Below are 72,089 nucleotides of genomic sequence, written 5' to 3' on the forward strand. Positions count from 1 at the left end.
CTTCTCATTATTTGATCTATTAGAAACTTAAGCAAAACTTGCAGAGTTCACTCTGGGATATCTGTCCCCCCTACAGGAAACACTTGTGGTCCAGCCTGATACAGCTTTCTGATCTTTTTTTTTTTTTAAGATTTTGTTTATTTGACAGGGAGAGACACAGCGAGAGAGGGAACACAAGCAGGGGGGTGGGAGAGGGAGAAGCAGGTTTCCCGCGGAGCAGGGAGCCCAATGCGGGGCCCGATCCCAGGACCCTGGGATCATGACCTGAGCCGAAGGCAGATGCTTAACGACTGAGCCACCCAGGCGCCACCACTTTCTGTTCCTTTTACTATAGCCCTGCACCTTAAAAGCAAATGAAATATGTGAACACAACACTAAATGCCTACCTATTAGTTCTTCTATTAGAGCTTTTAAAAAGAGAGAAGCAGGAGGGATTGGTGAATAAAAATAGAGGAACTCAAGTTCCTTCTAACAGGAATATTGGGCACCAGTTTGACCCTGATGACCCATAGAACCATTAAGTCAGCTCACACGATGCCCTAACAAGTTTCTAGGCCTCCTGCTCATTGCTGAGACACATCCCTGCTTCCTGCCTCAAGCTTGGGGCCAGTCTCCCAACAACACCGGTCTCCCACTAATACCAAATGCAGACCTCTGGCCTCAACCCTGGCACCCAGATCCCTGGCTTCCTTAACTACAATCTTAAGGTTGAAATCTACTTACTTATTCCTCTCAGCATCTTGTCAAATCATGAAATCTTCTTGGTCAGGATAAGAGTAAAACTGTATTTTATTTTTGCTTTTAATACAAAACTGTTGACATGGGCAGTGACTGAGGGCCGAGGCAGAGTTATCCAGAGTCTCCAGTGCTCTTCTGCATATACAACCCAATCAATTTCCGTTGCTGAAAGGAAGACCCTCTCATTCATTAGCTTCAGGGGAGCACAAATCTCAACAGTGTCCTGCTCCAGCCAGAATCTTTTAACTTTTTACTTCCCTGCTGTGAAACTCAGCCGGAGTTAAATAATTGTTCATGCTTCCTTGAAGCAGTGGTTCAGAATTACCAAGTCCTGACCAGCATCGGCACCACTTTGGAATTTATTACAAATGCACATTATTTACGGGCGCTACCCCACACCTACCGAATCAAAAACTGTTTCGGCAGGCCCTCCCGGTACTCCTGATGCTGGCTGAAGTTGGTAATTACGGCCTGGAGGCACCATCAATCACTTATCAGTTAACTCTTGAGAAAGGAAGGCATTTCTTCTTGGCACTTATTCTCTGGGTCTTGATTTTTCTTATTTTAACATGATGACCTTTCCCCATTTTATTCCACCAGAGAATGCTAATTAGAAGCAAAACTATTGCTTAATTTTTTTTTAAACTTTGCACTCCCAAGTTTACATTTTCTTTTTGTGTCTATGTCCTTGAAAACCTAGGGCAACAGGTCTATTCAAAGAGTAGTTGATTTTCTGATCCACAAGACTGTTTTCACTTTATTAGATCTTTCCAATTTTGAAATTAGGCTTCTTTCCCACGTAAGTGTTCCACATACATATATTCCACATTCCTTTACACTTGGAAATACACACATAGGCTCACGGGCAGAACAGGTGTCTACCTTTCATAGGTAAGAAAACTGAAGCTAAGCGAGATTAAGCCTACAACCAGAGAGTGGCAGAGCTCCAAGTTCTAGTACCCAGTACAGTCCTTGGCTCATAGCAGGCACTCAATAGTGAATGAGTGAATGAATGAATGAACGAACGAACATGTAAGTTAGACCTTTTTGACTTCCAGGCTGCTACTCTTTCCATTTAAGTCACACCGTCTCTCAAGAGATCTTTGCAGTGAATCCTCCAAGGTTCTTACCGAGTTCCAGGATAGCTGGAAGAACATCCATGTGTCAAGGACAATGGCTGAAACGCAGGGCCTTCTCTGAAGACCCTCAGGTCTAGGATGGAGGAAGAGAGCTAAGTACTAAATCCAGATGGGTAAAAAACCAGGTGATGTTGGCTGAAAATGAGAAACAGGAGGTCTAGTCTCTGCCAGGCGCCTGAGTTCTTCGAGCCCGAAAGTATGGAATGAATGGCAGGTATTTTTATAATAAACGCCAACTTCCAGGATACACATCCACACATTCTCAGAAATGAGTTTAACCTGAGCCTCATTAAATGGGTTTAATTCCTCTACATCGGCGTCAAGGAAAGAAAATCAGGCTGCTCTCTAAGTTAAATTTCAGTTGGCTTCAAACAAACCTCTTCAGGTTTTCACCAATGACATCTAGGAAACAACGGCAGATTGTCACAGAAAGAAAATTGATTTTTGTATATATAGTCAAGTATCTATTAATAACAACAGGGCAGGGCGCCTGAGTGGCTCAGTTGGTTAAGCGACTGCCTTCGGCTCAGGTCATGATCCTGGAGTCCCTGGATGGAGTCCCTGGATGGAGTCCCGCATCGGGCTCCCTGCTCGGCGGGGAGTCTGCTTCTCCCTCTGACCCTCCCCCCTCTCATTCTCTCTCTCTCAAATAAATAAATAAATAAAATCTTAAAAAAAAAATAACAGGGCATTTCTGAATAGCCTAGGTGACAGTACGGCTATCCTCAAGTCAGTGGCACAATATCACAAGCAAGAGCAAAGCAAATGCCCGAGCAGAGAACCAAGCCAGCCTCCCACAGCCCCGCATCTCAAACAAATGAGCCTATAGCATGTAATTTTATGTCTGAATTAGCAAGGAAATTACTAAATCTTTAGTTCAAATGATAGTACTTAACCCTTTTGATAAGCATTTGAGTAAGAAGCCAAATATTCCTGAAACAGCTGTATTCCAGCTCACACAAAAGAATTTAAGGGCCTAGAGTTGTAAGGCCTATTATAACTTTTTTTTTTTTTTTACTCAGGGCTCAACCCTGAGTTTTGAACGGATTGTATTTAGTAATTCGTATCGCATGAAAGCCCTCAATAAGCCTCTTTGCTCGCTGAGTAAATCCTAACTCTGCCCTGCTTCCAGGATTTAAGTACTTCCTGGGCAGTCTTATGCCAAGGTCATGATATGTTGCAGAAATAGTGTCTGAGGACAAAGGAATGATAAAAGAATTAATCTGTACAGAATCCCTCAAGCAATGTGGAATAAAAGCATCACTTTCAAAACAGGGGGTCTCCCCTTTTTTCTAAAGGGCATTAAGGGACTCACTGCTTGGCAGTGACCAAGTTCCCAAGATCCACTACCTGGATATAACCTAAAACTTGAGAAGTAGCAATCTAATATCATTGCTTTAATCTCCAAAAAAGGGGCAATGTAGCGCAGGAGCTGGGTACCAACTTGAAAGCAGGCTACTGTTTCAAATCCTGACACCCACTACCTGTCCTAGCTTCTGTGCTTGTTTTCTCCTCCATAAATCAGGAGAAAAATCTAACCCCCAAATTTCATGAAATGGAGTTATATTTGTGAAAATGCTTTAGAAACAGAAGCTGTTGAGGTTGAGATGGGAAAGTCGGGCCTCAACATGCTGGTCCAAGACCACATGTAGCAGTGTGAGTGGAAGCCTGGGCTGGAACTGTGGCCCTCCTACTATAAGAAAGCACTGAACATGATGAATACGGATTATTCAACGGCCTTCAGCGGAAAGCATACACAACAAACAACATATTTGAATCATAAATTTGACAAATAATGCTTGGCAATGAATGTTATTTCCTTACTTTCTGAAGATTGTCAAAGGGCTCACACCTTAAAAAAAAAAATCAGAGAAACATATATTAAAGCCTTCATTTTCTAAATCTCAGTGACCAGAAGAGAGTAATTTTCATTGAAAATCCTTTTCAATTTAGCCAGTATAGAATTACTGAAAATTTGGTTATTTGCATCTAGTTCTTCTGTCTAGTTTCAGGCCAAGCATTAGCTAGTTGCTGGGCCCTCAGGTAAGTCAGTTGGTCTTTCTGGACTTGTTTCCATACCATGACTTAGGTCCAACATATCCTACAATTTCTCGAGCTGCTTTTGAGGTTTTACTCAACAGGCAAAACTGACAGAATAAGGAGACTGGGGGGAGTTGAGGAAGAGGTAAAACAAAAACAAAAACCCCCCAAGCTTCCAAATAGAACAGAAGATAAATTACTAACTGTATTTATTCACTCTAGTAAGCAAACTGAAGCACCCACAGCAGGAACAGTGGCATAGAAATGAACTTGGTATGGCATCAGAGTTCACACTCTGGGTCTGCCACTTAATAAGACACATAACTTTGGACAAATAATTTCATTTTTTTCCTGATCAGATGTCCCATCAGTCAAGGGGAAATGTACTTGGCAGGGCAGTTGAGAGGATTAAGTATGAATGTGCACAGCACTTGACCAGGCGCCAGAATCCACTCAATCAATACTGGTTCCCTTAAGTAAAGCAAAAGGGCTGGAACATTTATGGACATGCTTAAGGTGTTATAATTTTAAACTGAAGATGAGGAATCCTCCAGCTCTTTTCTCTGGGTATTTAGTACTTATTCCCTTTAAAACATCAGTTCTGAAGGCATATAGTCATTGGCAAGTAAAATGTGGATAAGCAGTAAATGGCAAGACTGCTTCAAACTGGATTTCATGATGATGATGATCTCCGTATCTTCAGGTACTATAGGTTCCCTAAGCTCTCGCTGAATGGATCGAAAAAAGTTCACTGTGGTTTATACTGGAACTTAATTGCAATGTCCTCAAAATTCAATAGTACTACACATGGTATACATACAGGGTAAGTGTCCTCTTGCAAAGCTCATTAAATACAAATTAGAGAAGGGAAGACAACAGATGTATGTCAGAAGAAAACATATAGCGTAACTACCTTCACCAGTTTAAAGCGAAAATCCTCCTAAACCATTGAAAGAATGATGAGGTTAAATGTTAGTTTTAATATATTCAGATGGCAATCACCTATAATCAGTCCAAGTAAATCAGGCTCACAATTTGACAGAAACAATCACATGTCCATGCCTGTCACAGGCCTCAAATGTTTTTCAATGTTTGGCTCAACTCCATAAAAATCAGTGCATTTAAAAATAAGTGACTACAATTCTGATTTTCTTCAATTATTTTACTCTTATACTAGAATTCTTACACATCTTTCTAGTTGTTTTTCATGATTTTAAAAATACCAAAGTAACAGTCTCTACTGATAAATATTTAAAGTTATATACCTGACTGAGTATATTTTACCAATTCTGCCCCCCCAACCAAAAAGTAGTTTTTCTTTTCCAATCTAAAATCAACAAATCGGGGCGCCTGGGTGGCTCAGTCGTTAGGCATCTGTCTTCAGCTCAGGTCATGATCCCAGGGTCCTGGGATCGAGCCCTACATCAGGCTCCCTGCTCCGCAGGAGGCCTGCTTCTCCCTCTCCCACTCCCCCTGCTTGTGTTCCCCCTCTCACTGTGTCTCTCTCTGTCAAATAAATACATAAAATCTTTAAAAAATAAATAAATAAAATAAAATCAACAAATCATAGCTCACTGTACTCTATGCTGGAACAGAAATCCCCAATGCTTCTATTTTGGATAGTCAATGTTAGAATGCAATACCCCCCCAAATTATTTTGTTATTAAAACCAAAAGGATATTAAAAAAAAAAAAAACCACCCTGCCAATTAAGCTCGAACTACAAAATACGTAGTTAACATTTAACACTTCTGATGTCTGAAATTTAAAAAGTTAAATACAAACACGTCTTTGAACCTTCCCTCCACCAGAAACTTTATTCACGTATTCCTTTCCCCTGAGAAAAGGTGTTTTCTCTCCTACTACTAAGTTCTCAGCAGTGTTCTACAAATATCCTCTGTATCTGTTGCAGGAAAGTCCCAGAATCAGAGGGTCAAAGGAGATACCACAAGGCTGGACTCCTTTTAAAGATGCCACTTTCTCCTAAAGCAAGGAGAGATTTACATGAAACTAAATGCTGAGAATAATCTGCTTTTTAAGAAGGAAGGCTACTTTGGGGGCGCCTGGGTGGCTCAGTTGGTTAAGGTCTGCCTTCGGCTCAGGTCACAATCCCAGGGTCCTGGGATGGAGTCCTGCGTCGGGCTCCCTGTTCAGTGGGGCGTCAGCTTCTCCCTCTTCCTCTGCCCCCGACTCCCTCTGCTCATGCTTGCTCTCTCTCTCTCTCAAATAAATAAATAAAATCTTAAAACAAAACAAAACAAAAAAAAGGAAGGAAGGCTACTTTGGTAACTCAGTGATTACACAGTACTTACCAGTACTTGTTAAGATGTGATAATTCTTTCTCCTAATTCACAATGTTCTTCCTATGTTCACTGAAATTTTTATTTAAAAAGTAATGTCATACTGATTTAGATTTTTGGGGACCAAAGTCCATATTTAAATGGATATTCTCCCAAGTCCCATTCAATTCTCTTTTCATCGTCACATTTTAGGAGATAAAGGCTAATCCTACACAGCTGAATTTTTCAGATTATCTTCTCACTTTAAAATAAATTCTCAGGTCAATACTTAAGACAGGTTAGTGTAACAGCCCATGTGATATTATAAAACCAAAATTATTTGAAACTCACTAATGGTACAACTGAATGTTTACAAAAACTGAATTATTTGAAAACTAAGTAATATACTCTCAAACTTTGACATTCTGCTTAAATATCCACTGAAACATACTTCTAACACCAGCCAAAGCACTCATACTCACATAATTAACTTTTCTAATTTCAAAATGTCCACTTTATTCCATATAACACTTAACTAGAGATCATTTACATCTGAGGAAGAGATGGCCCACAAAACTGATCTATGGTTAAACACTAACTCTTAAACATATAGTCCAATTTTATACATTTCCAGGCATCCCTAGACAAGTGAATCACAATGCAGGCACAAATTATTACTACATTTTTCATAAGATAAAAGGGAAGTATCAATAAACTTCAGAAAGTAGTAAATTCATCTGTCCCTTAAAATGAGTGTGCAACTGTTACAAAGCCATAGTAAATGGTTTATAAAATGTAGTTTTATTTTATGTTACTCTGCTGTTACATAGGGCATAACATTTCCACAAGGCTTTTTTGGGACTACAGTCAATGATTAGCAACACACAATAGTGGTCCAACTCTCTACATGACAATCACTAGACAAACTGGACACCCTCTCATATGTGCACAAATCTGCATGGAAAAGTACTAACGTTTTAGACTTGGACTTGTGTACTTTATTTTCCCTTTCTAGTGTAGTAAGAAATGACATGCACCTTAATTTGCCAAAAGCAATGCTTGTGTTCTGGCAGCAACATGCTACTTTTATTTCATAGTAAAGTGAATACCAGAACTACAAAGGCAGGAGGTGTAAGTGAATTTTTATTGGGAAGGGAAGTTGTCAACTTAAACAGCAGCAATGAAGAATGAATAAGGAAACTTCCTGTTGTCACAGATATACAAGACCTCCATCATATATGATACAGGAGGCATTTCAATTTGTGACCCCCAGCGCAGAAATGCCAAATGTTTTTCCATTCAATCGAATACTTCTGGATTCCTACCAAAAAGGAATACATTAAGAGTAAGGAAAAGTTGCTTACTGAAAGGAAACCCCTGAAGAAGAGTAAGGGAGGGAAATGTAGAAATTGAGAAGTTATGTAGAACACTTTGTAAATTGTAATGACTACATTTTCATATCTTCATAGTAATACAAAACACAGTCACTTGCAGAACTGGTTCAGATTACTTCAACACCAGATACATTTTTAGTCCTCTACATAAGTGTTTGGAAGTTACTTATGTTTATATGAAATGAAGCTATTAATACTTTTCTACAGCAGTAACTGCACACCAGGAAGGCCAAGACAAACACAAATCAAGGAATGGAGTTTTCCCAAAGCTGCAGTGTGAAAAGACTATAAACAGTTGATTCCATACACAAGAATGGGTTTCTTTGCTATAGGAAATCCAAATAGAATAAGGAATGGAGATGAGTAAAAAGGTTTCTTGAGGGGAAGAAGGATGACCACCCTGTATGCATTTAGTTTTCTGCCCCTTCTGCCGCATCACATTCTTCTCCTGCACTGTCTGATGTCCATAACTAGGAAAAAAAAAATCATAATAAGTTATCCAGACAATAGAGACTGTGACTAAGAATGGAAGATTTCTCAAAATCCCAAACACCACCAACTCCTCCTCCAAAGTATATCTTTGTAAACCTTTCACTATGCATTTACAAATGACACACAAACATACACTATTTGAATACATTTTTAAAGCTTTCTCTCTTTTTTAATAGTATAATTAAAAAACAAAACAAAACAAGGCAATATCCTTAGAAAATTTAACAGTATCTCCATTCACAGCAGCCCAATGCTCTTCTTGAAAGCACTACTGAAATATAATTTATAAGCTGAATAAGGCAAAAAAAATTTTAAGGGGGGAAGCGAACCACAGTCATAATAACGGTTTCCAAATATTTGAGAGGCCTTTTCCATTATATGGGAAAAAGGGCAGACCCACTGTGTGTGTGGCCGAGGGTTAAATGGGAGCGGGTGATGGAAGTTAGAAGGAAGTAGCAGTGGGTGTGAAGGTACACGGAAAGCATTCCTGAATTAGCTAAGATGAGAGGCCTTTTCCATTATATGGAAAAAGGGGCAGACCCACTGTGCGTGTGGCCGAGGGTTAAATGGGAGCAGGTGATGGAAGTTAGAAGGAAGTAGCAGTCGGTGGGAAGGTACACGGAAAGCATTAAGTAGCAGTGGGTGTGAAGGTACACGGAAAGCATTCCTGAATTAGCTAAGATGTTAAAACAGAACTGATCGCCAAGAACTCTCCAATTTCAGGATGGAACAATGAAGTGAAGAAGGGAATCATCAATAGTTATTGACTACAATCAACAGTTCAAAAAAATGAATTACTATTAGATCAACACCAAGAGACTAGTGGCATTTCTAGCATTCTAGAAAAGCTAGAATTTTATATAATCTTTAAGTGATTGTTAAAATACTAAAATAAGTAAAAACACAGAACAAGTATCTCTAAAAAGCTGTCTCTGTAAGAGAAAAAATAAAACAAAACCAGTTAAAAAATACAGCAGCTCCATAGTATTCCTAAGAGGTGTATTGGCTCAGTTTGCTTTTCTTCTATGGAAGTGTTTTATGCCCATCATTCTACTGTTACCCCACAAGTACAGGGAATTCTAATGGCTTGGAATGAAGTGTCACAATTTCCTTGTTCAGCAAAGGTGAACAGATATGGTACTAACATAAAAATAAATAAATAAATAAATAAAAAATCCTTTCTAGCAAAAGATAAAGCTCCAAACTGAAGGCCTGGAGAACTACATTTATACTAAAAGGTATAGTCTCTTCTGCCACGTTTTGTCTAAAATTGTTGACATATCAAATTTACTGGAACCTATAAAAGAAGCTAAGTAAAGTTCAAATTTTATTTTTTTCTCCGTTACTTTTCCCTTCATTATCTGCCTATCCAAGAAGGAGGGAGAAAAACAAAAGAAAAACAAAGATAATTAAGTGGAACAGGTTTTGGCCTAGAGGCATAGGTGGAATAAATGGAAGTTAAGGTTTATTCCCCATCAAATGCCTGTAAGACATGTAGATTTCACAAAGTAAATTTTTATTAAAACAAGGCACTTCAACGTGATTTTAGGAAAGCTTATAGTCCCTAACTTGCTGTAGCTAATTTACCCAAAGGAAGAAAATAATGCAACCAAGACAACTTTCTATATTAACATATTTTATCAACATCTTCATTCCAATGAAATAGTGATGTTAATATTAAGAGTTCCTACAATCTTAGTACCTTCTCAGGAAGGTCTAGGTCTGATAAAATGCCTATTCAACTTGAAAATCTGCCCACAAAAGAACAGTTGGCCAATACAAAATACTAACAAGTACTTAGTAATTTTACTTACATATTTCTATATTCATTTTCTAAGAGAAAGTGTAGCTCTTACATAACGGCCCCAAAAGATAGGGAGACTGAAGTAAAACAGAAGTACCTTTCTTCTTAAAAAGAAAATAAAATTAAAAAGAATGAACAACTCACTGTTAGGTTGTCTCTAAGCAACTGCATGATGAGGGTGCTGTCTTTGTATGAATCTTCATTCAGTGTATCAAGTTCTGCAATGGCCTCATCGAAAGCCTGGTAAACATTAATAGCCATGGTAAACAATATTTGCATGAACACAAACTGATTACAATTACAAACCATTTTTATAAAATAGGTGAACATCCACTTTATGTTCTACTATCAATTAAAAATAAAACTCAGTGAGTCATTTCCACAGATTTCCAGTTTATGACAATGACCTTATCAGTAGGAGTAAGAACTTATGAGAATGACCTGAAACTTACTGTTTTGGCCAGTGTGCAGGCAAGCTCGGGGTTATTAAGGATCTCATAGTAAAATACAGAAAAGTTAAGAGCCAGTCCCAGGCGGATTGGGTGTGTGGGCTGCATCTCCTTCTTGCTTATATCAAAAGCTTCTTGGTAAGCTCCTTGGGAATTATCTATCGTTTCTGTGAAGGGAAAAAAAAAAAAAGGCACAATACTGAAAATATCCATCAAGTACAGAGCACATTAACCTCTACCATATGCTACTACCTCACGTAGAGCTGGATTTTTCTCTGTGGCCTTCCTTTAAAACCATGGCAGCAAACCAAAAACATTACCTCATACTGGGTTACTGAGAAACTAGTTTATAATGTTGCTTGCTTCAGCTTTAAAAAAAACCCCAACAACATGAGATAGTGCAATCAGACTTTTCTAAATCTGTAACTAAAACAATTTTCTTTTTCCATTTCTTTTAACTTTACTAATTAGAAATGCAGTAATTTAAAAATAATTTGACTGACATATGTCAATAATATCTCAATAAAGCTAGAAAAAATTTTGGCTGTAATACCTCTTCTCAAAATAATGAAAACACTTTACAAAGATCATCACCACCAAAATCTCTATTTTTGTGATTTGTAAAGACAATACTGATCCTTGGTCTCAAGATACATTATGTGAAAGGCAATATGAAAGTGTCAATATACAGAACAAAATCTGCTCTGACCAGAGGCTGATTACTGGCCTAGTAAAAATGTCACTTCCTGAAAAAACTGTTCAATAATTATTACCAATACTACCCTGATTGTATCCATGCTTTCAAAAGGGTAAGTAGGTTTTCTCAATGAGACCACTGGCCCATTACAGCTTTAGAAATACCGACCAGAACAGAAATGTAAAGTTAGCCTTTTATGGCCTGAATATGTGCATTTTCCTCCCTCTGAAATGGCATATTTATTGATCTAAATTGGCTGGTACAGCCCTCACATAGTAAGGAGTTCTTGCTGCTTGGCATATAAGGAAATACTACAATGAGTAGTAGTAAGGTGTCTCAGCTCCTAGGCTATAAATACAGACTATCTACGAGTCCCAGACTATTGGAGTATTCCATGGATAGGAACAGAAATGCCAATGAGCCAGAGAGGGCTAAATCAGATTAATGCTGGGGCTATGTCCCAGTCTTCCAAAGACATCCTTGTATCCTTGTGACTTGCAAATATCTGTCACTTTCAGCTTTACTATCTTTATGACAACAGAAATTATACATCAATAATAAGTTTAGTATACAAATTTTATTATAGCGGGATACAACAGTTTTCTCTTTGTATCTTCAATTACACTGATATTTGGGATGGTAAACTGTTCCACTTTCAGTTAGTACCTCTGTGAGGGTAGGAAGCCACAATAACTACTTGAGGGTGCACACTCTTTTTGGATGGGGCAAAATTAAAAAACAAAGTAATGAGCCTACTGGAAATACGGAATTAGGTGCAACTTCTACCTAGAACTTGATAAATATGGTAGCAGGCACATACACAAAATTTAATAGGACCTCAGCTACTAATACTCCCAGAGACTGAGTCCACTGCTAATAAATCACTTTGATCTTTTTACAATTAAGTCCAGCAATTCAGTTATTCTCTTTCCCATATCTATATTTCCTATGACAAATTATATACCAGCAACACTCTCATCTCACCTCTCTTCCTCAGAAATTTGGTTATATATACTTAGCAGTCAATGGAATGATCCTTCAAAATAGGAAGGTAGTAGTTAATTAGTACGTCAAACGGAAAAAGTACATCCTGTCTCTATATTCTGTATGTGACTTCCAGTTAAGTTTCAAGGTACAATGACACAAAAGGCCACGTGACAACACAATCTCTCAAAGCATATGCAAATGACGAGGAGGCTAAAAATGTGCTTAACCAAATTCTAAAGTATAAAAAATTAAGCCTCTTTTTTTTTTTTATTATTATTACTTTTTAAGTAGGCTCCACCCCAGTGTGGAGCCCATCGCAGGGCCTGAATTCAGGACCGTGTGATCCAGACCTGAGCTGATCAAGAGTAGGACGCTTAACTGACTGAGCCACCCAGGCGCCCAAGATTAAGCCTCTTTTAAATAATACCTTAGCAGATTATAATCAAAGAGTTTATGAGTTTTTCAAAAACAGTACATAATGTAAATTCATGATTGTTTTCATTTTTGCGAACATTAAGGTAACATTAATTTTCTTTTATGTAGATTCCAAGATTTTTTTTAAGATTCCAAGATTTTAAAAAAGTTACAGAGGGCCTGGAGATTACATAGAGATTACTGTCGCAGTATCCCATTTATCCTCCCTTCCTTTTTTATTTTTAATTTTACCCATAAACAAAACAAACTTACGTTTTCGATCATCACCACATGCAACTTCAGCAAGGTACCGGAAGTAATCTCCCTTCATTTTCAGATAGAACACCTTACTCTCTGGATTAGTTGCATTGGCTATTAAATACTTATCCAACAATTCCTGAAAGAAAGAAGATAAAATACGAGTACCAATAAAAAGCTATTTTATTACAGACAAGAACAATGATATGCATTTGAATCATTAACTACCACAGTAACTACATCCATACTGCCTTGGACTTGAAGCACAGGCTGAGAGCAGGGGTCACGTGGTTGTCATGAGTTGAATGCTTTGGCTCATAGCAAGCCGTAGTTTCTAATAGTAGAGCTAGGTTACATCAAACACTAAATAGAAAGAGCCTGTCTTTTCACCCATCCATTCATTCAAGCAAGCATTTCTTGGTGCTGGCTGGGTGCCGGGTGCTGTATTTGGCCAGAGGGGATATAAAGAAAACACAAAGTTCTTGCCCTCGAGGAGCTCACAGTTTAGTAAGAAAAGCAGTAAGTACACCAATACCATATGCCAGGCGTTAAGAATATGTGAATAGGGGACAGTGGCAGCACAGAGAGAGCATGTGGCTGTGCTGGAGCTGGCCGTTAGCTAGACAGGCCTTCCCTGAAGGGATATTTGACTTGTTAAGAAGGAACAGTAGGAATGTAGCAGTTTGAAAGTGGGGATGTGCAATCATCTTTTTTTTATGTGTGTGTGTGTGTGTGTGTGTGTGTGTGTATGTGTTTAAAAACTCTAGGCCTAATGTGGGGCTTGAACTCATAACCCCAAAATCAAGAGTCACATGCTCTACTGACTGAGCCAGCCAGGCACCCCTGTACAATTATTTTAGAGAGGGGAAACATTTAAGACATCAACTGTGAAGAACAGTACAATCACAGAACAAGTCACCCAGCATGGCCCAGAGCAGAGCAGTGCTCACCCAAAGTAAGGGTAAGTACAGGGATCAAGAGAAAGCAGTCTACAAATACATACAGCAATCTGACGGTCACGTCTACTGAATAGAATTATTTGAAAAAATTGGGTTAGCAATTAAGTATGTCTTCATTTCCTATTTTATTCAAAGAAATACACACTTGATCCAATGAGCTAGTGCCTCTCAAACTGAGGGATTTGTACAAGGTGTCCCAGAAGAATAAAAAGTTGCAAAAGAGGGGTGCCTGGCTGGCTCAGTCAGTGGGGCATGCAATCTTGATCTCCGAGTTTTGAGTTTGAGCCCTGCACTGGGTGTAAAGATTACTTAAAAATAAAATCCTAAAAAACAAAAAATCACAGAAGACAAATATGATAGAGATCTTTTTGGACTATCAATTTTACTTGATGGTAAATAAATATCGTTTTGTCATAAAAATATTATGGGGAAGTGGGGGGTGGGTTAGCCTGGTGATGGGTATTAAGGAGGGCATGTACTGCATGGAGCACTGGGGGTTATACGCAAACAATGAATCATGGAACACTACATCAAAAACTAATGATGTAATGTATGGTGACTAACATAATAAAATTAAATTAAAAAAAAATATTATGGGGGCACCTGGGTGGCTCAGTCGTTAAGCTTCTGCCTTCGGCTCAGGTCATGATCCCAGGGTCATGGGATCGAGCCCCGCATGGGGCTCCCTGCTCTGCGGGAAGCCTGCTTCTCCCTCTCCCACTCCCCCTGCTTGTGTTCCCTCTCTCGCTCTCTCTCTCTCTGTCAAATAAATAAATAAAATCTTAAAAAAAAAAAAAAATATTATGGAGTAGAATAAAATTCTCATAGATATTTTAAGATACTAATACCTGTACCTCATAGGTTTGTTTGGGGACTAAAACCAATAAATGGATGTGAAAGCATAGTACAGTTTCTTTCTTTCTTTCTTTTTAAAGATTTTATTTATTTGACACAGAGAGACACAGCGAGAGAGGGGACACAAGCAGGGGGAGTGGGAGAGGGAGAAGCGGGCTTCCTGCTGAGCAGGGAGCCCGATGTGAGACTTGATCCCAGGACCCTGGGTGACCTGAGCCGAAGGCAGACACTTAAGGACTGAGCCACCCAGGCACCCCCATGGTACAGTTTCAACATGTTAAGTGCTCAGTGCTAGTGATTAGCCAGCCAGATGTTCTCACTCTTCTGCCTCAGTGCAAAGTTTGAGAAGCACTAATCTAGGCAATGTGAAACTAGTGAAAAAGTTTAAGCAAGGAACAGACACAATCATGTTTGCATTCTGGAAAAATAGCCACTGATATTATCAATTAACATTATATAAAAATACCAACTACAGTACAAAATTAGAAGTTTGGAAGAACTCATTTAAGACGTTCAAATTCACTTAAATATATTACTGATGAAGTAAAAGAAGACTGTTTACAGATTTTAAAAAAAGGCTAAGAAAAAGTTTAGAAAATGTAGTTCTAACTCAGGAACGTTCCTGTTGTTTATCTAAAAATGGCCTAAACAAAATGTGGTGGTTACATCCATAAGTCATTTTAAAGGAAATAAACAAAAATATTATATTAAAAAAAGAAAAACATTATATTTTAAATCCTTAATTTTTAAAAGTTTACATAAAGATATTTTTAAAGGGCCTAAAGCTCAGGCAAAATTTTTAATTTTAAAATTACCTAACAAAGCCCCAGATGTCTATATATTATAAAATTGGCAAACTCTATCAAAATTGTGGCTTCAATGTGGAAAGCTGCCGGACCAGGAACACAGCAACAGAGGTCAGTAAGGGGCTCACCCAAACACGAGAGGCAAGCATGAAAACTAATGCTTCCACACCATCATCCTCTTACCTGAGAAGATTCAAAGGATCAGGTTGTAAGAATTTCTTCTGCTCAACATCACCAATTTTAATAGTTATTAAAATGAACCTGAGAAACTCTTTCCCAGAATCTTAGAAATTCGTACTACTTTAACTTTTTACTCTAATACCATTTTTATCTATCACGGATGACTTTCAATTTAAAAACTATTTTGGGGAACACCTGAATTTAGGATTTTTGCAGGGAGGGAGGGCAACAGTGAGACTGTCACAAAAAGTTCACTTGTTTTGAAATCTCAAACTGACTCATAGTCATCCCCCCTTTTTTTTCTTTTTTAAGATTTTATTTATTTATTTGAGAGACAGAGTTGAGTGAAAGAGCAAAGGAGCAGGGGCAGAGGAAGAGGGAGGCTCCCCACTAAGCAGGGAGCCCGATTCAGGGCTCGATCCCAGAACCCTGGGACCATGACCTGAGCCCAAGGCAGAGACTTAACCAACTGAGCCACCCAGGCACCCAGTCATCCCCATCTTAAAAGAAAAATTAAACAAGAGTGGATTCTGAGAAGTTGTATTAAATAATGCAAACACAGTATTTATTCTGTGGGAATCACCACCTCTGCCCGTACCCAAACTGAGGAACTATAATATAAAACAAAGTGCCTCTCACTTTTCTTTTTCTTCCAATTGAGTCGGTCTGTTAAGACAAGATCTCAGAGGATCTCCAAAAAGGTGCCAACTCTGGTGAAGACATTTAGTCACCAAAAAAAAGCTACTCGGTACCTTTAAGACATAGCACTTTGTGATTAAAGGTGGTACAAGTGTGGTAACAGAGGCTGAGAAAAGCCTGAGTAGAGTGAGGACTTGGGGTGAGAAAAGAAAATGATTTTAGCACTAATCTGCCCTCAGTCCCACAGCCAGATGTGGGTGTGCTCCTGAAGATGGCTTACTGGCCTTCCAAAGATTTTTGGAAAGCTGCTCAACAGCTACTGCACTAGTAACTACACAGCCACTTATGAGCTAAACTCTTCCTTTCTCAAATTACTAACTTCGATTACTAGAGCTTGCACACAGCCATTATACACGACTGACAACACTGGCTTTTATAAAGTGACTTGTACATTACTTCTATCCTGGAGCTTCAGCCAGGGAACATGGTTCTTCATCAGATACCACTAGCTCGTTGCGAAGGAAACAACAGTTACAGAATAGTTCTGTCTTTCCACGTGCTATCAGTAGTACAGATGTGTATTTTAGCCCCAAAAGACAGTGGACTCTACTTCATGTCTTACCAAAATGACCATGGCTATTATCAGGTAGTATCAAACCACTATTAATTATTAATGCCAGATAGAATAAAGCTATAAATACTTAAGGTATATAGCCTAAGTGTTCAATTTTTATTTAAAAAAAATCATTAAAGGGGTGTCTGGGTGGCTCAGTTGGTTGGTTAAGTGTCTGCCTTTGGCTCAGGTCATGATCCCAGGGTGCTGGGATCGAGCCCCGCATCGGGCTCCCTGCTCCGTGGGAAGCCTGCTTCTCCCTCTCCCACTCCCCCTGCTTGTGTTCCCTCTCGCTGTCTCTCTCTTCTGTCAAATAAGTAAATAAAATCTTAAAAAAAAAATAATTTAAAAAACTCAGTATGGATCAGAAATGACAACTGGTTCCCTGAATAAGAAATCTTTCCACCTAAGGTCATTGGTAAGAAGTCAGGAGAGAGAAAGGGAATCAGTTAACTATATCTATGTAGTTAAAAGCTCCCCCGCTAATTTCTCCTGTGCATTATTCTTTTCGATTAAGCATAAGATCCCCTTTGTAAATCTTCAACCCCCAGATTTTATGATCCTGAAAGCCTTGGAGAGCGAAGACTGGGGTTCCCTCCAGCACTCACAGTGCTACCTGACTTGGATAGAAGGCAAGTGATACATTCCTTTTAGAAAATTTAAGAGATTTTTTGAAGATTTATTTATTTACTTATTTGAGAGAGAGCAAGAATCTCAAGGTGACTCTTCACTGAGCATGGAGCCCGACACAGGGCTCAATCCCATGACCCCTGACATCATGACCTGAGATGAAATCAACAGTCAGACAAAACTGACTGAGCCACCCAGGTGCCCCGAAATCTGAGAGATTTGTAAAGAAGTCAGTGTACTCATTACCAAAAATTACAAGATGGACTAGTAATTGAGTTCTAGACCAAGAAACTCAAACCTGAGCAACGTCAGAGGAAAAAAATATAGGTTACTATACAGGTCACTTTAAGAGATGCTAAAGGACCTTAGAATAAACTTAATCTCATACAAATAGGATGGCAATAAAAATAAAGAATTGTATCAGAAAAACTGTGAAGAACTATATAAGAAAATGAAATTGTCAAGTAATAACATTGATGTAAACTTAGATAGTAACCATTCCTCTTCAATCCCATGTCTTCGAGAAAAGGCTAGGAAGAAAACAAAACTTCAATGCTAATACTCTCTCTAGGAGTGAATTATTTTGGCATATAATAATCCTACCATCACATCAAGTTTTTCTAAACAATTCATCTGGCTTCAATGGTAATATTCCATGGCATTCAACAAACTAAACAGTATCTTTACCTTAAATTCATTTAGGTGGTTTCTGTTTTATAGACAAAATAAACTGCTTCTGTCCCTCATTACATAGCTTACTCTTTACATAAGAAACTGATCTACTGAAAAGAGTAGGTAACTGATGAAGAGCCTTAAAATACAAACAAAATTAACAAAAGGAAACAAAAAATGTTCTAAGGGTTTTCTCTTTCCTATTAGTAACTTACTGAAATTCATTAATACATTAAACATATTCAATCTCTGACTTTAGGGCATATATACTAATCATTATCCATGTATTTTTATCCACGTATTTTTATCAGTTTAATCAGCACACATTACCATAAAAACTCACTATATTCATTCACTCAGCAAATATTCAAGTGTCCTACATGTGCCAAGTCCCATTCTAAGCACTTTATGTATCATTTACATATAAACAAACCATTGATAATAAAAATCACACTGGAGTCCAGAAACGTGTCCATTAATTAAATGGAGCCAGAATTTGAAACTAGAGCCAGGATTTCTAATCACTACCCTATAAATTAAGGGTTAATATAGCTAAAAATATCTAAGAGCATTTGGCCTTATGTTAGATATATAATTAGTAAAACAAACGAAAGAATTAATATGGTGCACAGGGCAATATAGTTATTCAACAACTGGAACATTTATTGAATGGTAAGAGCTAAATTCTTCTAACATTCTAACTTCAAGTATTATATATAGTACAAAGAACCACTGACATGGTATGTATGAAGAACAGTCTCTAGATAGTAACTGTCTTTTACTTAGGTTGATTAATCCAAGAAATTGAAATCAAAGTAAAACTCAAGACTCAATAAGGAAGTCAAATTTCATCCAGAATAAAATTATACAAACATAACCACCCTGATATTGGGGGGGGGGGGGCTGACGGAACCCTTCAGAAGCTGCATGGGATAGGTTGGAATTACAGGGAGGGTCCAAGGAAGAGGAAGATAAAGGACAAGAGTAACTTTGGGTTATTTTAGAATGTATGATTTTAGAAATTAGATTATCATTTGTGAAAGTGACTTCTGTCATTAGCTCTGTGATCTTGTGGCAAATCACAGCTTCTCAAAACTCTGTTTCTTTAAGTTTTAAGATCCAAAGGCCTTCCATTCTCAGAAATTACCATTCTAAGTACAGCAGCTAGAGTTGAATTTCATAAAGGATTTGTTGCCTTAACCAAGGAGGCAATGAATCACCCAAAACACGATCAGTTGATCAGATATCACAGCACCAATTAATCTATGGCAATATTTTCTATCCTTAATAAAATGAATGCCTTGAACAATTAACTGCCCTTGCACTATTTAAAAATTTTACTAATTTACAACTGTCACGTCTTGGAATCCAAGTCTTGAACTCCAACTCTGGTGCCCAACTAAAAAAACGAAAGAATGAAGTAAAATTTTTCAGAAATAGAGGCCATTGACCAATGTGAGAGATCCCAAAGGCTGTGTGATTTAGTGGCCATCACATGGCAGTTGAGATCAGTTAGAGCTCAAGCTCAAGCTGCAAAACCTATTCCTTACTTTCTTAAGTCTGTATCAAATCCCAAACCTCTACAAAGAAACAAACAAACAAAAATTTTAATAATAATTATACCAGAGGAATAGAGTGACCCTATGTCCTGGTTTGTCCAGGACAGTCCCAGCTTAAGCCTGCTGTCCCAGTGTAATCATTAATGCTACCTCTTTCATTCTTAGTAAATACCCCACTTCGGAAGATATATAATCATCCTCAAGATAAGGCATCAGTCATAATTCAGAGCATTATTTCAATACTAAAAGGTAAGGAATTAAATTTCTTGCCACACCATTTAACATTCACATAGAAGGTGCTAAAATTTTTAGGCATGTGCTGAGAACGGAAGGCGAAGTCATGTTACTAATAGCAGTTCTTTCTCTGAACTTTTAATTTTTATTTTATTATTATTTTTTAAAAAGATTTATTTATTTTGGGGGGGGAGGCAGAGGGAGAGGGAGAGGGAGAAAGAGAATCTCAAGTAGACTCCCAGCTGAGTGCAGAGTTTGACTTGGGCCTCAATCTCACAACACTGAGATCATGACCTGAGCTGAATGAAATCAAGAATCAGACACTTAATAAACTGACTGAGCCACCTAGGCACCCCTGAACGGCTTTTACTTTTATTTTTTAAAGATTTACTTATTTTGCGAGAGAGTGTGAGCGCGCGTGCGTGCAAGGGGGGAGGGAGGGAGGAGCAGAGGGAGAGAATCTTGTACAGACTGTGAAAGTCTGTGTTTGAAGGTTCTTGCATTCATGGTGATTCTTAGGGGCAAACATCTGGCTGTTACGCTTTATACTTTAGACATGTGAACACTTACATACGGAAATACATACTGTTTTACTACAAATTACTTTTATTTCTCCCATTAGTCTTAATGTATATTAATGTATATTTAAAAATTATGTGTAGATATATTACCTACTAATTTCATTTTTATTTAAGGAGACAGAAAACACTAGTTATAGATGGGGTTATCTGAAAGAATAACTGAATAGGGGAGCCCTGCATTGGGCTCTGCGCTCAGCTAAGAGTCTGCTCATCCCTCTCCCTCTGCGCTCCATGCCCCCCACCCCCCGCCATGTGCGCACACTCTCTCAAATAAATAAAATCTTTAGATTTAGGGGAAGGATTCTTCCTCTCTTATCTATACCTTCTCTTGACACACAGTAAGACTCTAGTTTCCATTAAAATAATGCATAATACATGGACATCACAAAAAATGCGGAAGTGACAGTTTCTCTCCTTTCCCTGGGTTCTTAAGTCATCCAGTTCTTCCTCTCTCTCAAGGCAACCATCATTACTAGTTTCTTGTACATTTTTCCATATATTTTATATATTTAAAATCCATGTTCCCCCTCCCTCATGTCACCATATTATACATTGTTCTATACCTTGCTTTTTCCATAATAACCTCTCTGAGATCATTTCATATCCATATATTTATAACTGCCTCTTTGTGTATAGAAGACCGCACAGCAGTCCACCAAACGGGCATACTATAACTGTTTAAATAGTCTCGCCACTGATGAACATTTAATTTGCTTCAAATCTTTTGGTATTTCCAACAATGTACCAAACAAATGTACATTTTACCCTTAAAATAAAATGTTAAACTGTCCTCCCTGGAGGCCATTTTCAATTTACAATCCCACTAGCAATATTATGAATGTTCCTATTTCTCAACATCCACTGAACTCAGAGAATTATCAAATATTCTCTTTTCTCTTTTCCAGTCTAGTAAGGGAAAAATATATATTAGAGTTTTGTTTGTAGTTTTATTATAAATGAAGTCAAACAGTTATATGTCTTTTTCTATTAACACTATATTTATATCCTTTGCCATTTTCCTAAACTGATTTGTAGGAACTCTTTATAAGTTAATGATATGAGTTCATTTCCCAGATGTATCTTATATAAATTTCATGTATTTAAAGACTATCTGGAAATTAAATGGCATTTATTAGTATTTTCTATTATATTAAGTCATATATAATATCACCAACATTTCTGACCAATATGAGAAGCACAAGTTAAGGGGACTATTCAATTTTAGCACAAATAAAATACACGAACAGAAGACTTCTAATTGAAATACAAGTCTGAATGCATGTTTAATGTACTGTTTACCTGACCATACCAAACAGTATCATGTTTTAAATGTTACCTGAATAGCAGTACTTCAGATTAAAATACATGCACACACAGAGACATACACACCTCACTCACTTTAGTATGGAGTACTTAAGAAATTTGTGACTCATCACCTTAAAATAGAGCAAAAACAAGACTTTCTGATTCTGGCAATACAGTGAGACTGAGCAGAATTTCCCTTCTAAAAATAATCAAAATGCCAAATAGAAGCAAATAAAATAGGAAAACTGTAACAGAGCACCAAAAGAAAAAAGGGAGATCTTGAGGTGCTGGATAGGAAGATGAAACAAAGAGTGAAAAGTGCCAGTTTATAACACAATGACAATGGTGTGTGCAGGGAGTAGGGGCCCTAGAAAAACTTTGTCTATCATTGCTGAGAAGTAGCAAGAAAGCTATTTCCTGGGCTTTTGTGGTGGGTGGGTATAGTCTCCCATAAAAAACTGAAATCTGAACCCATGTTCTGTGCAGGTGCTATTCAGATTTTTATTTCATACATGACGTGTGAATCCACAAGCTGAAAATGTATGTAAAAACGGGCCAAAGCTTCGTGTGCCCAGCAGAAACGAATCACCAAAACCACTACAAAGACACTTCCACAATCCAAGGCATACACAAGTTCCACGGAAAGAGCTACATCCATATTATTAAAAATAACAAAATTACTCAAGGAACAAATCCACCATGAGGGATCAGCTCACAAACAAGGGATGGTTAGTACCCAAGAACTTAAAAAATGAAAGTGTGTAATAAAACATAAAATAAGCATGTTAAAAATGATTAAAGATACATATTTTAATAGTTATGGATTAAATAGATGATGCTGGCCAGGACTAGCTTCAAAAGAGGGGTGGGTGGGGGAAGGAATGTTTCCAGTGGGGATATAAACAAAACAGAACTCATAATTGCTGAAGCTGGGTAATGAGTTATTAGAACATTCTGTTTTTGTAGAAGCTTGACACTTTTACCTGATTAAAATAACCAAAAAGATAAAAAAAAGGGGGGGGGAACAGAAGCTAGGGGGAAGTACAGGATACAATAAATTAAGAAAAGGCAGCCTGGAAGTGAGGGGAGAGGGAGAAAGGTTTTTAGAATTAAAAAAGAGAAAATTAATAAAATGGAAGGCCCATTTTAAGAAACTAATCAGAACACAGAACAAACAACTAACAAGATGAAAAAATTACGGATAAGTCTAAAGATGCAAATAGAGAGGTCTGAATTACGATGTTTAGGAGTGCCTGGGTGTTCTGTCAAATAAATAAATAAAATCTTTTAAAAAAGAAAAAAAAAAAAGAGTCAGTGCCTGGGTGGCTCAGTCTCTTAAGCGTCATCAACTCTTGATTTTGGCCCAGGTCACTATCTCGGGGTCATGAGATCCAGCCCTGAGTCAGGCTCCGAGCTGGGCGTGGAATCTGCTTAGGATTCTCTCTCTCCCTCTTCCCCTTGCGCTCTCACTGTCTCTCTCGCTCTCAAAAAAGAAAAGAAAAGATGTTTAAGATAATATGTGATGGGAATTCCAGAGAGAAGACAAAGAATGAGGAAGAGATGCTATTCAGGAATTCAGGAATAAGGCTGAAACTCTCTCAGTAATAGGATAAAAGACATCTTCAGAGTAGAAAAGCACACTGAATCCCAAGCAAGAAAAAATAAAAATAAATTCATACCTAGATCATCATGGTAAAACTGAAGAATGCCAAAGATAAGAAAATTCTTAAAAGCAACCAGAGAAATGACACGTTACCTATAAAGGAAGAAACAACAATATGACTGACAGCTGATTTTTCATCAGAAAACAAGTATCTTCAAAGTGCTGAGAAAAACAAGTGTCAGCTACAATTCCTTAACCAATAAAAGTACCATATAAGATCAGGTGCAAAATAAATTATCTATCCAGACAAAGACAGAAGTTCCCACTCAGACCTTTACTGAAAGAACCCTTTTAGAGTGGGAAGGAAGAAGTAATGGAATAAAAGAGAAGCCACCAATTAGAATAATTACAGTAACTAAAATTTCAAGTAACTGAAAAATTCATGGTCTTAATCTGTGAAGTTTCCACTCTCCTAAAACTGTAACAACACAGATTATAAGATTCTGAATAACAATACATGTGTGATGCATAATGTTTGTAGAGAATAGTATTTCAGATTACTTAGAAATACAGAAATTCTTTCATATATCTGCAAAGAAGTGAGCTGGCTATAAAAGGACATGTGTCTCCCAACCCTCTTTTAGAAGATTATCTACATTTTTAAGTATGGTAATTTTTTTCAACAAGTGTCTGCCTTTATGACTACACTTTCTAAAATCTGATGACTAGCCAAAAATTTGCTATCAGGAAGAAATGTTTCATTAGAATAATCTAGGATCTCAAATATTTCAATAGTTCACTATCCATTTTAAGGTAACCGACACGGAGTGGGTTAATTTGAGATATTTATTGGCATGACTTAAACCAGTATCTACATGGTAATGACTCACAAATTTGCCCCTTGCCTATTTGGGCAATTTATTTTTACAGCTCTGTACCTCAGTTTATTCATCTATAAAACAGAGTTAATGCCAATCACTTACTTCACTGGCTTATCATGAAGATTAAGTGAATTAATTCAAACTGCTCAGAACACTGCTTGGTACATAAACCTCAATGAACATATACCACTAGACCACTATACACGCATGCACGTGTGTGCACACACACAGAACCCCCTGCATGGGCCATGGGGACTTTAAACTTTACTCATTTAAAAAAAAATAAAATGCCTTGCAAACACAGTCTGTTGATTCTCCTCCCCTACTCATTTTTTCTTAGGAAAAGCACTCAAATGCCCCAGGTTAGAAACCTGGGTATCATCCTGATGTTTCCTCTGGCCTTACTCCCCTAGCCCTCTGATACTTAGTGACCCAAACCCATGGATGTAATTTTATCCAAGTCAAGATTTCATTTGGAAACCTCAGACAAATAAGCACGGTATACTTTGGGAACATCTATCCCCCTCTCCGTAACTATAAATCACTGAAGGAAAAGACTTTGTCTAGTTTTGATATACAAAATTTGTATAGCAAATTAATAAAAATGCAAAACTTGACTATAATCTGACATAATGGAAAATGAATATACTTTAAAAATAAGGATGAATCAATCAGAAAGAACAGAAAGAGACATGGAAACAGAAAAGGTTGAAGAAAACAATCAAATAGAAAGAGACATGGAAACAGAAAAGGCTGAAGAAAACAATCCAATACATAGCCAAAGGAGTGTGAATCATAGTCAATCAACCCACTGGCAAATCCCTGCCCTGCTGTGGAGATGAGAGCCATTATATATTTGAACAACCACAGAATTCCTCATTATGAGGCCACATTTACCAAACAACTTCCTGATGATGACAATTTCTATGTGAGTCTATCTGCCTACTGCAAGAGAACATATTGGTCATGCCAACACAAGTATTGCAAGCTTTGTGATTATTCCTCACTGTAAACGAATAATGTTCTTGGTCTTATATACCAGTCACATGAGCTTGATTGTTGGGATCTATCCCTGAACCCCCCCCCCCCCCCCCCACAGTGTGTTTGAGTCCACAACGCTAAAGGCCATACTCTAAAGTGCACTAAACTCATGGAGGTTTAATACAACCCTTCCAGCAGCCCATTCACACTCCCAACTTCTCTGTAGTGTTACATGGTTGAGTATCCTCATATATTGATAAATGATTTTCTACCAGATCTCAATATGCCTTCAATAGAAATAAATTTATTTCCAAACCTGTTTCTATACTTACATTCCTTATTTCTACTAATTATTCCACCATCCTCTTCCCTCTCTTAGCTACCCAAAGCCATCAGCACTGCCTTTGACTTTCACTCTCCTTTTCCCATCCTACCACCAGATGGTCAAGCCCTACTGATTCTGCCTCTATAATAGTATGTTGATCTATCTTCTCAGTCTCATTCTTATTTCTATCATTTCACCTCAACTAATCCAATCACCTGATCTACCAGGCTTCAGGGTTCTTCTTTCTCTAATCCATTTTATACCCTACTGCCAGATTAACCTTAAATTCCATTCTGGGTATGTTAATAATCCCCTGCTCAAAAATCTCAATGGCCGGTTAAAGAAAGAATAAATTTATAGCCTAGCACTCACCATCCTCCAGAATCAGAATATTCCAACTAATATAAATGGTAAAGAGATATTGATCCCCTCTGCCTTCACCAGCAGGGTGAAGCTGGGGGAAAAATCCACTTTCCCCAGTGTATCATATATACTGGGAAATATAAATATGGTTCTTCTGTGTATCATAATACAAAAATATTTGGGTAGCACTGTCCTGACTGACTGATGCCCAACCTTATTTCTATTATTACCATTCTTTCAACAGCAGGAAGAGCACGGAGCAACAATGAGGTGCCTCCCAAATACCTGAAGCAAAACATCCCGTCAATCATGATGTTAGAGGCTGGCAATACAGCAGGTCTGGGGAGAAAGTGAAAAGGCAACACCGAGTAACCTCTGGCACGACTATGAGGAGAGGGTACTTAGGTCCATGAACAGTCTTCCCACAGCAAATCACCTACACGGAGGCTGGACGCAGCAGGTGTCAGAGGAACTAGTCATTAAGATCATCCAATCAGTGCCTTTTGTTGGATTTCTGTGCTCACCAAACAATTTCCAAATGCTAAATCTGGTTCCTCCTGTAAATTTGTCCGTAGAAAATTAACATGACTAGAACATTATGCTCTGATCAATTTATAATTTTTGCAGTTCCACTCTCAATATACCAATAATTAGATGTGGAGCCCAAAACGCCAAGGGGACAAACCCTGGACCATAAATGTACACTACTATTGTTTTAGTGATCTGGCACCCCCACCAAACAAGCAAACAAATTCTTCCTCATCCTGATTTTAGTGGCAGTGGGGGAATCCCTGAAAAAGTGTTACTAGGCCATCATAGCAATAGTTGCTATTTATTAAAATTCACACAACTCTGGGGTACTCATGAATGTGCATGCGCATTCTTGGGAGAAAGAACTGATATTAGTGTTAGACTAAAACCACCATATGTTCAAACTTTTGAAACATAATTCTGAAAGTAACAAAGACCTAAAACTCAACACTGGCTGGGATATTTGTCAAATTAACAAATCAACATTAGTATGATTACTGTGTCATGCTAAATTGTCATCATGGTTAGAGAATTAATATGGATTCTTCAGACCCAAAGGGGTATGTGCTACTGTAGTTATAATGAAAATAAAAAAGTAAGCCCGATTAGTCCATACAATCAAGTGGTTAATTACTTTTGTGGGCAAAAGAAAGTAAAGAGATAAAAAACACAGGATAAACAAGCAGAGGGAGAGGGCAGGAAAAAAATCCAGGGCTCTCAACAAAAGAGAAAAAGCTTTATTTATCTCTCTGCCCCCCCATTTTTTGGGGTGGGCAGCAAAGCAAGGTTTTGAGGCCAAGATGGCCCTTCTGTGAACATAGTGCACCCCCTCCGCTCCCCTCAACAATTAGTACTTTAGAAAACCCAAAACCAATAAAATACTCTTGTGTAAGAATGTTCATCCTATTTTCCAACTCAGCTACAGAGCTGTTAATGACTACAGTGCTGAAGACACATAACAGAAAGTTTAAGCCTCTAACAAACATTGGGGTGTCTATGAACCGCCATGTGCCAATATCAAAGAAAATCACTGTCTTTGTATCCTCACTTCACACAAAGCAGCTGAGCCAATTCCAGATATTATTAGAAACAAATGTAATGCCCAGTCCTTTATCTCTGATCTCTGCTATATTTCCTCACATTTTAGCAGGTGGATACTGAGTGGCCGAAACAGCAAGACAGGAATATTATACCTTCTGTTCAAAGATTCTCAACTCTGTGGGCAAGATATACAGGTTTGGAATGACAGTAATACTAACACTACTTTCCAAATGTCAATCTGCATTAAAAACAATTACACATACACAACCACAAGATACCAAAAGAACCAAGGCTAACACCAGTGTCTGTACTTCCTTCCCCTCAGAGAACTTGCAATTTACTGGGATCCAGAAACTATTCTAGCCAGTGATTTGCAAAGTAAAACAAAAATGACAGTGAGAAAACAAGTTTTCCTTAAAAAGAAAAAACAGGAAGTCAAATTTTAAGTTTGGCACTGACAGACATCCTGATACCTAATAGAAAGCATGTTCTCGTAATTAAAAACAGGTCAAAACTGCCTTGCTAACTTAGTATATGGGTCAAGTTTTGAGATATCCTAGGAAAACTACTAAAAAAAGGTAATAGCTTATACTAGCACATACACCAGTGTACTTTCCTATGAACTTTATCTTTTGTAAGTCTATGACAAACTGGATTAAGCCATTTCTACATTACAGCAATTATATAATTATTTGCAGACTAATTTTTCCATCTATGGCTAACCTATGCCACATACATTTATCTCTGTGGACACACAAACACACACACACACTGCTCTAGTCTACCAGCTCTGTTACAGGACACAAAGGGAAGAACAGAGTCAAAAAAGGAGTTTAAAAGACTGTGGTAAGAAAATTATTCTGCATTTGGAACTAAATTTATATGGTTTACTGATTATATTCCAATGAACTACGGGGTACAGCACAAAAAAATAACCTTGAAAAATAAAGTAGTGCTTATAGTATAGAGAGGAAAAAATAAAGATGAAGTCCTTATTCTTACATACCCTTAAAGCTTACCAATATTGATCTGAATTGGTTACAATTTATTTTGGGGGCAGCCATAAGAGGATCTCAGGACACAGGTAAACTCCAGACAATAGAATTGGGCCTCACAACTAGGCTTGGTGAGAAAGAAAATGTTACATTAATGTAACAACACATTCTTACACCAGGGAGAGAATTAGAGCAAAGGTAAGAAAGTTCACAAGCACAGAGGGAAGGAAGAGTGAGAAAGGAGGCTGAAAAGAAAGGCTGGAAGGTCTCCTAAGTCCCAAGTCCCATTCGGGAACCTGGACTCCTTCTAATATGGTACTAGTCGCAAGATTTTAACAATCAGTAATTATTTCCTCCCCCCAAGTCTTTTAAAGCAATATAAGTATATATCAAAAGAGATAAAAGAGAGCTGCTCTAGTTGAAGACCATGATTGTATAAAGCCCCAATTCTCCCCTATTTCTACACAAAAGAGAATCCAGAGAGGAGAGAGAATTTCAGAAGAATGGGGTCTATAAAGGAAGGCTTTACAACAAAAGGCAGTGGAAATGGAAAAAGCACTTCTCTAGAAAAGTTGAATTTGAGTTCACAGCTAATTGGCTATGTAAGTATGTAAATCAATATGCCTGTTTTCATACAAGTAAACACATCTCATTTATCCATAACTGCACACAGAACAGTGCAAGGAAACAGATGTGAAAGTATTAATAAGCTGTAATTTATAAATGACTATGGAATGAGTGCAGGAGTACCTAAATTATCTTGCAGGATAGGTGTGATTTCAACATACAGAAATGGTAGACAGAAGGCTTTACAAGTGAGAATAGCAGTAAGAAGAGGGATGGAAACAAACTACGGAGTGCTTTGGGCAAACAATTTGGCTGGAGCATAAGGATGGAGTGGTCACAAGTTTCCTTAAGTGAATTTTTATGCCAAACCATTTCTGATTATTTTTTCCATAAGTTGAGAATTTCAGATCAAGGATATATTAACTAACATTTCAACAAATAGTGCAAGGCAACTGAATAGCCATGGAAAGAATTAAGGCTGGACCCCTACCTTCCCACCATATATAAAAATTGACTCAAAATGGACCAAAAACCTAAATGTAAAACCTAAGATGTAAGAACTCTTAGATGAAAACATAAGTGTAAATCTTCGTGACTTTGGATTAGGCAATGGTTCCTTACATATTACACCAAGAGCACAAGCAACCGAAGAAAACAAGTTGGGACTTCATCAAAATTAACAACTTTTGTGTTTCAAAGGACACTATCAAGCAAGTGAAAGACGACCTACAGAATGGGAGAATATATCTGTAAATCATATAACTGATAAAGGTATAGGATCCAGAATATATAAAGTACTATTACAACTCAACAAAGACAACCCAATTAAAAACTGAGCAAGGATTTGAACTGACAATTCTCCAAAGACAGACAAATGGCTCGTGAGCATATGAAAATATGCACAACATCCATTAATCATCTAGAAAATGCAAATCAAAAGCACTTCATACCCACTATGACTGTTGGTGAAGATGTAGAGGTACTGGAACTCTAGTGGAAATTTAAAATGGTACGACCACTCTGGCATTATAGCTGTTTCTCAAGTGGTTAAACTGTTATCATATGACCCAGGGATATAACCAAGAGAAATGAAAACACGTCCACACAAAAACGTGTACATGGGGAGCCCCTGGCTGACTCAGTTGGTGGAGCATATGAGTCCTGATCTCAGGGTTGTGAGTTCGAGTCCCATGTTGTGTATAGAGATTACTTAAAAATAAAATCTCAGGGGCACCTAGGTGGCTCAGTCAGTTAAGCCTTGGTTTTGGCTCAGGTCATGATCTCATGGGTCATGGGATCGAGCCCCACGTCACACACTGTGCTTGACGGTGAACCTGCTGGAGCCTGTCTCTCTCTACTTCTCTCTCTGCCCTGCCCCCGACTCATGCGCTCACTCTCTTAAAATAAATAAAATCTTTAAAAAAAAAATCTCAAAAAAAAAAGTAAGTGTACATGAATGCTCACAGTAGTGTTATTTCAAATAGTCAAAAGATGGAAGCAAGCCATATGCCCAAAGACAGATGACTGGATAAAAAATGTGGTAAATCCATACAATGGAATATTATTCAGGCATAAAAAGGCATGGATGAACCTTTAAGATATTACACTAAGTCAAAGAAAACAGATGCAAAAGGTCATAGAGTGTATGATTCCATTTATATGATGAAATGTCCAGAATAGGCAAATCTATAGAGACAGAAAGTAAATTAGTAGTTGTCAGGGGCTGGGGGAAGTGGAGATAGGGAATAACTGCTAATGGGCATAGGATTTTTGTGATGATGAAAATGTTCTGGAATTAGATAGTAGTGGCGCTGCACAATTTTGTGAATATGCTAAAAACCATTGAATCATATACTTTAAATAGGTGAATTTTATAGTATTTGAGTTATATTTAAAAGATACATATGGGGGCACCTTGCTAGCTCAGTCAGTAGAGTATGAGACTCTTGATCTCTGGGTTGTGAGTTTGAGCCCCATGCTGAGCATACAGTTTAATTAAAAAAAAAAAAAAAAGATAAATATGAACCGATACTCCCAAGTCGTTAAATAAAAACAGTGGAAAAAGAAAGCTTCTCTAATATAGACAGTATCTGCAACTAAGACAAATTATTTTGCAAGCACTTCTTTGAAACTAGAGGAAGATCATGAAGCTTCTTTAGAGGAAGAAGAGAAAAAAAAGGAAATTATTTGTATAGCACTCATTACTATGACTTTAAAATATATGTAAAATATCACTAAAATTTTGAGTGCATTGGCTTTGTCTTATTTTAAAAACAGAATAAACAATAATAGCACACAAGATCAGATGATCAGAGAACACTTGTTAAATGAAAACCATTCAGAGTTTTAGAGATTAATTTTTAACCTCCATCCATCCCTTTAATCCTATTTTCCCCATAAACTCTCTAATCATAAATTCTACCACAGGAAAGACAGTATTATATCCTATGGAAAAAGATGTCTTATTTTATTTATTTATTTTTTAAAAAGATTGTATTTATTTTTATGAAAGAGCACATGCGAGCGCTGGGGGTGGGGGGTTGGGGGGAGGCGGCAGAGGGAGCAGACTCCCTGCTGAGCAGGGAGCCGGGGCTCCAGCTCAGGACCATGAGATAATGACCTGAGCCATCAACCGCCTGAGCCACCCAGGTGCCCTTATTTTATTTTTTTTAAGTAGGCTCTGTGCCCAACGTGGGGCTTGATCGCATGACCCTGGAGATCAAGAGTTGCATGTTCTACCAACTAAGCCAGCCAGGCACCTCCTACGGAAAAGTATTTGAGAACCTATACTAACAATTCTTAGTAGGTCCTCTAAAGACTCAACAGATTTGGGGGTTGGATATGCTGCTTTGATATCTTGAAAGGAAACTATTTCTATCAATAGGTGAAATAAGCTTTATAAACATTTGCCAGGCCATTCAGATTAAAAGCAGAAATTCTCAGAAGTCTGTGTCAGACAAAAATGAATCACGAAGTGTTTTTTTTTTTGACATCCGCGTAAAAAGGATCACCTTTTTCTTCCCCAAAATGTACAGCTGGTTATAAATAAAACAGAGGTAGAGCCTTCACTTTCACCTGCTGAGTTATTCAAACTGCACCAGGTTACTCTGTACTATATATTAATTTATTTTTTAGGAGATTTTATACGTAATCTCTACATCCAACATGGGGCTCGAACTCAACCCCCAGAGATTAAGGGTTGCACGCTCCCAACTAAGCCAACCAGAAGCCTCGTTCTGCACTATTTACACACAGCAATAAAGATAAAAAAACCATAACAAGAAATAATAGAAAAATAAATGTCATTTTCTTGACATAGCCTCATCTCTGTGCAAAATAAACGAAATGCAAACTTGGATAAACAAAAGAAATTTGCCAAACAAATAAATACTGCTACTTAAATATGTTCTTTACTCTTAAACTCAGCCATTGAACACAGCCAATGCACATTCCTCTACCTCTTTCCCCCATCTACTGAAGTTGTTATTTTCCTGATCATTTCTCTAATTAAATTGTTCCCAAGTTTTCTTCTACCCCAAATATTTTGGCAGGTATGGGGGAAGGAGGAGGAAATAAAAATTTCCCGGGGACCATCAAGTAGTTTGATAAAGGCTCCCGTCTTAATTTGAAGTCACTTCAACATAGCACCATTTCCCATTTCAAATGTCAGTCCCTGGATGTTTAAATATTGTGTTTAAAAAGTTAAACATAGTAAAAACTAAATTACATTAACAATAACTTTCACACAGCATGATTATATTAACTGGATAGTCAATCCTGCCAAACTCTCTTAAGTTTTTGACATCACCAAGAACCAAATACCTGGTCTCTGTAATCAGCCTCCAAATAATCTAAAGAATTTTCTGATTAAAGGATGCATAAACCCTTAACTGTAACCTTTCTAACCTCTTCATTAGTCCATCAGAATTATGAGAGGGGAACACATGCATGGAAGATCTAAAAAATATATTGCTAGGGATGCCTGGCTGGCTCAGTCGGTGGAGTGTGTGACTCTTGATCTTGGGGTTGTGGGTTCAAGCCCCACACTGGGTGTAGAGAGTATTTTAAAAATAAATAAATAAATAAATATTGTTAAATACTTGGAAATAGTACCAAGCTGAGAGATCAGAACAGCATATATACATACACACACATATATATATGTATATATATATAGCTAGCAGCAGGTATCTAATACTGTAGTTCTTAAAAGAACAAAACTGTTCTGAGCTGTGTTCAAATAATGGCTGTTTGGTGAATAAGCAAAACAAGACGGAAAGTGGGAGTATTAATACTAGATGAGAAACACCAGCAAGAGCAACTTGGCCAGTAAAAAGTCTAATCTGAAAATCAGTATCATTAGTTTTAAAGCATTTTCACGTACTTCCCCACTTACTTCCCAGGGTTTCCCTAACATTTATAAACAGCAATCTAAGACTGTCCTTTAAGAAACAAGCATTTACATTAAATTTATATTAGCCCTTATAGTCAGGGATGCCTGGATGGCTCAGTAAGTGTCTGCTTTCGGCTCAGGTCATGATCCCAGGGTCCCACATCAGGCTCTTTGCTCAGCGGGGAGCCTGCTTCTTACCTCTGCCTGCTGCTCCCCCAGCTTGTGCTCTCTCTCCTCTCTCTCTCTCGCTGACAAATAAATAAAATCTTAAAAAAAAAAAATCCTTATAGTCATGTTCTTACCACCTGCACCACTGTTTCCCCATTTCTCCAAGTAAAGCCTACATAAACATACAGAAGAGAGAACGTTCACAGTTAAAGTTAGTAAACTAAGGATAATAAGATACTTATTTAGTACCAAATCCAACTGGAGTAAAAGGTTCAGAGGACAAAAAGATCATGGAATACAGCTCATGTGAATAGAAAAACTGAAATGTATAGTGAAGATCTGTGTGAAAGAAAAGTTTCATTGAGATGCTTCAACCGTGCTAACAGCTGACCCATCTCCAAAAGCTTTGTAACTTTCAAACCTAAATGAAACCAACTGCAAAAGACCATTATCTACATATTTCATTCATGTCAACTCTGCTTTGGGGTTGGGAATTCAGGAGTAAAAAGAGAGATCATCTTAACCTTACATTACCATTCTCAATGTAAGGAAGAAGTCATTCCAACATACCAGTTCTTTCATTTTTTCAGGAAAAGGGACTCTTTAATACTCAATATCTAAAACCAACTTTTCCTTTTTCTTTGTTACCAAATCTGTGACTTTTCCTGGTCCCCAAGCCTATATTCTTAAAATAATTTAAGGGATGAAGGGATGGGGCAATGAGAAGGAGAAGGTTTTACAAATTTCATTTTCACCACATAATGAGTGACAACTACTCAGAAAATTGCTCAATCACCCTGTGATGATCACAGTGATGATCAGCAAGTTTCAAAGCAGAATCCCCACAGAGTAGCAGCAATTTTCAAAGTGTGGTCTGGGGACCTTTAAGAGTCTCTCTTGCACTCTTTGGGGAAGGGGAAACAAAGTCAAACCATTTTCACAATACTAAGATGCTTTTTGCTTTTTCATGGTCACTGTTAGATGAGTGTAGTTTTCCAGAAGCTACAAGAGATGGGATACTGCAATAGACATAATGTAAAGCAATGCCACTATTTACTTTTTTTTCTCTTTAAAAGTTATTATTCCACTTATATGAGGTATCTAGAGTAGTCAAATTTAGAGATGGAAAGTAGAACGGTGGCTGCCCAAAGGGGAGAATAAGGAGTTCAGTTGGAGAAGATGAAAAAGTTCTGGAGATGGGTGGTGGTGATGGTTGCACAAAGTAAATGTACTTCATGCCCTAGAACTGTACACTTAAAATAGTAAATTTTATGTTATGTATATTTCACCACAATTTTTAAGACCACACATTATGTTAATTTCTAGTGAGTTTATTATTCCAAATGCATTCTAAATGGATTACAAAATTCTCACTTTTAATTTCTAATAATGTAAACATCTACAGGTATAAAACAAAAGCTTTTGGGTTCTACAATATGTTTAGGTTTGTCTTGAATCCAAGAACTTTGAAAACCACTGCCCTATAAGTAGGGTTGGCTGGCTCAGTTGGTAGAGCATGAGACTCTTGATCTTGGGGTGGTGGGTTTGAGCACCACCTTGGGCACAGAGTTTACTAAAAACAAAAGACAAAAAAAAAAAAAAAAACACTGCTCTGGAGTATTGGTCACTTATGTAAGTCTTCCACCATAACCCATAACTCCATCAATCTAACATTCACCACCAAATAAAAACAAAAGCTAAGGTGACAAGTCTATCAGCCCTTTCTCTGAGGTGGATATCGAAACCTTTCCATACATGCTTTTATCTTGACATCAGTAAGACCTAGGTTTCACTGTATCTTGCTACAGGTTTTAAAGGCATTCAATCACAGCAGTGTAAAATATCATACCCCTAATTCATGGCAACCACCAACTACAGTGAACACCCCTATACCCACCACCCAGATTTTACTATTAACCTTTTGGCGTACTTGCTTTATCACATACTCATCCATTTCTATTAGTTTTCACATAAACTGAAGACACCAGTATGTGCATCACTAGTTCTTTTCCTTTTGAAGCAAAATTTATATAAAATGAAATGCATAAACATTAGGTGTACATTTGGTGAGTTTTCACAAATGCATATACTGGTGGAACTCAAACCCATATCAACATAAAGAACATTACAATCACCAAAGAAAGTTCCCTCCAGTCAAGTCAATCTCTGCCTCCATCTGCACAGAGGCCACCATCCTTCTGACTTTTCACCCATAGACTACTTCTGCTTGTTCTAGAATTTCACATAAATGAATTACACGATGTACTTTTTAAAAGAAATTTTATTTATTTATTTGAGAGAGAATGTGTGAGCGCAGGAGCGGTGGGGGTGGAGCGGCAGAGCGAGAGGGAGAAGCAGACAAGCAAGACTGCCTGTTGAGCAGGGACCCTGATGGGGGGCTTGATCCCAGAACCCTGAGATCATGACCTGAGCCGAAGGCAGGCACTTAACTGACTGAGATGCCCAAGTGCCCACACGATGGACTTTTTTGCGCAGCTTCTTTTATTTAGCATGTTTCTGAAATTCACCTATATTGTAGTGTATAGCAACAGTCCATTCCTTTTTATTGCTGAGTACTATTCCATTGTGTGAATATACCACAGTTTACTCGCTTTACTATTAATGGACTGTTGCCAGTCTTTTGCTCTCAGAATAAAGCTGTTATTAACATTCTTGTCCAGGTCTTTTTCTGGACCTACATCTTCATCCCTCTTATGTAAATACCCAGGAGTGGAATTTCTAGGAGGAAAAAACCTTTTTAATTACGGAAAATTTCAAACACACGCAAGAGAGAGAATAGTATAATGGATTCCCATTAAAACCAGCTGCACCTATACTGATTCATAAACCCTCGTTTCATTTATGCCCCCACCCATTATTTGGAAGTTCTAGATATCATCATTTTGTCTTGAAATACTTCAACATGCAAACAATGTTTTCAAGTCTGGTCAGATTATTTATCATGAAATATTCAAGAAAACTTCATCATTGGGGCACCTGGGTGGCTCAGTCGTTAAGCGTCTGCCTTCGGCTCAGGTCATGATCCTAGGGTCCTGGGATCAAGCCCCGCATTGGGTTCCCTGCTCGGCAGAAAGCCTGCTTCTCCCTCTCCTTCTCCCTCTGCTTGTGTTCCCTCTCTCACTGTCTGTCTCTCTGTCAAATAAATAAATAAAATATTTAAAAAAAAAAGAAAGAAAAGAAAGAGGGCGCCTGGGTGGCTCAGTTGGTTAAGCGACTGCCTTCGGCTCAGGTCATGATCCCGGAGTCCCGGGATCGAGTCCCGCATCGGGCTCCCTGCTCGGCGGGGAGTCTGCTTCTCCCTCTAACCCTACCCCCTCTTGCACTCTCTCTCTCTCTCAAATAAATAAATAAATAAATAAATAAATAAAATAAATAAAAGAAAGAAAACTTCATCACTGATTTACCTACGGATTAAGAGTATAAAGTATCAATGAATGAACTATAATTTTTCTTCTCTTGATATATCTTAAATGATGCCTTCTCTACCATTCCTCCTTAATACCTAGACAGTCAATGGTACAAATATATATTCTGTTCTTACCCTGAAACAAGTAGAGCTAAACACAAAACCTGGTATTGAGAAATATCACATAAGAACATCAATATGATCAAGCTGATCTCTGAACTGTTAAGCACCTTGAATTAACTAATCCCATGCTATGGTACCATTTTATAAGTGAAACTATATATGAGACTTAAAAAAAAGTCTGGTAACTAGCCCTTTCTGAGAACAAAGGTAGTCCTCATTACCTCCAATACTGAACAAGGAGGTAAAATTTGAACCCTTCCTGTCACTAGATTTTTGTTAGCCTCAAAAACCTATCTGTGCTGGAGAGGATAAGGGGAAATGGCCATTCTCAACAACTGCTGATGACAGTGCAAATGCACACAATCTTTTCAGAGGGTTATGTGGAAAAAAGAAAAGCCCATCTTTTGATTTGGAAATTTCACTTCCAAGAACCTAACCTAAGTAAATCCTAGCATAAAGCATGCAGCAAGGATGTTCTTCCCAGTGTTGTTTATAATGGAGAAAAATTGTTTACAACCCAAATGTTCAATAGAGCATTAGTATAATTATGCAACATCCAAATAAACACACACCAAGGGTTTAAAAGCCTGGAACCACATATGCATATGCACATATACATATAAAAATAGCATATATGGCAGTTATGAATGAGAGGGGAATATTTGCTGTTCATCAATTTAATCACCTCTTCCTAATAAATGTCATTATAATTTCAGTTGCATCTTTTTAATCTGTGCCAAGTTTTTCAAAGAGCAAAGCTTAGAGCTTTGGAAGCAACCATGATACACATCCTTGAAAATACAACACTCAATGATTAAGTTCCAGAAAAGTGAACTCTACAGAGTTAAAATAGCACACACACAATAGTAACAAGAAAAAAAAAAAAAATGACTAAAGTTTAGACAAAGGGTTCTGACAGATGCCAACATGTTAGTAAGAACCCAAAGGGAGGGGCGCCTGGGTGGCTCAGTCGGTTAAGGGTCTGCCTTTGGCCCAGGGAGCCTGCTTCTCCCTCTCCTTCCTGTTCCTGCTTTCTCTCGCTGTCTCTCTCGCAAATAAATAAAATCTTAAAAAAGAACCCAAAGGAAGGCATTATACAATCTAGTACAACTTAATACTGCTCACTTTATTCATGATCCAGCCCAGAGTTTCTCAACCTTGGCATTACTGACACTTTGGGCTGGGTAATTCTTTGTTGTTGTGGATTTTCCTGTGCATTATATGATGCTTAGCAGTATTCGGGCCTCTAACTCACCATATGTTAGTAGCACCCTTCGTTCCCACTCTTGACAAGCAAAAACTGTCTCCAGAACTTGCTAAATGTCCCCCAAGGGGTAAATTCACCCTGGTTGAGAACCACTGATCTAACTTCATACTTACATGTCTGTACGCACAACATTCCATTCCATCTCACTCTTAAAAAAACAACTCTTGGCTTCAAGGAGCTAACAATATAAAGGCAAGATGCTAGAGTCAAGAAGTTTTAGAATTTTATGCGATATCCTGTATATAAGGAGGGCTTCAAAATTATAGACTCTGGGAGTTTTGTCCACCAGAGAGACCTATCTTCCCTCCTTCACAACTTACAGACATAATGGCCTATATTAAACTGTACAAATTCCTCAAAACAGAGATTCACACTGTAATCTTCAGTCAGCTACCCTGTATTTAGGGCAAAATGGGTTTCACTTAATTTCATCTGGAGTCAGACCACTTGGGTTCAAATCCCTGCTCTACCATTTACTAGCTTCGTGATGTTGACCAAGTTATTTAACTTCCTCATGCCTCGGTTCTCTCAAGTTTAAAACAGAAATAATACTATCAACTTAACTTATGGGAACAAAATGAATATAAATTGCTTAAAATAGTGCTTAGTGTATAGTAAATGCCCAATAAATGTCAGTTACTTGATATTATTTTAACTACAAACCTATTAAGGCAGGCACCATCATCATCAATTTATAGATGAAGAAACAGGCCAAGAGATTAAGAAACTTGCCCGTGGTCACAAAACTGTAAGGCTGTGGTGCAATGATTCAAAAACAGTCCGTATGATTCTAGGGCCCATAATTTTTCCATTATGTCAATAAAACTACATTAAGATTCATTAACTATCAAGATCAGTCTTACTTCAAAATAATAACCAACACAAGACACATTTTCATTAAAAGATTAATTTAGAACCCTTAACTAAATTCAAGCATATTACTGAATTAAGGTCACATTGCTTTTACACACAGACACAACTTTCACAGTTTTGTTATCCCATTTTAAATTATTCTTATTTACATACACCTTAGTTTCATACATTATTTATATGTTATACCAAACCAGCTTATTAAAATTAGTCTACTAAGAGACCATCAACACCCAAGGATAACATGGGGTTGTCTGAGACAGACGTTATCTTGTATACGTTCTCTAAGTGTCTTGTTCTTACTCCAAGGTCACTGACTTTGTAGATGACAAATTTTGTTACCAAGTCCCAGAAGGCTCTGGTGAACCTTTTGATTTCTTTGATTTGCCCTTACCTCACACCTAAGTTCTTGATGACTCCCAAACACCCCACATATGCTATTTACACTGCGTGGTTGTCAAACAACTTATTAATCTTTCTTGCTTAAACTTTGCTACTCCCAATAAACCAACAACTCATGCATCACCTCCTCCTCCTGAAACCATTTTGCTATAGTTGTTAGTTTTCCAACATTTCATACACTGTCAATGACATGTTCTTCAACCTGGACTTCAAAAATTACTCATTTTAGAGTTGGAAGAAAGTCAGAACAGAGGTCGAATGGCTAGGATCTGTAGAACTTTCTAGTCCCCCAAAATGAGAATGAAAAGAGACCCAGAAACTTAGCCCAACCCTCTGGTTTCACAAACAACCCTGAGAGACCGGTAACTGGGTGAAAGCTCTAACCTCTCTAAGATACTACGAAGAGTTTGGTCTTGGCCATTTGGGCCCTCTTTAATCTCCTTTGCTCTTTCAATTACTCATTTGGACTTTAGCATTTTTTCCTGCCTCTACAGTTCAGTATCCTCTCTCAATACAGTGATTATCAAGAGTTGAAAGTTGTCCTCTATGGTCATTTTGAGTAAATAGTCCAAATAATTCCACCCCAACCTACTGCTCTATAAAAGAGAAAGGCTAAGAATCTCTGCTATTTAGGATCAAAATTTTGCCCATCCTTCAGGTTACTCTTTTACTAGTCTTCTATAACAAGTCAGTTTCACTTACTTTCTCCACACCAAATTCGCCTTCCTGTTCACCAAAGGAAAAAAGAGAAAATCTCATTTTAGCACCCATGTTCAGAAATCTCATGTTTCACCCTTCTTTCCTCATTATTTTGGTAGAATCTGCATTAAATTACTAACTTATCAATCATCAGGCTTTGCTCACTAGTCTATCACTTCCTCCTTGTCTGTCAGTTAAGGTTACAAGCCGGTTATTAGCACTCAAACCATGAATTCTAGATGCTGCGTGCGACATGTACGCCATTCAAAAACCATTCAAAAAAAAAAAAACCATTCAAAAATCTTCAATGCCTCCCTCACTGTCAACCAAATGAAGAAATCTCACTCTGACATTCTCTTATATGGTTCCAACCTCCCTTTCCCGACTCTCCTCTATCAAAGCTCACTCCAATACCACGCTTTGTGAAGCCTGTCCTGAGGTTTCGGTTTCCTTTGAACTACGTAGCATTTTGTTCATAAGCATCTTATGGGAATTATATACTTGGGAATTTCTCTCATGCACTCTGTATTATCAATTATTAGAGGACAAAATCTATGGTTCTTCGTTTTTTTCTTCCCCATACTGCTTAGCAAAGTGCCTTGCACATAAGAAGCTCTCAAAAACAGTTGCCAACTTGAAGATGGGCTTTCCCAAGATTTCTTTATAGGCTGCACATCAAGTCACAATTAGTTTCTGAAGCCATTTTGTTTTTTTTTTTTTTAAAGATTTTATTTATTATTTATTTGACAGACATAGAGACAGCTAGAGAGGGAACACAAGCAGGGGGAGTGGGAGAGGGAGAAGGAGGCTTCCTGCCGAGCAGGGAGCCCGATGCGGGGCTCGATCCCAGGACCCTGGGATCATGACCTGAGCCGAAGGCAGACGCTTAACGACTGAGCCACCCAGGCGCCCCTGAAGCCATTTTGTTAATAAAAATATTTTACTTACACCTTGGCGTCTCCAACGAATCAAACTAAACTCTATTTCACTTCGTATAAAAAAAAATTGTCCTCATTTCAGGGGTTCTCTCCTATTGAAATGATCTCTAGAAAAGTCTAACATACCTGGTCTTTCAAGTCACTTGTCAACTAAGCAAAACTCTACTCACGCCATCATAAAAACTAAATTTATAAGAAGCACCAAATAAAACAGATATTCCTTTGGCCCAGAGTTCACTTGCTAGAGAACAGGAAAAGCTCTGTGGTAATTCTGAATTGCTGCAAGGTAAGTAACAAAACACGAAGTAATAACTGAACAGAAAGACACTGAAACATGCTGTGAGAGCACCCAAGTCCTATATATATACATAGAAAAGCCTCTCCTTAACACATGGAATTTGTAGGAGTCTGCCCTTGCTCACAGAGTCAATGTTCTCAATAACCATTACCATATGCTACTGAAGTCTGCCATCTCTTTCAAGTTGGCAAATTTCTTGAAGTCAAGCAGCAGCAATTCAGTCTGAAAAGCTTTTAAAGGGCCTCCTCCATGCCAGGGAGGGAGTGGAAGCTAAGGAGACCTATAAATATAACATAAAGTACACTCTCTGCATCGCCCCTTTACCTGCTATCTCCGTTAGCCAGGACTTTGACCAGATCACCCATTATTTGTATTAGAAAACTAGGTTAAATAAGTAAAAAAAAATTTCCTGCCATTTGTTATCTGATGGGGCAAGAACGAGAGGGTTGGGAAGGAAAGAGGCATTTTCTCTTCTATTGCCTCCTGAATAATCACCAATCTAGCACACTTGCCTTTCAAAGCCCACCTAAAACGCCCAAAATCAGTAGGCCTTTTGTAAAAGTTGTACTTAAAAAAACACTCCAGGATATAATGCTGGCATTTAAAATTTAAAACCTTATGTTACCGATCAAAAGCTCCAATGCCATGACAAAGCTAAAAATGTTCTCTCTCACTAATAAGAGTGAATCAGAGCAGTCACCTACTCCACCCAATGCTAAGACTGGACAGTTCACAACCTGGACAGCTTTCCTTGCCTGCTCCACACCAGAAATGAATTTGATTCGATTCATTAGTGTTGAAATGTAACTACATAATAGCGAGAAAATGTTATCAAATACTGACATTTATCAGGACATTTTGTCCTTTGGATTTATCTGTACCTTCTTCACAGTTACCCAACTTTCCCCACCCCCTCCACTCCTTTTAGCACGGAAAAGCTCAACAGACACTGTTACTTGAAAAATGAAGTATCTGTTCAGATTTTTGAAGTAAATTTCCATTACTGGGTTTGGGAGGAAAACCTACTACACACACATTGTCTCTATCGAAAAGGTGCCTGCACCTTCTTTCCAATAGGCTGGAGCCTGTGAGTTGATTCCGTTCATTTAAAGGGTTCCCAGATCTCCTCAGTACTCTTAGGAAAATGATTTTCAGTCTTGCAAAAACCTACTTGGATGTTTCAAAGTTACACAGTTTGGGAGCAACCCAGCATCTGGGCAAAGATCTGCTCACCTCTGGAAAAGCAGCTTTCTGAGTCTCAAGAACTGAAACAACACATTCAGGAGGCCAAGGCTCACCTTCTAAGATCCTCCACACGTCGGCAGACAATTAGGCAAGCCCCGGCCCACGTTTCTTTCCCATTCCCGTGAAATTCTCAATGAAAGGCCTCCCACACAAAAGGGCCTTGGCGCCCCAGTCGCACAATTCCCCGGCTCCCGCAACCCCTTCTCTCCCCAGCCCGGACGAGTGCAGACTCACCAGCACCGTGGTGCAGATGGACCTCAGCTCAGACTCCACTTTCTCCCGATAGTCCTTAATCAGCTGCAACTTCTTGTCCGAGGTGTCGGTTTTCTGCTCGATGCTCGAGATGACCCTCCAGGCGGACCTGCGGCCCCCGACCACGTTTTTGTAGGCCACCGAGAGCAGGTTGCGCTCCTCGTTGGACAGCTCGGCGCCCTGCTCGGTCACGGCCTTCATGCAGGTGGCCATGTCGTCGTAGCGCTCGGCCTGTTCGGCCAGCTTCGCCTTCTGGATCAGCTCCGTCTTCTCCATGGGGACGCGGAGAGGAGAGCGAGGGCGAGCACCGACCCGGATCGGGAGGAGGCGTGCGGACGGCCTGCGGGTGGGCGGGCGGGGGCGCGGACAGAAAGGCGGGGGCGGCGCCGTCAGACAATGCGCCCGCCACCCGGGGCCGCCCGCCGCCCGCCAGCCGCCCCTTTTGTCCGTCCCCGCACGCGCCACCCAGTTGAATTTCCCTCCCCCGCCCACGCTCCCCGCCAGCGCCCGGGAGGCCGAGGGGCGCCCCGCGGAGGCGGCCCGCGGTAAGGGGAGGAGGAAGGGCCGCTCCCGCGCCCGCCCGGCCCAAGATGGAAGCGGCCGTTGGCCCACACCTTGCCGCCAGAGCCGTCCCTGAGAGCGGCGTCGAGGCCGGCCGCTCCCGAGGGTCGGCCTCCCGCCCTGCCCTCAGGCCCGGCCAGGCCCAGGAGGGCCAGGGGCGACCGTGGCGCTCACCTTCACGTCTCCGCGGCCGCGGCGCGAGTCCCACCACTTTGATCGGCTTTTGGCTTTAGCCGAGGACCCTCCCGTCTCAGCCTACCCCGGAGCCGAGGGACGGGCCGCCGCGCCGCTGCCCTTGCTCCTGCCGCCCAATGACGCGCCGAGATGCTCCCGAGAGTCCCGCCTCCAGATCCGCGGCTGGCCAATGAAGACTGAGCGCGCGGAAGGGGGCAAAGAGGGCGGGGCGGGAGGGGAAGCGGAGGCTAGGAGGGTGGGTCGGCTTGGGCAAGTTCGGTTGGCCGGCAGGCTGCGGCTTCGGCCACGGGGTTTCCTCCAATTAGATCCAGGGTAAAAGGACGTCACTGTTGCCATGGCGATGCTGTTACCAACTCCCCTCATCCTCCCCGCCACCCGCAGCACTTGTGGGTGCGGCACGGGAGCGGGAGGCTCGCCCCACCTCTCCCGCGGTGGCCGTGTCTGCTGCTGCAGCCCCGCCGCGGATGGTGCATTGCATCTTGAGGGCTAATGCAGCCGCGGCTCGCCTCGGCTCTGGTGAGGAGGGCCCGGGGTGGTGACATAAGCGGCTGTTTGGTTGCACAAGCTCCTTTCTTTCCTCCACCTTCCCCATTCGTGACAAAGGTTTGGAGCTCCATGCACTGAACCCAGCCTTTAATGACGTTGCGATTGGAGCTGCGAATTAGAAATAATCCCGTCCCCATTAAAGAGGAATTCGTTCCTGGAGAAAGTCGCTTAAGAATGACTTTTCATGACCAACTCAAGTTTTCAGACGGGCACCTAAAGTCAAAATTTCCCTTGTAATATTCCCGAGAAAGTCCAGGCAGGTCTCTCCGGCAATGGCCAGATGTTCTAATTTTATCCTGCCAATCAGGATAATTTGGAGAAAAACACACATTATGCACCCCTCCCCGCCCAAAGCAGCTGTTCTTATATCTCTGTCTAGTCTTTCCAGGTTATGCATCTAAATACATAATTTTCTTACACATCGTTTTATGTGTATATGGGTTTCATTTTCTGGTGTTATTTTTGAGAGGACACTTGGAAACCTAAAATTCTCTCCTAGATGTTCACTTTTGACTTTCTCCTAGACTTTCTCCTGCTCACACTCTTCTGAAGTGAGAAAGTTTGCCCCAGATGCCTCTTATTCAGGGTCATCACTAGCACTTTCTTTTCTCTTTAAACTAGGCACACCCCTCCAGCCACGCCCTTCGCTCTTGGCAGGTCGCCAACGCCTGACACCTCAGGTGGCCTTCCTGGGTGTCTGGGAAGAGCCAGATGTGCCATCTTAAGATGAAAATTGCCATCTGGGCTCACACTGCTGTGATTCTGGTTCCAACACGTGCAAGGGAGTGGGTCTTTGAAAGCCGAAGAATGCCACAGCTGAGAAAGAATTTCAAATCTAACTGGGGGCTGGAGCAGATCTGGAGAATCTCTAGAATGGAAGATCTGAGAGTTCGCACAGATGGCAGGAGAAGGTACAGACTCTCCAGAAATCTAAACTCCCTCCTACGGGCCCCTCCCTGTCCTGACTTGTAAAGGTTGCTTTGTGCTTTGACGGACAGGAGAGGCCTGGGTTGGAAAGGGCCTGTGTCAACGCAAAAATGCCTCACTATGTCCTAGCGTTCTAATGTAGGGCCCTGCTGTTATTTCTGGAATCCCTGGGGCCAAGCTGCAGACACACAAGTGTTTATGGCCATGCGGGCTGGGGTGGAGCCGGACACCAAGAAATCCCAATGGAAAGAATTTGCATGTGGAAGGTCAGATAAAATGCTTTCTGTATGACTAGTGAATTTCAAGCTTAGAAATTAGAGACAGCCCAAGCAAGGAGACATACCGGTGGAGGTGGATGGGAGACAGAGACCCTTGAAGGCGATTATCAGGGGACTGAACCTCTGTGGTAGGCAGGGAGCGAAGAGGCAAGCACACTAATTCTTTTTCAGAAAGTCTGGGCTGTGCTGCCATCTCCCTGGGTGACCTTGGGCAAGTTCTCGCTGCTCTCTGTAACTCAGTCTTTAAAATTTCTGCTTTTCATTCAGTCATCAAATATTCATTGAGCACCAACTCATATAGTTACAATCATCTACAATCATGGGTGAAAACTGCTTCGAAATAATGGCCCACGATGAAATTACAAAGTATTTTATGGGGGTCTAAAGGGACAAGTGCATATCTGAACACCTCTGCACCTGACAGAACTCGGGGAGAGAAAATTAAAGCCCTGGGAACTTCAGGTTCCCCGACACATAAAAAGCTAACATTTACTGAGTGAATACATGTGTCAAACACTATTTTACGTCTTTTGTATTAACTCATTTAATCTGCTTAATGCCACTGTGAAGTCAGTACTACTATGATCACCACGTCTGTCTCACAGATAAGGAATCTAAAGCACAGGGAGGTTAAGTATGTGCAAAACTCCTCGCTAGTGAATGGCAGAACCTGGATTTGGACCCTTGCACGCGATCTGGGCAGCCAAGCCCATCTCTGTTTCCACTCTGCCAGATCTTTGCTCAGTGCTCTAGGGACTCTAGGAAAGATCAGACTAATCTCTGTCCTCTAGGAGTTTCATCCTGTAAAGATAAAATGTGTTAAACATCGACATCCAACGTGCTGGCAAGCACTCAAGGGAACAGACAGCTCACAAAGTACTCACAAGTCATTACTTATTTGTTTGATGTTCTTGTTTTCTTTACTAAATTCCTTGGTGAGAAGAAGCTGCTGGAGCAAGAGGGAGCACATTGAATCTGAAGCCTGAAGATCCTAAATTCCAGCCCTGCTATTTATTTCCAGTTTGACCTTGGATGCCGTGATCCCGTCTGAACTTCAGTTCCCTAACCTGCGAAAATCATCCTGCATCACAAGATTGTTGTAGAGCTATCACATAGGAAGATGTTGGGCGTATTGCAAATGTTCAGTAAATGCTAGGTTTCTTCCTCCCTTCCCTCTGTTTGGAGGGAGGGAGATGCCTGTCTGCCCAGCAAGGAGCCTTATCTCTTCAATCACTGTCATAATTAGTGGAGTTAATGGCCTGCAGAATGGCCGCAGTCGGTGTATACATTTCAGAATGTATGAGTTCTCCCAGTTGAGTTTACTCATAAATTGTTTCGGTGGCTTATTTGCACAGAGCAGTGGGTTCGTTTCAGAGGAACTTCTTCCTGTGCTGCCATATGGCAGATATTTTACTGACAAACAAACATTTGAGTGGGACTCTTCACCCACATCCCTGTGTAATCATTATCAATACTTCTGTTTAGTGGATAGTTGAAGGGTTGTCCCCATTGTTCACTCTACCTGGAGGCACTAAGTGAGATTCACATAGAGCCCAGATGGGTAGGGAAATCAAGGGAGCTTGGTCAGGGAAGTCTTCCAGACATTCCCTGGCATAAGGCCGGGTCAGGCCTAGAGAACTCAGTTTCCCGTCAGGCCTCCAGTGGGAGAAGTTTATTCTTGCCATCTCTAGGCATCCCTCTGTGCCCATGGTTACCCCATTTCTGGCATCTCCTGGACACCCCTTGGCTACATAACTATATTCTAAAAAAATCACTGTGTGCTTTAAGGAAAAAAAAACAAATCAAGTCATTCCTTCATTAAAAACCACGTAAGTCTAGGGGCACCTGGGTGGCTCAGTCGGTTAAGCATCTGACTCTTGCTCTCAGCTCAGGTCTTGGTCTCAGGGTCTTGAGTTCGAGTCCTGTGTTGAGTCCAATGTGAAGCCTACTTAAAAACAAACAAACAAACAAACATGTAAGTCTTCAAGTGATATTTCTTCTGCCATGACTTGTATTTTGAGGAAAGAAAGCTCTTCCATTTGAAGAACAAAACTTCACTGGTAGAATGTCAGGTATCCTGAAGCAGCTTTTGGTCAGCTGGCCTCTTGGGGAAGGGTTCCAGCATTCTGCCATTTCCCCAGCATTTCCTATGTGCTAAGCAATAGAGTATTTTTTAAAACGCTTGATCGCTTTTGTAATGATGATTGTGATGATGATAATGTTAACTGAAAATGTAATACCATTCATTCTACCAAAAAAAGGAAACAATACATAAATGTTCAAGGGAGATTAAAAAGATCTTGAGAGGCTGACTCTGAGAGGTGACCACTGTTAGCATTTTGGTGATCTCCTTCTAGCTATCTCTCTTTTTGTTTGGATATAAGTATGTGGTTTTACATTTATGAGATTGCATTCTTCACTTTGTTCAATGTGATGGCTAATTTAATGTGTCAACTTGGCTGAGCTGTGGGGTGCCCAGGTATTTGATCAAACATTATTCTGTGAGGGTGTTTTGGGGAGAGATTAATATTTAAATTGGTGGACTTTGAGTAAGCAGATTGTGCTCTGTACTGTGGGTGGGCCACATCCAATCAGTTGAAGGCCTGAAAACAACAAAAGAGTAGTTTCCCTTGAGCAAGAGAGACTTCTCCAGCAGATGGTCTTTGGACTTCATCTGAAATATCAGCTCTTCTTCAGTCTCCAGCAGACAGCCTTCAGACTCAAACAGAAACATTGGTTCTCCTGGGTCTCCAGCCTATAGGCCCACCTTGCAGATTTTGGATTTGCTGATTCCTTGCAATAAATATCTTTTTTTATTTTTATTTTTTTTAAAGATTTTATTTATTTATTTGACAGAAAGAGACATAGCGAGAGAGGAAACACAAGCAAGGGGAGTGGGAGAGGGAGAAGCAGGCCTCCCGTGGAGCAGGGAGCCTGATGCGGGGCTCGATCCTAGGACCCTGGGATCATGACCTGAGCCGAAGGCAGACACTTAACGACTGAGCCACCCAGGTGCCCCTAAATATCTTTTTTTAAAAAAAGATTTTATTTATTTATTTCTCAAAGAGAGAGAGAGCACAAGCAGGGAGAGTGGCAGGCAGAGGGAGAAGCAGGCTTCCCGCGGAGCAAGGAGCCTGATGCGGGGTTCGATCCCAGGACCCTGGGATCATGACCTGAGCCAAAGGCAGATGCTTAACCAACTGAGCCATCCAGGCATCCCAATAAATATCTTTCTGTATATGTACACATCCTATTGGTTTTTTTTTCCCTGGAGAATCTCGACTAATACAACCAGTAACTTTCTTTTTTCACTCAACAAATGATATGATACTTTTAAATACCTTTAAGCATATGTCTATGACATATAAATCTCTCTCAGTCAGACTGTGAGCTTCCTGAGAGTAAGAGTTTTCTTTTCTTCCTTTTTTTTTTTTTAAGATTTATTTATTTATTTGAGAGAGAGCGAGCACAAACAGAGGAGGGCTAGAGGAAGAAGGAGGGAGAGAATCCTTAAGCAGACTCCCCACTGAGAGCAGAGCCCAACATGGGGCTTGATCCCAGAACCCTGAGATCATGACCTGAGGCAAAATCCAGAGTCGGACGCTCAACTGACTGAGCCACCCAGGCGCCCCACTTTTTTCTTAATGTAAGCTCTACGCCCAATATAGGGCTTGAACTCACAACCCCAAGATCAAAATTCGTACACTCTACCAACTGAGCCAGCCAGCCAGGCCCCCACAAGAGTTTTCTTTTTTGATCTTGTATCTCTAGTGCCCTCTCAACAAAAGGTAGGTATTATAATCCCCACTGTGTGGTTGAATAAACTGATGCTCAGGGAGGCTACGTTACCAGTCCAAATTGGTAAGCAATGGAGTTATGATTCAAAAACAGGCCTGTCTGATTTCCATCTTCTTCCGCCACAATAAACAAGACTCTGAGCCACCTGCGAGGGAAGACAGAAGCTCCGATGTTTGCAGCCCAGGAATAATGTTTGGTTATTTGAGGCTGGTGGGTGGCTGAGTATATATCTGCCAGTGAGTCAGTGGCTGATTTTATTTTCATATGAAAATCTCTGTTTTTACACTCAACACATCTGCAGGGAGAGGGCACCTTCTCATTCCTTGTCTGTTGCCTTTAATTAATTACATGTCCATCTCTCCCGTTAGCTTGTAACCTTCCAGTGGGCAGAAATTCCTCTGCCTTCCGTGTCCCTGGTGTCTCTGACTGACCCATAGAAGGGATTTAGCGAAGTTTTGTTTTGTGAGTGAATGGAGGCCATCAAGGGGGGCATTTCCAATAATAGCAATTGTTTGCACCCAATTGTATATGAAATCACTAGAACGGTAGTAAATTCACAAATGCCATAAACACGGGATTGCATCTGCTATGAGGAGCACACGAAGAGACTTGAAGTTAGCATGGAAGGTCCCTGAGCAGTCAGAAATCCTTCCTAAGCTTCCTGCACGAATGTTTACACACACTACACTCTGAGGAGCGCTCCCAAGCCCTAACTCAGGACCAATTTCTTGCTAAGTCGTTCAACAAAGTATTGAAGGGTCTACCATGTGCCAGGCACTGTCCTAGGGGCTGGGATTCCAAAAATGATTAAGACAAAGCCCGAGGACCTTGGCGGAGAGCCCAGAGGTGGGGTGCAAAACCCGGGGCTCAGGGAGGAACTGGAAAACTCTCCCTCTCTTTTCGGTTCTCACGTGCTCACCTACCTGGTTTCCAAGCCTGCGGGGTCTAGAGGTGGCTGTTTAGAAGGCAGGAGTAGAACTACACCTGGGAGTCCCTCTGAATCCACTTTCTCTTCTCACCTGATGATGCAGAGCTGAGTAAGAGCTGAGGCTTTCAAAGGCCTGTCCCCAGGGGCCAACCGGGCATCCCCTCTATGCAAGGCAATCAGTTGTCAGCGTGGAGACCTCAAACCCACAAAAAGCACATAAAAAAGCTCAAGAGGTTGGCGCCAATTAGTCGAAGGGCACACGGCAAATGTATCTCAGACAGGGCCGAGGTGTATAGCAAAGAGCCTTCATCATCACCCAAAAATGTTCAAGATGTTCTCATTTTGTTGTTGTTGAAGAAGTCGGTTATACACTATATACATATATCTATATATTCAAGTTTTGGTACATAAAGCAGCAAATCTTCAACATCTCCCAAATTATGACTCATCTGCAGACAATTCAGGACAGTTGAACGGTTGAAGGAACACAGAACTGTTGGAGAACAATGCACACAGGACTCGATTGTATGACTCTCACAGCAAGTGCTCTGCAAAGAGCTCTGGACAGCATGTTGGAATGCGGACCACCCAGGGAGAGCTTGGTATCCAGACTCGGAATCTCTTCTGCTTCTTCACCTCCTTCTGCCGTAACCAGCTCAGCCACATAGGCAGCTTAACAAGTGCAGGCCGCACTGGGGAGACTGGTTATGGTAACCTCCTGGCCCCTGCACAGGGAGGATCTGGTAAAAAAAAATGCGAGTCTGACCCTTGCATTACTTTCCTGCTTAAAATCCTTCAGCAGCATTTAGCTGCAGCTCCTGGTTGGACTAGAAGCCAGACGGCCTGGGTTTGAATCCTGACTCCACTCCTCACTAGATATGTGATCTTGGGCAGGTTACCAAACTATTCTGTGCCTTGGTTTCCCCATCTGTGAAATGGGGATGATGATAACAATAATACCTCTTCAAAGGGTCAACATGAGGATTTGATGAGTTAATGTTGATAAAGCGCTTTGAACAGTGCTGTTTATGTGCTCCTGAGATAAACAGGATCAACTCAGAATCCTTCCGGGGACTCATGAGCCCCCAGTGATCTCCCTGAAGCCCCTCTCCTTATCTCTTGGCTTTCCCCTCTTTCTCTTGGGCCTCTGCCCCTTCTAAGCTTTGCTCCTGCTATCCCCTCTTTCCTCACATCTTTACCTTCTCATTTCCAGAATCTCAGGAGAAGTGACCCTCCTATCCCCTCCCAGCTGGGTGAGCTCCCTGAGCATGAAGCACACTTCTCCCTAGTCTGATTCCCCGACAGGCTGAGGCACCGGGAAGGTGGGATTATGCCTCCGTGATTTGCTTGCGTAGCCCCGGTGCCCCACAGAGTGCTTGGCAGAGTGCTTGGTGGATACACTGTGTGCCGAGAAATGGATGGCCAAGTGGACAAATGAACAAAGGACGGGTGGAGGGAGGAGTCATGGGCAGGCACACAGTGGCCTCAGGACAGGGTGAGCTGAGGCTGCTTGCTCAGGAAGGCTTGGGGCTGGCCTGGGTCCAGCCCCCAGCTGGAGGCACCCATGACTCCAGCTGGGAGGGACCGGAAGCTCAGGCAGCCCCCTAGGGCCCTCCTTCCCCGCAGTCCCATCCAGCTCTGTGAACAAACTCCCACCTGCCGCGGGTCTGGTGATGAAGAGAACCCAGGCAGGCGACCTTTTGCAGAGGAAGGGATTCTTTTGAATGTAATAACTCCCTGATTAATTTGCACAATTTCTCTTCTGGATTTCCTGAAAGCCAGGATAAGCCCAGGTAAGAAATTTGGGGGCATCATACATCAAAACAAAACACAGAAAGCTTGTTCCATCAAAAGCCTCCCCTGGAAGGAAGGAGTCCACGTCACCCTGCTCCGCTCTGAGCTCCTGGAGACGGCGATTGCTCTAATCGAGGCCCGTGAAGGAAGGATCCCCCGCCCCTCTCCCTGCCCCTGGTCCTGAAGCCCGGAGACTGGCCAGCCAGCCCCAGTGTGTTCACACGGAATACAGCCGTCCCACAGCTTCCGGAAATAAAGGGGAAAAGGCAGCCACTTGTCGTGTCTTGAGCCAATGGATTTAGACCATGAGACCAAATAAGAGAGATTTAAAAAACCCACAACCTCCAGGAAGTCGGTGAAATGAGACTTTGCTCACCAGCGGCAGGCAGAAGGCAGTCTCCGGACTCTGACAGAAGGTTGTGGCTGCCTGTGTGGGGATTGGGAGGCCGCCTGCTGAGGCTCGGGCCCGGCCCAGATGAGAGCATCACAGGGCCCCCAGGACCCTTAGAACCTCAATGAGAAAAGCACATGTAGCCACGTTAGCTAGGAGGTGCTCAGGAAATGCAGGTTTCCCTCGCCCTTCCTGAAGACCCTGGGACCCAGCTTGGACAAGGTTAATTACGACATCAGGGTCCTTAGCTGCAAGTAACGGAAACTGACTCTTGTGGACTTACATATGAGACCATTACTTCTTACTGATCATGAGGAAGGCTGGCAAACCAGGCCTCTAAAATGGGTGGGCGCTAGGGAGGTATGTAGCCAGAACCACAGCCCATATCGCACTGCAGACCTTACTCAGAGAGATCCCTGTTGTTTCAGCCACTGGATCCCAGACACCCATCCCTACCGCACTCCATGGGTGCAAGACACTGGGCCCTAGACCCTGCGTTGGCTCCAACCTCAATGAAATCCGAGGCAGCCTTGCTGATGCCCCCCGAAGGGATTCTCCACCATCCCCATTTCTTTTCTTTTCTTTTCTTTTTTAAGATTTATTTATTTATTTATTTGACAGAGAGAGACACAGCGAGAGAGGGAACACAAGCAGGGGGAGTGGGAGAGGGAGAAGCAGGCTTCCCGCGGAGCAGGGAGCCCGATGCGGGGCTCGATCCCAGCACCCTGGGATCATGACCTGAGCCGAAGGCAGACGCTTAACGACTGAGCCACCCAGGTGCCCCCACCATCCCCATTTCTTTGGGTCATTCATTCTAGAATCAAAAACCTGGCTAGGGTGTCTGGCCAAGTCTGAATCACACGCCACACCTCTGTGTAAGACAGAGCTGGGGAAGCAGGTATCAGGAATATATATCTTCCAGGGAGGAAATGGGCTTTGCTTCCCACTAAAACTCATAAAATGAGGAATTCCTTAAACAGCAGAAGGGGTTTCAGATGCCAGGCAGCCTGAAAATAGCCCATGTCACTTGCAGTTATACTTGGCAAAAGCCAGGGGGGCACATGAAAGTTGGAGTCTGGGAAAAGCCTTAGGGTGGATCTCATCTTTCTCCAGAAGAAAGAAAGGGGGCTTTGCTGTCATTGACGCCTCTACCTGGAAGGCTTGTCCCCACTCAAACTTGACCTCCTCCCAGATCCACAAAGATCTCTCTCTCTCTTTCTCTCTCTCTCTCATGGAAGACGCTATTCCACCTCTAGATTGCATCATACTTTTAAGAAATGAATCACTTCATTTATGTATGTCTTGCAAAGCTCCCCCAGGATGGAGACAAAAATCTTATTCATTAAACAGTTAACAAACATTTATTGAGTGTCTGCTAGGCCTTGGGGAGACTGAGAGGACAAAGGCAGGGCCTGTGCCTTAAAGAAGAAGGTCAAATCTGTGCCAGGTGTGTCGAGGTGGGAAGGCTTCCCAGAGGAGGTGACCTGGTCTAAATGAGTCTTAAAGATTAAGATGATCTTGACTATTGGGGGACAGGGGGAGAAGTACACTCTAGAGAGATGGAACAGTATAGACAGAGGCAAGGAGTCATGAGAAAACATGGTGTGTGTGGGTAACAGAATGGGTGGGACATGGTGTAAGGGTGTGGTCCCCACAAGGAAGTGGGAGATAAGGTTGCTAATGAAGAGTGGGGCCACATTCTGAGGAGCCTTGCATGTCTTTCTGAGGAATGGGTGTTGTTGCATCCTGAGACTACTAGGAATCACCAGATTCTCTTTATTTATTTATTTACTTATTTATTTTTTAAGTAAGCTCTGTGTCCAACGTGGGGCTTGAACTCACGACCCCAAGATCAGGAGTCATGAGCTCTACTGACTAAACCAGCCAGGCGTCCATATTTTTATTTATTTATTTTTATTGTGGTAAGATTGACCATTTTAATCATTTTTAAGTGTATCTTTTGGTGGCGTCAAGTGCCATCACATCATGGCGCACCAGTCACCACCATCTGTCTCCAGAACTGTTTGACCTTCCCAAACTGGAACTCTGTGCCCATTAAACAACTCTGCCTCCCCACACCTTTTCCACCCAGCTCTGGCAACCACCACCTGCTTTCTGCCTCTGTCATCAGATCCCTTTAAGCAAGAGAATGACCTGACGGGATTTTCTAGGATTCCTCTGGCTACGATGAGAAGGGTGGGTTAACAGCCTTGAGGCAGGAAGCCATTGCAGAGAACTCTGGAATTGCTGAGGAGAGGGATCAAGGCAATGTCCAGGGTGGTGGATGGGAGTGGAAGGGATGAGAGACCTTTCAGAGATGAGTAGATGTAGGAGTGGAGAGCCATCCAAGACCACTCCAAGGTGTCTTCTTCTACTTTATTTTCTTATATTGACCCCCACATGCTTTCTTGTGTGAGGAAGGTGATCTTGTGATCCTATAAAATTGATTTTTGAATAATCCTCTGACCATATTGGCTCACAAATATTCCAAATTACAGCCTATGTAGATGGCGAAGTACGACCCACATCATTATTGCAGGATATACAAGATGACTTTGGGACAGATAGGTCACTGCCTGCTTTGGTCAATTTTATAAAAGAGAAATAATTTACAAGAGTAGTTTGTGGTCATTAAATGTGCAATGGCAACTCAGAACAGTTTCTGTGCTAGGAGAAATTATCTGAGGCTTATGTTCGAAAGACAGTTGACTGTAAGGTCTCAGAAAACCTGGATTCCAGCCCAGTTCTGCCCATTCATCAGCTGTGTGGCCTTGGGCAAGTTACTTAACCTCTCTGCATTTCCGTATCCTCCTTAGTAAAATTGTTGATTACATGAGCTGATTACTAAAAAGTACGAGAAGAGTAGCTGACCCGCAGTAGGGGCTCTGTTTGGGCTGGCTATTGCTGTCGTGGAGGTGATGATGATGATGATGATGATGGTCACCATCAACACCTCCAAGGGCTCCTTCAGCACTGAAGCCCCGAGTTTTGTGGTTGTCCTGAGAGGGAGATGCAGTTGCCCATTCCTTGTTGTTCTGAGGAAGAAAGGAGTCATCCTCTCCCTGAAGACTCAGCTTTAGCTTTCTGCAGAAAGAAAGTGTTGTACATGATGGTTCTGCCAGCCTCGTTGTTCTCCCTTCTCATTGCTTTTCCCAACTTGCTCTGGTCCCAAACCACCCTGTCTTCCTTAACACCTGAGACCTTTCCTTTCCTTTCCTGCCCCCATGATGTCTGCATCTCCTGCTGGCTCTGGGAGCCCAGGAGGTGGAGGATGAGCCCCTCCTCTCTTTCCCCTCTCTCAGACCACAGCCGGCTCCCCCTCCAACTCCCCTGCACACTCTCCCTCAGAGCCTGCACACCCACCTCTCTCTCTGCCTTCCTCACCGCTGGGAGCTCCCCTTTGGGTGCCCTTCTGAGAAGTGTGTTCTGAGTACAGGATTTCATCTAAACACTTAAACCATGGGGCTTTCCCTGAGTGACACCCCGAGCTCCAAGTGGGCTGGTGGTGTGTGAGTAGGTGCAGGGAAGCATCTGGAATATGGTGTGGCCCGGTGTGCACTCTGCTGATTGAGAAGAGACTGGCAGATGCTGGGGATGGGACACCGGTTGGAGGCATCTCGGAAACTCACGCAAATAGGAAATGGTGCAAGCCTTGTCTGTTCCCACAGGACTAGGCTCTGTGCCTGAGGGAGAATGCATGCATTCTGCTTCTTCGTGGTGTATCATTTTAAATCATAGGCTTCGTAGGCAAAATCCACAGGGCTGGGCAAGTACCTCATTGACTGCTAGATTAGAGAGTCCAATATTTGTTGATGGAAAAAGCTTTAAGTTTCTTTTATAAACATGCTCATTGAGGTCAAACATCATAGATTCTGAAGGTAATTTGAGTGTGGGGCTTGAAGTTCTGTATCACTCTACGGAGTTTACTTTTCATGCCCGAACATCTTTTGGTGTCTTTGAAAAGCAATTTATTGTTCACTATGTGCCACGGTATTTCCCCAGCTTGAGGGCGGGGACTGTATTTGTCTCTCTCCCAGCACATAGTAGGTACTCGATAAATATTAATGTCAGGAATCTTTTATAGCAAAAATTATTCATTTTCAGACAATTAAACTCAGAAACTCCTTCAACTTAATCATGGACACATCTGATGTCTTGATTCAGGCAAGTGATTCGGGGCTGCCTGAGAATAAACATGTATGTGTGCAAGGGTGTCCTCCTTGATTGCCGTGTGACCAACTGGTGACTGTGAGTGTGTGCGCAGCAGGAACAACACTTTACCAGAAACATGATGTGTCTCTTTTCACACACACCCTTCACTTTGTGACCATTTTCCTGGTTTCTAATGATAGCAAGTGTTTGTCTGTATTTCCTAATGTAGGATTCTAGTCCCCTGACAGCTTTTATGGAGAAGTTCAGGGGCACCTGGTCGGCTCAGTCAGAAGAGTGTGCGACTCTTGATCTCGGGCTTGTGAGTTCGAGCCCCACGTTGGGTGTAGAGATTACTAAAATGAATAAATAAACTTAAAAAAAGGCATTAACAAAATAAATACATATTTTAAAAAAAGAAGTTCAGGCAGGAAAATCATTACACCCTCCAGAGTTCTTTTAAGTGGAGTTTCATCATTAGCCAGAATTTTGAGTACAAAGAGCCGTTGTATTGGTTAACAAGGAAGAAGATTTCTGACAAACAAAAGTTCCTTCCAGTTTTGTCTTTGTTGGGTCTAACTTGAACTCTGCTTCCCTCAGACTAGGGCCCGTACTGTCTATTGCTGGAAGGAGCTTTACTGAGCTGCTATTCCTTGGAACTGTGAGGTCACAAGCAGGTCACTTGGGGGCCAGTGCCAGACTTGGGTGTGCCCCAGGACGATGGCATGCACCAATATTAATATATTGGAATAGTCTGCTCCCGTGAGTAGTAGTGGCTGCTTCCAAACCTCAGGAATGCCACCCTGTTGCTCCGGGTCCTTCCTGGGACCCCTTAGACTCTCCATACCCCTTTCTAGCAACAAAAGGGCCAGTGCCTGCCCCAGCCCTGGGGGTGGGGGTAAGGAGTCCCGCTCTGCAGCCGTGTTGGGTGGTTAAATATTTTGGTATCACTGCTGGGCAGTGGGCTTGGAGGCGATGCCCCAGGGAGCCGTGCTGATGAGCATTTCAGGAGAGGGACATTAGCTGCTGCAGGGGACTAGTCCTTTGCCATGCGGCAGCAGGTGGTTGAGGACTCACATGCTGGCACTTACTTGGGTGGTGTCCATGAGAAGCGATGGCACTATCTGCAGAGGAATGATTAGAGAGCGAGAGCTGAGAAAGGACAGGATGATGCCACTCCCCGGTTTAAACCTCTCTGATGGCTCTCCGTCACACGCAGGATACATCCAAACCTCTAGGTGAGGCACCAAGCCCCCACTCTTGGTTCTTGCCTCCCCCCTGTCCCTCACACTGGCTATTCTCCTGCTCCTGGCCTCCCTTCACCCACCTCCCTCCTTGCACTCATCCCTTCCCTCCACTTCCAGCGTCCTGCCACCTTTGTTACCAGTGAAGACCTACTCATCCTCTAAAGCCAATGTTCTCCTCTTTCAAACTTACCTGGACTCTTTTCCAAACTGCCCTGAGCCCAGGGCCACCATGCACCAGATGGCGTCTTTGCAAGGTTCAGGAAGACACACCCTGTGAAGAGACCCTGCCGAGGCAGCCCCAACCCATTGACCCATCGAGCCATGGTGCAGGTTGTCTGTGAGCGCCGCCCCCCTCCCCAGCCTCGCCTGGCAGGACACAGTGGCCCTGTTGATCACGCCTCATGGCACGCTTTTGCCTTGGTAGCCCTGGGCTGTGCATTTCCCACTCCCTGTTGCAATCGTGGTTGCAATCTTGTGAACTCTCCAAAGCCAGGGCCTAGAGTGTCTGTTTCTGGGTCGCAGGCACCTAGCTGAGTGACTGGACCATGTGGCAGTTTGTTCACAAACGTTTGCGTTAAGGAGAAAGAGAACTGAAAGGACAGGGAAAGGGGTGGGTGGAAGGGAAGTGTCTACACCCCAAGTATCTATACCTCTTACGGACAGGGGCAGCCTCAGAGGGAGGAAAGAAGTAGTGGGCACAGCCGAGGACTGGAGGGTAATCTCAGGGTTTCCTGGCCTCTAGGAGGCTCCTCACCTGGCCTCCACCTGCCCAGCCCCACAGCCTCAGCACTGTTTGTGGGGGCAGAACATAACTAAGCGCAGGCTCACATCTCAGGGGGTATGTTTAGGGACAGGGGACCCTTTAGGGGACCTGTCTCAGAGTTTAAGGGACAAGGAAGGGACCTCCCCAGAGAGGGTGTCTGGCACATTCTCAGCACCCACTTTCCTGAGCCCTGTCCCAGCCGGGGCCACAGAGAAGAACAAGGACCCCCTGCCTTTGAGGAGCTCCCAGGTAAACCCTGTTACCGTACAATACAGGACATACAGGGGGAAAAAGTTTGCCCCTAGATGCCGCAGTGGCCCCAAGAAAGAGGAAGAGATGAATGCCATGTGGGAAAGGAAACCCCTACACAATGTGGAGGGAGGGGAGTGGGGAGGACTTCCCGGAGGAAATGACATCTAACTGGAGTTTTAAAGAATGAATAAGTGCCAGCCCAGCCAGTGCAGGGTGGAAGAAAATTCCAGGCAGGGGGAACAGCATATGCAAAGTCACAGAATCTTATGTGGAAACAAGTGTGCTCAGGAAAGTACAAGCAGGTGGGAGCTTCAAGTACAGGGCAGGGAGATGAGGAGTAGGGCTGAAGACAGAAGTGGGAGTGAGAGCCAGACAGATCATAAACAGATTTAATATTTGCAGAGAGATCTGTGATTTACACACTGCACTCATTCAATTCACTATCATTTATTGACCTCTTCCTGTATGCAAGCTGTTTGTCTTCTGACCTTCTCGTCTGTCCTCATTGACCTCTTTCACTAACTCCTGGGGACGTCTGAGACTCCACAGTCTAGACCCATTTTACAGATGAGGAAACTGAACTCCAACTAGTTAATGTGACATCTGAGAGCTCCCAATTGCTTAGTGGCAGAACCAAGACTAGTATCCAGATCTCCCAATTTCCTACCATTGGGTCCCAGGGCCTTGTAGTTGTGTGCAAAGCAAGCCCCTCGGAGCTGAAGCTGCTTCTTATTTATTTAGGAATTGAAATGGGCCATGAAATGATACTCAAGGCAAAGAAATCCAGACTCTCATCTGAAGTTCAGAAAATCACTGAAACCCATGACTTGTTGAACAGATGTCCGTTCCATAAGCATCATTCTGAGTTTGAAAAACCGTGTGCTCATAAGCACCGGGACCCCCTTCCAGACTCCCTTAGAAGCCCACTTCGGAGGCTGGCCCGTCGGTGGCTCAATGGTGGTGCCGGTCCGCACGCGATCCACCTGCAGGGTGTTGATCGTCTCCCGAGTCTCCCGCTGGCTTCATGACTGGCTCTTTCCCAAAGTCACCCTCAGATGCCACCCTTCCCGGCAGCATTCTTTGTGGGCAGTAGCCTCGTGGTTTGCAGAGACAGCAAATACCGGGACACTCGAAGCGGTGTGCTCCTGGTTTTTCTGGAAGGTGCCGGGCCCTGCAACCAAGTTGGGTTTGCAGAGACAGAAGTAAGGGACAGGCAGGGGCTGGTGCTTGGGCAGAGGGCCTGCAGAGGCCTTGCCTGGGTAGTGGTCTCTGGCTGAGAGCTTCATTCCTTAGATTCTCCCGGGATGCTTTAACACAAGTCCTCCCTCTGGCCCAGGACTGTGACTGCAACTTCTGCCCCTGGGTCATTCCTCTCTGCCCCCACCCCATCTCAGGGGCGGCCTCCTGACCTAGCAGGCAGCGGGAAGCACCTCTGCCCGGCCGATGTGGGATGCTTGGGACCGGTTGTGAGTATGCACCCTTAGGCGTCCTGGTTGGGTGCGGACAGCGGGCGACGCCCTGGTTTGGTGTCAGACAAACAAAATGCGTATCTCAACTCTACTAGCTGTGTGACTTTGAAAGGTTACCTGTCTTTTCTGGGGCTTTATTTTTGAAATAGGTGTAGACCAGTGCAGTCTGATGTGGTAACCTCTAACCACATGTGGCTACTCAACCCTTAAGATGTGGCTAGTCCTGAGATGTGCTGTAAGTAAAATGCACACTGGATTTCCTCCCCTGCGGGCTCCAACGGGGACTAGAGACTCGGCTGGATGGGCTGGTCCCTCCTCCAGTGAGGCCCAGGCTGGTGGCCGGCACAGCACGAGGGGGGCCTTTGTGAAATGCCCTCCTCCCACCCCGTTACACTCAGGGGGACACCAGACATCTAGCAGGCCAGGCAGCTGCTGCAGACGGCAGCGTACGGTGCCGGGCCTCCCCCCGAACCTGGTGTGTCCGGGGCTTGCGCAGAGAGCGTGCCGTCTTCCCACACCTGGCCCGGGCCCCAGGGCCCCATGCGGGGGGAGCACTGGGGTGTAGACTGCAGACCCAGCACGATCTTCTAGCTTTTGCTCTGCCACCTACCGTGTGGGTGACTTGAGACAGCTACTCTTTCTCTCTAAACCTAAACTTCTTTTTCTCTAAAATGGCCAGGCCTCCGGTGCTGAGTCATTCTCCAGGTGGTATTTGATTTTGGGGTTTTGTTTTGTTTGTTTTGCCACTAGATGCTCCTTGGCTTGTAGATGCATCATCTCACTCTCTGCCTCTGTCACGACAGGGCCATCCTCTTTGGCATTCTCCTTCTTATGGGGACTGGAGTCATATTGGATTAAGGGCCTGTCTTACTCCAGTATGACCCCACTTTAGTTAATTACATCTGCAATGACTCTATTTCCAAAGAAGGTCACATTCTGAGGTGCTGGGGTCAGGATTTCAATATATCCTTCTGGGGGCATATAATTCAACCTGTAATACCTCAAGAGGAGCTGAAGTCAAGGTCTCTTGCCTGCTCTCTAGTTTTGCTGCTCTCCTCTACTGGAAGCCACAGCTTCCTCTCCTGTCAGCTTTTTCTGGGTTCTGGTAGTTACTTTTTCCCTTTGCCCCAGAACTGCAACCATATCTTGTTGATTTCCCTAAACCCTTGTCCACCTCTTTGTAAATAGCTCTTGATTAAACTCTCCTCCAATTTCCCAATTTGTGCATCTGTTTCTTGACACAGTGTCTTTCTATCCATTCACTTATCCACCCACCCATACACCCATCATCCATCCATTTTTCCATCCATGCACCCATCCACCCACCATCCACCTACCCATCCATCCATCCATTCATCCATGCATCCATTCACCCACAATTCTATCCATCCACCCATCCACCCACCTATCCACTCATCATCCATCCTGCACCCGTTCACCCATGATCTATCCATCCAGCCAGCCATCATCCATCCATCCATCCATCCATCCATCCATCCATCTATCCATCCACCACAGCTCTAGGTCCTATGCCAAGAATGTAGCAAATAATACACAGTCTTTATTCTCCAGAAGCCGGTGTTATAGTCCATGGATACGAATAAAACATATCCACTCCATTTCCTGATAGTTCTCTGCATCTAGTGGCAAAACAAAAGAAAAACCTGGGGAATTACTCAGCACAATTTGGAGAGGAATTAGGAGGTACATTCTGGGCTCTGTTATTTTTAAATTTTGAAATATTTTGGCTCTAAAATTTTTTGTCTTCTAAGAGACAGAGAGAAAGAGAGATCAGATTAAATAATCCATGTCTCCCTCTGAAAGAGGCTTCCTGACAGCCAGCTACCACCTGCTACATCCTGGGAGGATGGCTGTTCCTTGGGCCCCTGAGCCAGGCCTCTCTTCATTCTCTGGTCCACCCAGGAGGGAGGCAAGGTCTGAGATCAAACATGGGATCAGGGAAAGGGAGGCAAGCCAGAGGCAATTTGGATTCATAGCGCAGCCCATGCAATGGCTTCTTTGAACAGTCCCCGAGTAATCTGGAAGGGGCTGAGGAGGTGGGACAGGTTCACAGAAGCCCACTGAGGAGCTGCGCCCCCTCCAAGGTTGAGTCAAGTTGAGTCAACTCATTAGGCCTTGGCAGAGCCCCCCCAAATAGCAATTTACCATGTCAGGCCTGGCTACACATGGATAAGACACTAGCCTGCTCCCGGTGGCTTCCTAACTTAGCTGTATTGAGAATGATGCCCGGGGGGTTCAGGAGATTTGCCTAGGTCATGCATCCAGTGAGCAGGTGTTAGCTGTCAAGTAGCGGTGAGATTTGTTTGATAAATATATATCGAGTGTCTACCATGTGCCTGGCATTATCTGAGTGTTAGACGCAATGGATGAGATTCAGAGAGAGAGCCTCTAACTCTGGAGGACTTCTGCTTGGGAGCAAGGGAGAGACAGGCTGTGGGAGGAAGGGGTATACAAAGACCACACAGGCAGAGATCCTGTCCTATATTGTCTGTACCCCCGGGGCTTAGCACATAGTAGGTGCTCAGTGAACTGGACAGTATTGAATTGATTCTGACCTGGCCATGGGGCTCTACAAAAACGGATATATGGGTAACAGTCTGCATTCAAAATGTTACACTAACAAGCAATCAGCAAAACGGCTGAGTGGAAACGCAGCCCCCTCCCCTCTCTCTTCCTGTCTATCTCTATGGTGACCATCACCGGGACTGGTCAAGGTCAACCTAGCAGCAATTCTCCCAGGAGCTCCAGTGGCTGCCTCTCGGGTTTATAGCACTGCATGAAGAGTTTTGTATTTCACGTGATGAATCTCCACGCACGATAGCAGAGTCTTTTTGCTATTGCACCAATAGGATAAAAACACTACATATATTTTTTAAAGAAGGAAAAACAAACCATCTCTTTCCTGTAGAACCAATTCAATTTTTGCTTTTCCCTTCCAGCCTTTGTCTGTATGTGGGCACTTTTTATACTCAGTGGTAATCACACTGAGCATACCATTTTGCACTCTGCTTACAAAGCTTTTTTTTTAAGCATTTGTTCTTTCATATAGATTCTGTGCTTGGGGCCAATCTTTGTTGGCACATCAGTTTTCCCCTTAGGAGCACGTCACTGAAAAGACAATGGAGATGTTTTCATTGCTTGCATTGGGTATCTGTGAAATGCTTTGTTTTCTGGAGTTCTACAGACCGAGGGAGTTAGCACAAGAGCAGAACAGAACAGACTTTTCATGCAGATTATTTGTATTGTTATCTAAATAGGGTGTTCTATCTGTATGGGAGGAAACCTCCCACATAGATCAAGTGGACACAGAGTTGGTGGTGAATCTGGAGTCTGTCACTCACTAGTTGTGTGACCCAGGGTCCCTTACCTAATTCTCCACTAAAGTAGGGACGGTAGCATCTCTCTCACTGGGCTGGGGAGAGAATTTACGGGAGACACAGCCTGGGCTTTGACCCTTAGAACACGTGGTCTGTGTATGACTAGAGCATGATGCTCCCTGTGTGATACTGTGATTGACCCTGAGCAAGTCTCTCTAAGCCTCAGTTGGTACATATGTGAAATGGGGAAAATAAAAGTCCCAATGAACTGACCAAAGAATGAATACAAAAGTGCTTTGTTAATTAAAATGTGTCTGGTCCGGGGCGCCTGGGTGGCTCAGTTGTTAAGCGTCTGCCTTCGGCTCAGGCATCGGGCTCCCTGCTCCGCGGGAAGCCTGCTTCTCCCTCTCCCACTCCCCCTGCTTGTGTTCCCTCTCTCGCTGTTGCTCCCTCTGTGTCAAATAAATAAAATCTTTAAAAAAAAAAAAAAATGTGTCTGGTCCTTGCTCCATTCACCTTGTATTTGTTTTCCCTTGGCCCTAGAATGAGGTGTGGACGTCTGGGGATGAGTTTGGAAGTCTGTCCTCCTACCGGCGCCGCAGTGACCACCGACTGCATGGGGCCCCAGCTCCAAGTCTGAGGTGCCTCAGTCTCCCCTAGTCATCTATGTGTGCTGCCTCCTCCCTGGGCCCCAATTCCCTGGGCAGCTTTAGCTGAGAAGCTGTGGATTCCATCAAGAGCCAGCCTTCCAAATAGCAGCAAGTGGGTGCACAGTGGGGACCTGGGGATGGGCCCAGGACAGCCCAGCCCAGCCCAGGGGTGGGGGTGGGGGTAGGCACAGCTCCGGCTGAACCAACCTGACCTGAAGGATGGATTGAAGGTCATCAGCCCTACCCTCCTTGCTTTTTTCTCCTCTTCATTTTCTTCCTTCCGTCCTCCCTCCTCTGCCCACTTTCCCCTTTTATCTCACAATGCTTCCTGCCCCCGGGCCTCACAGATGCAACTGGTAGCCCCCTCCCCAGGCTGCAGCCCCTCGGTGGGCTGGGATCCGCTGCACGATTCTAAACATTGTTTAGAAACTTTTAAAACGAAGCAAAATCAATGATGAAGTTTTGAGCCACCCTTCTTGCAAAAATAAATTTTTTTGGTGAACTACTTCTACTGGGAAAGGAAACCAGGGAGAAAACCATGTACAGATTATCTCAGACTTTGAAGTGAGAACCGCAGGCCTGACCCAAGTTCACCTTCAGTTGACTGTAAACAGTAACCACAGCCCCCATCAGGGATGAGTGATGTGAAGCACGGCTCACACCCGCACACCCCCTGCCCCCCCACCTCACCCCTCCACGCTCAGGCCCCCGCCCTCCGTCCTCAGCGCCCCACCCCCTCCAGAACCCAGAGATGCAGCAGCCAAGGGGCACTCCGCACCTTTCCCTTTTCAAAACTTTTTTATTGGAGTGCCACGACCGCCTTCCCTTGTGCGGGCCCTGGGCTCCTTGCTGTCACTTTTCACATGCTAGCTGGCACCATTTTCCTCTGCGGGTCCAGCTGCCCCACTGGGTCAAGCTCCGCGACGGCAGGCCCTGTGTATTAGGATGTAAGCTAGACCTTGCCGTTTGCTGGCTCTGCGTCTGTTCCCTCCTCTGGGACGGCCTCTGGGTTTTGCTGGGTAGAACTGGGATCAAAGGGCCTCGTCCCTTCTCGGTACTTGTGACAAAAAGATGGAAATATCTGGACCCCAGCTGCAAAGAGCCTGTCCTCTGGCTCCTTGAGTTTCCTCCTCTGGGAAGTCTGGCTCTTCAGCTTTTCCGTCAATGCTATGAGGTGGTACCCCACAGCCGGAGGGCCCTTCCGTCGCTTACAATCAAAGAACCCGACCAAAGATGGTGCCCTCTTCATCTTTGTGTCCCCAGATACGGTACGTGTCCCCAGATATGGTACATGGCCCAACACACAGCAGGGCTCAAAGCCGTTGAGCAGAGTTGAGTGGTGTTGACTTCCCTTTCAGTCTGTGGGCTACAGAGACAGAGTCACCTGGATGTCTTGGGTGGGAGAAGCTCTGAGTCATCACTGTTCCCAGTCCCCTTGGCTCGAACGGTGCTCATCAGGGGCCCTCCCAGTATCCATGTGACTCCACGCAAAGCTGGGCACAAACTAACAGGACTCCCATCCAAACTTGCAAGTTTGGTCTCTCCTTCCTAGTAGGTGTGGGCCCAGTCCTGAGCCCTGTGGGATTCTGACCAAGTTTCCTACTTCCAGCTTCCCCACATACTATCTGCTTCATCTCCTGTCTCTCTTCTCAACCCCTGACCACCCAATTCGGCTTTTCCCAGGAGATCTAAAGACACTAAATAATACCACTTGAGTATATCAGCTAACAGAATGTACAAGTATCTTAAAAATCAGAAATCAGTTGGGATATTTTTCAAATGTGGACTTAGAAGGAAGGTTTCAATACGGGTAATTAAGTCACAGGTCCTGACCGGGGGAAGGCATGAGGTCCCACACCTTTTCTCTCTTTCTCAGTCCAGCCTTGCTCTAGCACTTACTGTCAGTGTTACTACAAGAAAAACCCTGTTTCCTCTACTCACACTCACACCCACACTTCTGACACAAAATGTGTGGGTTTTCACCGCACACCAATTAATTTTCCAACTCTCTGGACATCAGCTGGGTGTCCTACAATTAATTCAGTCTGGACACTGACTCCCTGCAGTTAGTGCAGACCCCATAGGTTAAGGGCTCGATACCACAAGACTGCCCCAACTTCAGATGCCAACAGTGAGGAGTGGGTCCCCAGGTTACCCTACACTTTTGTCTAATATTGCTACAAATTGAGGGTTCCCATACCCCTCTTCAGGTTTGATGATTTGTTCTCATGGCTCACAGAACTCAGGGAAATATTACTGACACATCTGTCAGTCTATTATATAATGAAGGTTACAGATGGAACAGCCAGGTAAAGAGGTACATAGGGCAAGGTCCAGAAGGGTCCCAAGTGCAGTAGCTTCTGTCCCAATGGAGTTGGGGTGCTCCACCCTCCAGCACATGACTGTGTTCACCAAACTGGAAGCTCTCTTACCTACATAATGTAGGGATTTTTATGGATGTTTCATCATGTAGGAATGATCCATTATTAACGCAATCCCAGCCCCTCTTTCCTCCCTGAAGGATGGGGGGGTGGGGCCAAAAGTTCCACGCTTCTAATCATGGCTTGGCTCTTTCTGGTGACCAGACCCTTCCTGAAGTCATCCAGGAGCCCACTGAGAGTCGTCTCATTAGAACAAAACAAAAGATGCTCCCATTGCACAGAAATCCCAAGAGATGTAGGAGCTCTGTGTCAGGAACCGGGGACAATATATTTCTTATTTCACAGTTATTCATAGAGAAGTTAATGAGTCACAAATGTGTCTGGTATTGTCATTTAACTACTGAATGCCCATGCAACATCTGAGTACTTCCTTTTTTTTTAAGATTTATTTATTTTTATTTTAGAGAGAGAGAGAGAGCCTGTTGGTGGGGGAGGGGCAGAGGGAGAGAGAGGATCTCAAGCAGACTCCCTGCTGAGGGGACATGGGGCTCAATCCCACAACCCTGAGATCATGAGCTGAGCAGAAACTGAGAGTTGGATGCTTAACCGACTGAGCCACCCAGGTGACTGAATACTTTGCTTTCTTCAACTCACACAGGGTAGAGATTATTTCAGTCATTTCTGGACGGAATCACTGCTCACAGAGGGATCAGTGCTTTCCTGGGCCTATCATTGCTTTCTGCCTTTCTTTCCACATTCACTATTGTCTGTAGACCTTTTCTCTACATAGAAGTAGTGAGAATTGCATATGCACCACCACAGATCTATTATTACCGCATTTCAGCAATGATCATTTGCTATTCCTGTTTCATCTACACTCCCACAAACAGGTGGGTTTTTTTGGTTTGGTTTTGTTTTTGCTGGAATAGTTTAAAGCAAATCTAAGTCATCGTGTAATTTCAAGACTTCAGTATAGATTTTTAAGAGGACAAGACTTTTTTAAAAAATATGTTATTTATTTACCTGAGAGAGAGAACACGAGTGCAGGGAGGGACAGAGGAGACGCAGGCTCCCCGCTGAGTAGGGAATCCGATGTGGGGCTCCATCCCAGGACCCCGGGATCATGACCCAAGACAAAGGCAGATGTTTAACTGACTGAGCCACCCAGGCGTCCCAAGATTTTATTTATTTATTTATGGGAGAGAGAGAGCACAAACAGCGTGGAGCGGCAGGCTCCCCGCTGAGCAGGGAGCCCAACTTGGGGCTTGATCCCAGGACCCTGGGATCATGACCTGAGCCGAAGGCAGACACCCAACTGAATGAGCTACCCAGGCGTCCCTCTTAATATCGTCTTAATACTTGGGCCAGATTCAGTTTTCCTCAACTGTCTGAAAAGATTCTTTTTACAGTTGTTTTGTTCAAATTAGGACCCTTAAAAAAGTATGTGTGGCATTGGACTGGTACGTCTCTATGTCTGTTTTCATCTCTAAGTTTCTCTCTCTCCCTTTTTTTTTAAATGCCATGTTTTCAGTAAGAGAAGCTGGGTCATTGGTCTTGCCGATATTTCCCAGGGTTTGGATTTGGCCAGTAGCACCTGCATGGCGACATTTGGCATGTCCGCCATCCCAGGATGGCAGTTGTCTGTGCTACACTGGGCCTCGTGGAGCGGGCCTGCCTGGTTTCAGAGTAGCTTAAATGACAAAAATTGTGGTCCCATGTTGAAGCAGGGAGGACTAACTCCTGGGAACATTTCACCAAGGACAGATAAATCCCCCAGCTTCCCTATCTTCTGTGGGCATTGTTCTAGATGGTTCTTCAGAGGGTCCCCAGCAGAACCGAGCCCAGTTATCCAGTGGTAACCATCCCTGATTGGCCTTGTTATTAATTTATTAATAAAGAGGGGTAACCTGCTTCATTGTCTGTTCCCCCAGGTATTACTTTCCTCATTCCCTCACTCCTTCCTGAGACCATCTCCCAAATGAAACTCTCTGCACCCAAATCCTTGTCTTAAACCCTTCCTCTGGTGATTCTAGAAGTCTGGCCAGATTTAGGCTCTTTTTCTTTTTGGCAGTTTGGCCTCTCAGGTGGCGCTCTGTGCTTTCCGTTGTCCCATACTGTCCCTGGCAGTGTGTTGGAGGGGGTCCTGCTAGTCTTTGTGCCTCAGAATATCAGGAATCTAGCTGGAAGGCTCAAGAGCCTTCCTCTAATCTTTCCTCGTAACCATTTTGGAGCAACCCCCGCTGCACTGATATCTAAGCTCTTCCACAGCTGATAGATGTTCTCCGCCTGCAGGTAGCATGCTCTTGGTTTAACAAGAGGAGACGTGTCTGGCCCCCTCGTGTGTAGCTCTCAAAGCCACAGCCTTTGGTCCCCTTTCCCTCACCAGGGCCTCCATGCGGGAGTCATTTCTGCTGGGGGTCTGTGTGTTTTCAAGTTCCTCATGGATGGAACACTTGGTATCACAAAAATAGAAGCTCATCAAAGGTGTGCTGTGCTCAGTTGGATGCTGTTAACCAATTCGTGGGAGGGTTAGCACCTTGTAATGGAAAAGCAGGGGTGGGGGCCCTTGGCTGGGCAAGTGCATGTATGCACGCATGCACACAAGACCTCTTTCCCCTTGGGTGGCACAGATCACTCCCTACTTGGTATAGTTCCTCCTTCTGAAAAGCCTTCCCCCTTCTTATTCCACTCATTATCCCCAATTATCCACCCTCCCTCCCTGTGCAAAATACCTGAAATGGAACCCGGTAAGGCAGAAGGTAGCTCAGTAGTGAAGATAGCATGGAATTTTGAATTAGACGATCTGATGATTCACTGTGTGACCCTGGGTAGTCACTGAACCACTATGAGCTTGATTTCTCTTGCCTTTAAGTTGGATATAATAAAACTGTATGTTAGAACGCTTTGACTTAACAAATCAAATGAGAGTGCATTGTGAAAAAAGAATATTGTCAATAGTAAAACCTTGTATGAACGAAAGGGGATATTTTTATGTCTCAAGGGGAATAGATTTTCACTATTTCCTTGGACAGGACAGGTTTTGATAGGAATAAAAAATGGAGATCGAACCAGACAGGGTGCTTAGTTGCCAACAACAGACACAGACTCAGGCTAAAAGAAGGAGACAAGACACTTGGCGACAGTATATGGAGTAGCTTTCAGACCTGCCAGGTGTGTTTGAGGATCAGGAGGGAGGAGCTCTGGGCAATGCCCACAGTCATGGCCAAGACCGTGCTATGGACCTGGGACACTGACATGGCCACTTGTGAGCACAGGACAGCACAGCTTGTTCTGGAATGAACGGTCTGTGGCCTGGAGAAGCTGGTACCTCCTGCTACCAGATGGTTCTCCATGGGCCCTGCTCCTTTGTAACATGTGCTTTTTGCCAGCATCTGGGTGGGCCTCTGAGGGGCCCAGTCACTGTCTGCGCCCCCTGCAGGGAGCTGGGTCTGTGGGCCACTGGTGTCTCCATCTCCATGGTGGGAAACACTGAGGGAGGAGATCCCACATCAATAAGCAGGAGCAGCAGTGGGATGAGGTGGGAGGCTGATCAAGGCCGAAACAAACATCCATATCCTCATACTATTGATTAGTGACCAAGACTTCCTGACAGATATTTGTTGAGGAACCATGGTGGCTGAGCTTCATGGCGGCCAGATGATAGACAAGACATAGATAATTTCTGCTCTAAAACAGAAATCATGTAAACGATGGTATGCGACATGATGAAATAGTTTGTAGCCATTACTAACAGTCTTTATGAAAATATGGGAAAATGCTTTTGATATATGTTAATGAAAAGTGGAGCATGCTAACTTGTATCTACACTTGATTATAAGCGTATAAGACAAGTATGTGTATGGATGCCAATGTGCAAAATAGGAATTCACTGTCTGGGGTTAGGATTATGGGTGATTTTTATTTATAAACACTTTTTCTTTTAAGGAACTTAAGAAATGGAGCAAGAATTCTGAGATACATACTTAAAGGCAAAGTAAGAACTCCTTGGGGGATGACGTTAACAGTACCCAATACTTGGCCAGCATCCCTGTGCTAAACTCAGAATGAATGATCAGGTTGCAAAGTGGGAGGAGTAAATGCAGGACAGACAGAGGGGCTGGTGGTATGGACACCTGCCTCTCTCTCTCCTTTCAGAATAGCTGACTCCCAAGACTCTCCCAAGTGGCCCGTTGCTAAACCCAAGTACAATGTTTCTTTGCTGCCAGGACTCCTTCATCCTTTTTCTGCCAGATTTCACAGCATGAGTCTCCTCGTCCACTGCCCTATCCCTGACCACCTTTACATGAATCGTCCTCAGGATCGAAGGAGAAAGCCGTGCTCTCAGCTGGAGACAAGCTTGTTTCTAATTTGCCCACTCCTGTTTCTCCAGACACCATGATTCGCCATTCTTCCTGCCTCTTAGCTCCCCAGCCAACAGACTTGACTTCAGCAGGATACAAATAGATGCTGTCTTTTTGGTATAAGAACTTCAAAATAATACAGGTTGTGAAGTGCTGAGCTGCTCCCAGCTTATTGGCTTGTTTCTTTGACAGAGGAGGCACGCAATAGGTGCAGTGAGCCCTCCGGGCAATAATCTGATTGTTGCAAAGTCCTAGTCACTGTTGGGAATTTGCCACATGGAACCCCACTTCATATAGGATGGACAGACAGATGTTTCAATTAACAGTGGCTTTAGTAGAAACAACTGTCTGCACAGGATCACCAAGTTCTGCAAGATTATGGGGTTTGCTAGATACAATCTGAGGGTATTTCCAAGAGGTGGCCCTCAGTCTTCTACTCTCTGTCTCTGTCTCAAAGATCCAATTCAGCCCCATAGCGGCCACCCCTTCTGTTTCATCCATAATTGAATAGTGCAAAATATAACTCACTATCACTCACTTGGACGTGCAGAGAAAAGTGAGTGCAATTTTTAGTTTTTCCATAATTAATATGGTCTTCCTCCTAGCGTCTTCTCTCCTCCACCCTCTGTTTACTGATTAATGGTAGCAATTAATTTACTATCAGATCCTGTTTAAACATGGTCTAATCTGTTCATTTAACTGACCACGTTAAGGAACTTTCGTTTGGATAAAGATGCTCAATCGCTAAGATTCTTCTCCCTTTGCCTCTCTGGCTCTGAGATGGTGTCTGGGTGTACGGTGAAGAGTGTACCTTTGTTTACAGTGGAGACTTGGGGGCCCAATGATGGTGTCCTCTCCCCTCTGTCCCCTGGCTCATGGGTTTTGTCCACCTGGACTCCTCCTGCTTGCTGAAGTCTGAGGCTGATGGAACTTGTTACCTGGCTTCTGCCTACTTGGTGTGGGTTCAGC

General features: G+C 42.5%; 1 protein-coding gene across 1 annotated transcript; it reads right to left on the reverse strand.

Annotated features, from left to right (window-relative positions):
* Nucleotides 1–6,681: 6,681 nt before the first annotated feature.
* Nucleotides 6,682–43,950, reverse strand: YWHAQ (tyrosine 3-monooxygenase/tryptophan 5-monooxygenase activation protein theta). The gene is made up of 6 exons (XM_032430017.1): nt 43,828–43,950; nt 43,075–43,432; nt 12,706–12,829; nt 10,338–10,501; nt 10,030–10,125; nt 6,682–8,059 (listed from the first exon to the last, which is right to left on the reverse strand). The coding sequence occupies exons 2-6, from the start codon at nt 43,366–43,368 to the stop codon at nt 8,000–8,002; spliced, it is 738 nt and encodes a 245-aa protein (XP_032285908.1). The 5' UTR covers nt 43,369–43,432; nt 43,828–43,950; the 3' UTR covers nt 6,682–7,999.
* Between the last annotated feature and the right edge of the window lie 28,139 nt (nt 43,951–72,089).

This window comes from Phoca vitulina, unplaced genomic scaffold (genome assembly GCF_004348235.1).
Source record: "Phoca vitulina isolate PV1807 unplaced genomic scaffold, GSC_HSeal_1.0 scaffold42, whole genome shotgun sequence".
Classification (NCBI taxonomy): domain Eukaryota; kingdom Metazoa; phylum Chordata; class Mammalia; order Carnivora; family Phocidae; genus Phoca; species Phoca vitulina.

What these genes read in the sequence shown, in the direction of transcription:
- YWHAQ (XM_032430017.1), bottom strand. Translation starts at nt 43,368, where the DNA reads ATGGAGAAGACGGAGCTGATCCAGAAGGCGAAGCTGGCCGAACAGGCC. An exon ending in CCATCTGCACCACGGTGCTG is followed by an intron (nt 12,830 to 43,074) that starts GTGAGTCTGCAC and finishes TCTTTCTTTCAG; the next exon opens with GAATTGTTGGATAAGTATTT. An exon ending in ATGTGGTGATGATCGAAAAC is followed by an intron (nt 10,502 to 12,705) that starts GTAAGTTTGTTT and finishes TTCCCTTCACAG; the next exon opens with AAACGATAGATAATTCCCAA.